General features: G+C 42.3%; 4 protein-coding genes across 6 annotated transcripts in view; 2 read left to right on the top strand and 2 right to left on the bottom strand.

Annotated features, from left to right (window-relative positions):
• Positions 1-12,310: 12,310 nt before the first annotated feature.
• Positions 12,311-15,326, bottom strand: LOC139368465 (peptidase inhibitor R3HDML-like). Its single transcript, XM_071107385.1, has 5 exons — positions 13,885-15,326; positions 13,408-13,526; positions 13,145-13,247; positions 12,805-12,920; positions 12,311-12,566 (listed from the first exon to the last, which is right to left on the bottom strand). Exons 1-5 carry the CDS (start codon positions 14,209-14,211, stop codon positions 12,425-12,427), a joined length of 807 nt encoding a protein of 268 aa, XP_070963486.1. The 5' UTR covers positions 14,212-15,326; the 3' UTR covers positions 12,311-12,424.
• Positions 15,327-41,266: 25,940 nt separating this feature from the next.
• LOC139368463 (acyl-coenzyme A diphosphatase FITM2-like) lies at positions 41,267-43,730 on the top strand. Its single transcript, XM_071107379.1, has 2 exons — positions 41,267-41,581; positions 42,160-43,730. The coding sequence occupies exons 1-2, from the start codon at positions 41,337-41,339 to the stop codon at positions 42,722-42,724; spliced, it is 810 nt and encodes a 269-aa protein (XP_070963480.1). The 5' UTR covers positions 41,267-41,336; the 3' UTR covers positions 42,725-43,730.
• Positions 43,731-46,591: 2,861 nt separating this feature from the next.
• Positions 46,592-67,605, bottom strand: LOC139367609 (ganglioside-induced differentiation-associated protein 1-like 1). The gene is given in 7 exon segments (XM_071105873.1): positions 46,592-47,287; positions 48,870-48,984; positions 50,146-50,240; positions 55,812-55,985; positions 61,628-61,820; positions 67,170-67,571; positions 67,573-67,605. Coding segments are annotated over 7 exon segments (1,356 nt in total). The 3' UTR covers positions 46,592-46,943.
• A 976-nt stretch (positions 67,606-68,581) lies between these two features.
• LOC139368462 (junctophilin-2-like) overlaps positions 68,582-72,089 on the top strand; it is a 23,465-nt gene continuing 19,957 nt past the window's right edge. For 2 of the 3 annotated variants that reach the window (XR_011626966.1, XR_011626965.1), the window contains exon 1: positions 68,583-69,543. Coding sequence is in view for 1 of the 3 variants with exons in the window: in XM_071107378.1 (XP_070963479.1) it covers positions 69,165-69,543 (379 nt within the window). In the remaining 2 variants the exon portion in view is untranslated. Of the gene's footprint in view, positions 69,544-72,089 lie in introns of all 3 variants that reach the window. The other variant, XM_071107378.1, reaches the window with a different exon arrangement.

The following is a 72,089-nucleotide window of genomic DNA, read 5'->3' as shown; positions in this document are numbered from 1 at the left end:
CTCCTGACTCCGTCCTCACGCCTGCACAACTGACACTTGACACCAGTGTCTGTGTTCTTTTGTCCATCTTAATCTTTTATTTTTATTGGCCAGTCTGAGATATGACTTTTTCTTTGTAACTCTGTCTAGAAGGCCAGCATCCTGGAGTCGCTTCTTCACTGTTGACGTTGAGACTGGTGTTTTGCGGGTACTATTTAATGAATCTGCCAGTTGAGAACTTGTGAGGTATCTGTTTCTCAAACTAGACACTCTAATGTATTTGTCCTCTTGCTCAGTTGTGCATTGGGGTCTCCCACTCCTCTTTCTATTCTGGTTAGGGCCAGTTTGCTCTGTTCTGTGAAGGGAGTAGTACACAGCATTGTATGAGATCTTCAGTTTCTTGGCAACTTCTCTCATAATAGCCTTCATTTCTCAGAACAAGAATAGACTGATGAGTTTCAGAAGAAAGTTATTTGCTTCTGGCCATTTTGAGCCTGTAATCGAACCCACAAATGCTGATGCTCCAGATACTCAAATAGTCTAAAGAAGGCCCGTTTTATTGCTTCTTTAACAACACAACAGTTTACAGCTGTGATAATATAATTGCAAAATAGTTTTCTAATGATCAATTAGCCTTTTAAAATTATAAAATTGGATTAGCTAACACAACGTGCCATTAGAACACAGGAGTGATGGTTGCTGATAATGGGCCTCTATAGGCCAATGTAGATATTCCATAAAAAATCTGCCGTTTCCAGCTATAATAGTAATTTACAACATTAACAATATCTACACTGTATTTCTTATCAATTTGATGTTATCTTAATGGACAAGAAATGTGCTTTTCTTTCAAAAACAAGGACATTTCAAAGTGACCCCGAATTTTTGAACGGTAGTGTACATGGCGAGGAAAAGTTCAAGCTTGTAGCCTGTCCAAGCATAGAGAGCTGTCATGAAATAGCTGAAGAATGACGAATGAGATGGTTTTGAGATGATGAATAGAGAGAAACAGGATTTGTCTGTCTGTGACCTAAAGCATACGTCTACTGCTCCAGATTAGAAAACTCTCTCCACTTTAGAACTGTGTTGTGCCCAGTGTCTCTTTCCAAAAACCCTTCATTCACATCCTGTCATTCTCGTTAGAGGGATTTGCTTTCATTTTGATTTATGACAGTATGTACTACTGTAAACTGAAGTGATTGACACTATCAGCATTCACAAGAACTGCCTCCTAGCAGACAACAAGGTGTATATGGGTCGTACTGTATATATGGCCCGTACGCCAAACCTGATTAAATAAAGGTTAAATACATATATTTTTTAAAATTACATTCTGACTGACAGTAAACATACAGAAATGTTAGATTGCACTCAGTTCTAGGCAATAGAAAGGTGAATTAAATTGCATTCCACTAACTTTAATTATATGTTAACAAATGAGAGGGCTGGCCTGTTTGAGGTTACTTGAGTTGCTTTAGTTCATTCTTGTCCTGTCACTGATAGGGCAGGAAGTTGACTGGTTCAGCCAATCAGAGCCCACCACAAAGTCATTCAGCGTTTTGGGTAAACAGATCCGTTCGCTGAAGGGCTGTTCTATGGCTTTTGTTGTGTTTACATTTGCCAACTGATTCTGCAAGCATCAGAGCGACAGTAGTAGTTTGTCCAAGTTGTGACGGTTGAGCAATTCATCTCAATATATGACCTGAAGCTAAGTGAAATATACATTTGAATTTCACACTGAACGTATGTATGGTGGCTTGTTGCCTCAGGCAGCAGTACAATCGGTTTGAGAGGAGGGTTCATAAATGACAAGAAAACCCTCCATCTTAGCTGTTTATTATTGTTATGTGGCTGTTGATAATTGTTTATAGTGTTGATATTACTGTTGAGGAGGGACTGGCTCTGTCCAACCCCATAGAGATGCAGACATATCACAGATATTACAGACGTATCTCCTTAACTCAGTTCAAAACAGGAACATCTATGTAGATTCACTTCTCGGTTTGATCATTGCACTGCTTTTAGCATTGTTGTATTTACTCTATGTGTGTAATAAACTGTTAATAAATAATGGCATAGCCTTCCATCTCAAATGGCAGATCTCTCCTGTCCAAGTCCAGAAAAACGGATGTTATTGTCAAAGGTCACATCCCAGGATGGCTGATAGTGCTTCTGATTTGGCACCCTATTCCCTATATAGTGCACTAACTCTGGTCAAAAGTAATGAACTGTATACTGTAAGGTAGGGGTATTCAACCAGGGGTCGAGGTACTGCTGGGGGTCCGTGAATCTATACAGTAAATATTATTATTGACTTTTTCCACATTTTGTTACAGCCTGAATTTAAAATGGATTAAATGTAGATTTTGTATCATTGGCCTACACACAATACCCCATAATGTCAAAGTAGAATTGTTTTGTCGACATTTTTACAAATTAGTTAAAAATGAAAAGCTGAAATGTCTTGAGTCAATAAGAATTCAACCCCTTTGTTATGGCAAGCCTAAATATACTGAATAAAAATATAAACGCAACATGTAAAGTGTTGGTCCCGTGTTTCATGTGCTGAAATAAAAGATCCCAGAATTGTTCCATATACACAAAAAGCTTAATCCTCTCAAATGTGGTGCACAAATTTGTTTATATTCTTGTTAGTGAGCATTTCTTCATTGCCAAGGTAACCCTTCCACCTGACAGGTGTGGCATATTAAGAAGTTGATTAAACAGCATGATCATTACACAGGTGAGCCTTGTGCTGGGGAAAATAAAAGGCCACTATAAATGTGCAGTACAAAACTGCACATTTATAGTGGCCTTTTATTTTCCCCAGCACATTACACAGATGAGCCTTGTGCTGGGGGAAATAAAAGGCACTATAAATGTGCAGTTTTGTCACACAACATAATGCCACAGATGTCTCAAGTTTTGAGGTGTGCAATTGGCATGCTGACTGCAGGAATGTCCACCAGAGCTCTTTCCAGATAATTGAATGTTAATTTCTCTACCATAAGCAGCCTCCAATGTCATTTTAGATAATTTGACAGTACGTCCAATCGGCCTCACAACCGCAGACCACGTGTAACCATGCCAGCCCAGGACCTCCACATCTGGCTTCTTCACCTGTGGGATCGTCTGAGACCAGCCAGCCGGGCAGCTGATGAAACTGTGGGTTTGCACAACCGAAAGATTTCTGCACAAACTGTCTGAAACAGTCTCAGGGAAGCTCATCTGCGTGCTCATCATTCTGACCAGGGTCTTGAGCTGACTGCAGTTTGGCGTCGCAACCGACTTCAGTGGGCAAATGCTCACCTTCGATGGCCACTGTCACGCTAGAGAATTGTGCTCTTCACAGATGAACCGGTTTCATCTGTATCAGGCAGATGGCAGGCGTATGGGTGAGCGTTTTGCTGATGTCAACATTGTGAACAGAGTGCCCCATTGTGGAAGTGGGGTTATGGAATGCACAGACATAACATGACAAGATCCTGAGGCCCACTGTTGTGCCATTCATCCACCTCCATCAACTCATGTTTCAGCGTGATCATGCACAACCCCATGTCGCAAGGATATGTACACAATTCATGGAAGCTAAAAATGTCCTAGTTCTTCCATGGCTTGCATTCTCACCAGACATGTCACCCATTGAGCATGTTTGGGATGCTCTGGGTTGACGTTTAGGACAGTGTGTTCCAGTTCCTGCCAATATCCAGCAACTTCGCACAGCCATTGCAGAGGAGAGGAACAACATTCCACAGGCCACAATCAACAGTTTGATTAACTCTATGCGACGGAGATATATCGCGCTGCATGAAACATTTGCTTAACAAGTCACATAATAAGTTGCATGGACTCACTCTGTGCCATAATAGGATTTAACGCTTGATTTTAATTTTTTTATTGAAACATTTTTTTGACCCAATTTCGCGGTATCCAATTGGTAGTTAAAGTCTTGTCTCATTGCTGCAACTCCCGTACAAACTCAGGAGAGGCGAAGGTCGAGAGCCATAGTTCTCCAAAACACAACCCAGCCAAGCTGCACAGCTTCTTGATATGATGCCCGCTTAACCTGAAAACCAGCTCCACCAATGTGTCGGAGGAAACACTGTACACCTGGCAACCGCACCCCGCCTGCCACAGGAGTCACGAGTGCGCAATGGACAGAACATCCCTACAGGCCAAACCCTCCCCTAACCCGGACGATGGTGGGCCAATTGTGCACCGCCCTGTGGGTCTCCAAGTCACGGTCTGCTGCGACAGAGCCTGGACTTGAACCAGGATCTCTAACTGCAGTGCAGTGCATTAGACCACTGTGCCACTCAGAAGGCCTTAACTTGATTTTTGAATTTTTACTACCTCATTTCTGTACCCCACACATACGCTTATATGTAAGGTACCTCAGTCGAGCAGTGAATTTCAAAGAAGAAGAACGAAACCACTCAGGGATTTCACCATGAGGCCATTGGTGACTTTAAAACAGTTACAGAGTTTAATGGCACTCAATAATACTAACATAAATGACAGAGTGAAAAGAGGGAAGTCTGCACAGAATAAAAATATTCCAAAACAAGCATCCTGTTTACAATAAGGCACTAAAGTAAAAATGCAAAAAATGTGGCAAAGAAATATACTTTATGTCCTGAATACAAAGCATTATGTTTGGGGCAAATCCAACACAACACATCACTGAGTACTACTCTTCATAGTTTCAAGCATGGTGGTGGTTGCATCATGTTATGAGTATACTTGTCATTGGCAAGGACTACAGAGTTTTGTTTTTGATAAAAATAAACGGAATAGAGCTAAGCACAGGCAAAATTATAGAGGGAAACCTGGTTCAGTCTGCTTTCCAACAGACACTGGGAAACAAATTCACCTTTCAGCAGGACAATAACCTTAAAGACAACACCAAATATACACTGGAGTTGCTTACCAAGATGACATTGAATGTTCCTAAATATTTTACAGTCCAGGTATGTAAAGATTTTAGAGATTCATCCAGAAAGACTCAAAGCTATAATCGCTGCCAAAGGTTATTCTCACATGTATTGACTCAGGGGTTTGAATACTTATGTTATTGAGATATTTTGGTATTTCATTTTCAAAAAATGTGCTAACGTTTCTATAAACATGTCAGGGTGGCAGTTAGAGTGTTGGGCCAGTAACCAAAAGGTTGCTGGATTGAATCGTCAAGCTGACAAGGTAAAAATCTGTCCTTCTGCCCCTGAGCAAGGCAGTTAACCCACTGTTCCCGGTAGCCTGTCATTGTAAATAATAATTTGTTCTTAACTGGCTTGCCTAGTTAAATAAATATTTAATTTGTCATTTTATTGTGTGTTGATAGGTCACAAAATAAATATATTGAATCCATTTTGAATTCAGGCTGTAGCACAACAAAATGTGAAATAAGTCAAGGGGTATGAATACTTTCAGACGGCAATGTATATATACAGTACCAGTCAAAGGTTTGGACACACCTACTATTTTCTACATTGTAAAATAATAGTGAAGACATCAAAACTATGAAATAACACACATGGAATCATGTAGTAACCAAAAAAGTGTTAAAACAAAATTATTCAATTTATTATTATTACTCTTTGCCTTGATGACACCTTTGCACACTCTTGGCATTCTCTCAACCAGCTTCATGAGGTAGTCACCTTGAGTCCATTTCAATTAACAGGTGTGCCTTGATAAAAGTGAATTTGTGTAATTTCCTTCTTAATGTGTTTGAGCCAATCAGTTGTGTTGTGACATGGTACGGGTGGTATACAGAAGATAGCTGTATTTGGTAAAAGACCAAGTCCAAATTATGGCAAGAACAGCTCAAATAAGCAAAGAGAAACGACAGTTCATCATCACCTTCAGACATGAAGTTCAGTCAATGTGGAACAGTTCAAGACATTTAAACGTTTCTTCAAGTGCAGTTATAACAACTGGACTCCCGAGTGGCGCAGCAGTCTAAGGCACTGCATCTCAGTGCAAAAGGCATCCAGTCCCTGGTTTGAATCCAGGCTGAATCACATCTGTCCATGATTGGGTATCCCATAGGGCGGCGCACCATTGGCCCAGCGTCATCTGGGTTTGGCCGGGGTAGGCCGTCATTGTAAATAGAAATTTGTTCTTAACTGACTTGCTTAGTTAACTAAAGGAGGATAAGTTCATTAGAAGTTCCAGCCTCAGAAATTGAAGCCCAAATAACTTCTTTGTGGAGTTCAAGTAACAGATGCATCTCAACATCAACTATTCAGAGGAGACTGTGAATCAGTTTGAATTGCTGCAAATAAACCACTATTAAAGGACACCAATAAGAAGAAGAGACTTGCTTGGGCCAGTAAACATGAGCAATGGACATTAGGCCAGTGGAAATCTGTCCTTTGGTCTGATGAGTCCAAATTTGAAATGTTTGATTCCAACCACCTTGTCTTTGTGAGATGCAGAGTAGGTGAACAGATGATCGTCGAATGTGTGTTTCCCACCGTGAAGCATGGAGGAGGAGGTGTGATTGTGTGGGGGTGCTTTGCTGGTGACACGGTCAGTGATTTATTTAGAATATATACTACCGTTCAAAAGTTTGGGGTCACTTATAAATGTCCTTGTTTTCCATAAAAAACATACATGAAATGAGTTGTAAAATGAATAGGAAATATAGTCAAGACGTTGACAAGGTTAGAAATAATGATTTTTAATTGAAATAATAATTGTGTCTCTCAAACTTTGCTTTCGCCAAAGAATCCTCCATTTGCAGCAATTACAGCCTTGCAGACCTTTGGCATTCTAGTTGTCAATTTGTTGACGTACTCTGAAGAGATTTCACCCCATGCTTCCTGAAGCACGTCCCACAACTTGGATTGTCTTGATGGGCACTTCTTACGTACCATACGGTCAAGCTGCTCCCACAACAGTTCAATAGGGTTGAGATCCGGTGACTGTGCTCGCCACTCCATTATAGACAGAATACCAGCTGACTGCTTCTTCCCTAAATAGTTCTTGCATAGTTTGGAGCTGTGCTTTGAGTCATTGTCCTGTTGTAGGAGGAAATTGGCTCCAATTAAATGCCGTTCACAGGGTATGGCATGGCTTTGCAAACTGGAGTGATAGCCTTCCTTCTTCGAGATCCCTTTTACCCTGTACAAATCTCCCACTTTATCACCACGAAAGCACCCCCGGACCATCACATTTCTTCCATCATGCTTGACAGATGGCGTCAAGCACTCCTCCAGCATATTTTCATTTTTTCTGCGTCTCATGAATGTTCTTCTTTGTGATCCGAACACCTCAAACTTACAGTAGGTTTGTTTGTCCATAACACTTTTTCCAATCTTCCTCTGTCCAGTGTCTGTGTTCTTTTGCCCATCTTAATATTTTATTTTCATTGGCCAGTCTGAGATATGACTTTTTCTTTGCAACTCTGACTAGAAGGCCAGCATCCCGGAGTCACCTCTTCACTGTTGACGTTGAGACTGATGTTTTGCGGGTACGATTTAATGAAGCTGTCAGTTGAGGACTGGTGAGGCATCTGTTTCTCAAACTAGACACTCTAATGTATTTGTCCTCTTGCTCAGTTGTGCACCGGGGCCTCCCACTCCTCTTTCTATTCTGGTTAGAGCCATTTTGCCCTGTTCTGTGAAGGGAGTAGTACACAGCGTTGTATGAGATCTTCAGTTTCTTGGCAATTTCTCGCATGGAATAGACTTAATTTCTCAGAACTAGAATAGACTGATGAGTTTCAGAAGAAAGTTATTTGAGTCTGACCATTTTGAGCCTGTCATCAAACCCACAAATGATGATGCTCCAGATACTCAACTAGTCTAAAGAAGGCCAATATTATTGCTTCTTTAATTTAGCACAACATTTTTCAGCTGTGCTAACATAATTGCAAAAGGGTTTTCTAATGATCAATTAGCCTTTTAAAATTATAAACTTGGATTAGCTAACACAACGTGCCATTGGAACACTGGAGTGATGGTTGCTGATAATGGGCCTCTGTACGCCTATGTAGATATTCCATTAAAAATCTGCCGTTTCCAGCTATAATAGTCATTTACAACATTAACAATGTCTACACTGTATTCCTGAACAGTTTGATTTTATTTTAATGGACAAAAAAAATGTGCTTTTCTTTCAAAAACAAGGACATTTCTAAGTGGCCCCGAACTTTTGAATGGTAGTGTATTTTCATTCGTTGAACACTTTTTTGGGTTACTACTTGATTCCATATGTGTTATTTCATAGTTTTGATGTCTTCACTAATATTCTGCAATGTAGAAAATAGTAAAAATAAAGAAAAACCCTTGAATGAGAAAGTGTGTCCAAACGTGTGACTGGTACTGCAGGTCTGAATCCAGACTGTAGGCCGAGGCCCCTTCATGATGCAGTACCTCTTGACTTGGACATACATTTTTGCCAACATATTGCTAACCATTGTTTAACCAGCTAAACAGCTGCTATATGCAAATGTGTTTGTAGTAGGGCTGGCGCAATTATTGTATAATAGTCATCGTAATCGTCTTAATACGTTCATTTTAGGAGAAGGGGGGTTTAAACTTTATATTCAAGTATTTATAGTTTAACCAACAGCAGTTTTTCATTTTTACATGAAGTTGGTAATCATTTTACGAGCAGAAAGGCACGGTTGGGAGGAGAAGCCTCCTTTCCAAAGGTTCTAAGCGGTGAAAACTATTCTTTTTTGAGACGGGTGTAACCAAAGCTGTGTTGTATTAATGAAGTACTTACTGTATGTCGTTGTTGTATTCAGTAGGTATGTCTTTCAAATATGCATTATGATGCATTACAAGCTCAAAATATTTTTAAAAAGAAGACAATTATGCCCAAAAAACTGTTCATTTGCATGACAATTCATCATTACCCCAAAATTCCATTATCGTCACAGCCCTAGTTTCACGTTACCTTTCTAGTCTAGGCGATCTTAGAGTTGACACTTCTTCCAATTAGAATGTGGGGAGGTCAAAAGCATGAAAAACTATCTACCAAATCTATTCATTTTGAAATGTTGATTAACTTGTCCTTGCCATTATAATTCACCGGGATGATAAGACAAGATTTTTTAAAAACAAAACATGTTTTGCAAACATGATGGGAGTTTAAGACACTGCTGTAAGGGAATAAGGTGCAGCCCAGGTAATGTCCACCAGGGACAAGAACTCATAACTGCAGGTCATGGCTGTGATGTACTAATGTCAGTATTATTAAGTCTCCTGATATGCATGAGACATTATGTCAGCACTACCTCAAATTAGGAGGAGTGACCTTGTGACATTGTGATTTGCAGCATTTGTATGTCTGCACAAAGAAACATAGTATAAAGATATACAGTATAATAAAACCAGAAAGAACCCAACAGTTTTGAATAAACAATGACGCTACTCTAGTGTGCCCTTCTTAGGACGACTAATATCCCTAGTTTGGTTGGGGAGTTTTACATCTCCCAGACTCATATGTAAATCATACCATGTGTGGTGAATGACATAATGAAAACCAACCCCAAGCTATTTACACAGTACACTCCTGAAAAGGCATGTTTTGGCAACTTTAGTGTAATTGGATCAGAGGTTGCTGATGTGGTTGGATGCTTTTCCAGTTTTACTCAGGTGGTTCCCATGTGTTTTTCAGGTGAAAGCCCAGCGTTTCAGGCCTCACTTCGTCACACCTTTCTACTATCCTGATTCCATCCTGATTTACTCTGACTCTGTCTTTTCCATTCATCAAATACTACCCACTGCCTATATTGGACCTTAAATCGTATTATTCTATTCTTCAAAGCTTTGACTTCCCAGGTTCATATCAGTCTGAATGGAGTCTCATCTGTCAGTCTCAGCTTATTGTGGGGCCCTTTTTAACAACCTTCCCATCGTCTCCACACCTCCTTGATTGCGGTCGTGTCAAAAACACAGACAAAAATGACGACGATATTTTCTACATTGAATGGACCTGCCTGCCAGAAGAGAAGCCCTCTGCAGTGTGTATTGCCAACCACAGTTTAAACAAAGTCAACAGCTGGTGTGAGCTCCACCATAACGCACCGAAACCGTGAGATGATAAACGAAACTGTGTACTCACCATCAGCGAATGGAATCTCCATGCTTGTACTGACTTGTGAGTTTACATTGACCATCTCTCTCCTCCCCCTGTTTCTTTCAAATGTGTCTTTCTTTTTCTCCTGTATTCCTAAAGTTCTAGGATTTCAAATATGGAAGTTAGCGCCCGCCTGCGTTATAGTGAGAAAGGGAGTGTTGATGCAAGGTAAGGCCCCAGCCGTAGGTAGGTAGGTACTCCTAGCTGTTATCTTATTGATTTTCCTAATCTGGGCAAATGTGGGTGGAGAGGTTAAACAGTAACCAGGCTCGTATAGAGAGACCAGATCTATATGACAGGCAGCTGTCGCTATAGCAACTAGATGATAGAAGCTCAAATACGGTCTGTAGACAAGTTATGTATTTCTTTCTATATTCAATATCCAAACATTTTATTAGTGTGCATTGAGTAAAAAGGAAGGAAGGACGAATGGGAGGCTGCATTTGTTCAACCACGGCGAGAAAGGGGGAAGGCGGAGAGAGGGACATGAAAGAGAAAGCTGGATTGGAGCATGGACAGAGGGTGATACCTCCCCACCTTCAGACGCTGAGTGTGAGTGTGAGTGTGAATGAAGTTAACGTTTTGGTTGAAAAAACATATAGTCCGTCCAGGTTATGCAATGCACAGACAAACACTGGACAAATACAGTTTGATACAAATATCCCTGTGGGTGGCAGCAAGGTGACAACATATACAGGTCTCACACTGATATCATTACAAAATAGCGCATTTGTTTTCCTTGTGGGGACTTTCACTTTTGGTCGCATGTATGGGTCAGTTGCTGTCCCGAAAAGGAGTTTCCCATGTTGCTTTTCCTGAAAAGGAGTTTTCCCACGGAATCAGATGTCCTCTGAAAACATCGAAATATTTATTGATTGATTAGGTGTCATAAAGTTTCACTCCAAAATATTTTACGAGCATGAACATGTAAAGAGGAATGACGCATGCAGTGCAGATTCATCAAACGTACATTTGTGACACATACTACAAGGTAGAATATTTAGTATTAATATGAACCATTGTGGCCATGAAATAAAAGAGACAAATCACTTTATATTTGACTCCCAGTCTCTCATTGTTAATGGATATGAACCAATTGAATTGTATAGTTCCGGAGTGTCCATTGCGCAGATATCCCAATGATTCTGACCATAAAAGCCTCTTTTAGTCCAGTTTTATAGCAGAGACGGACACTCTCTCCGGATGAGTATGGAGAATCAACGAGGTGGAAAAACATGGCAGCAGAGCAGATCCCCTAGCCTCCCTTGGCCTCCTAGTTAAATAAGCACAGATGCAGGACGGGAGCCATTTGAGAGAATATGCACAATGTAGCCTGTCACTGTGTCCATTTGATAATATCTACGTTCTCATGCGTACATGAATAGACTACATGAATTGACATCTTACAACTGTAAATGTAAAATGGGATTGATTGGCTGTTGCTAGTAACAAACGCCCATGCAAAGATAATGAGAAGAAAATCTATTAAAAGTCTCTTGAAGTCCTCTTAAGACAGACAGAGGTGAGAAAAAGCACCCTGGAACTGTAAGGTTCATTAAAACACCCACTACTGAGTTAAACTCCTTTCTTTTTTATTCAAAGAATGCTTGACAGTGTTGTCATTTTCAGGCCAATCATGACCTCTAATAAGGGAATTACAATGTTATAAAAGATAATTGGTCTACAACAGAACAATTCATAAAAATGATCTATGTCTCCAAATTTACAGTAAACATATTATACAATTTTTAAAAAACGAAAACAAATAGAAAACAGTGAACTATAAAAGTGCTTCATTTTCAATACAAATAGCTTCGCAAAATGTCACTCGAGCCGAATAATCAACCAAAAACAGTGCAAACAGTTTGCGGACTTATCAAACACGTTGGCATAGACCTACAAATATAATGAACTCATCTTCTCAACATTTTCAATAAAGGACATAATCAGATGAATACAACATAATTCCCTTGTGGTTGTAGGTAGCTGAGATCTGTATGTCCTGGCCCCAAGAGAATTGACATCATCATGAGGGGGGGGGGGGGGGGGGGCTTGCCTAAACATCCAGTGGGTGGTGCATCAAACACTTGTTAATAATAAACACAAAAATAGTGGTACTGTAATTTAATCACAGAAACTTTTCTTGTCATTTTTAGTTCCTTCCAACTTTGCAAAACCAGTTATTGTTTTTTTTAATTACTATTATTATTTAGAAATTCTTCGCATCTCACACATCTTCTCTTGCAGTTTTTTTTAAAAATGAGAATAATGGAATGGTTCGACAGGAAACAGTTAATCATTTAAAGTCTTCCATTAAAACAGGGAAAATGTGACTGATGTCCAACTTGTTTTAATATCTTTTTCGTTTCTTGGCTTTGACTTTTGAACCAGCGGAGGAACACTGGTTTCTGTTGCACGAACCTCCATATTTTGATGGACAAGCAGAGCATGGTTTGCCACTCTTGTAGGGAGCCTCTCCAACCCAGTTTCCTCTGGAAGAGCAATACAACGTGGTTAACTACTGATCTTGTGTGTTTGTTTGTTTCCTTTTATGATTAGAGAATATTCACTTCAATGTAAGGTTCTGATGAATGTAGCTTGTACATTGAAAAAGAAACGTATTCATCTCTAGTGGGTATATTCTACAGATTTGGCTTTTTTTGTGTTCATCATAACAAGACAGCTTACTTTTTCTATGAACAGAGAAGGATTTGTGTGTACATTACTTACTTGATAGAGTAGTTGCAAACCAGGAACACTGCTGTTCTCCAAGAGCTCCCATACACGTTCATGTTCGAGCACTTGTTGATGGCACATCCCATCCTATTGGTATTGGCCCATACCATCTGAAACAGAAAGATGCAATGTATCAATTTGTTGATGCAATGTGTAGTTCTCATAGTCAACATGATTAATTGCAGACAAGTTCTCACACACAGTCACCCAATTTCTTACCAATACAAATATCAACTATACCAGTACAGTACTTATCTTCTGTAAATAGAAGACTATGGATAGAACACATCCCAGTCAATACATTCCCATTTAGTGCAATATCTAAGCCACACACCTGTGTATAGTGGGAACAAACTGGTCCACTGCATGTGTTGGGGTAGGAGAATGAGTTTTTCTCATCCTGCCAGGACCTCACCAGCTCAATGACTGATCGGTATCTAGGAGAAGAAAGACACATTTTGGATTTTCAAAAAATACCAACCTACTTCATATTTGACCAGATATACAATAAGACAGTGTTCTTTAGGCAGCCATTGTTGAGCCAAACATTCACATAAGCAACATGGAAAGAAGAGGGACAGTTCAGTTCAAAAGTACCTGCCAGAGTTGATGGACAGGTTTTGGCCCATATATCTCATGGTCTGTGAGGGTCCATGATCCCATATGCAGCGGGAAGCCCAGGAATCTGCTGATTTTGCCAGTTTCCCATCCCACACCTAAAGCATGGAGAGAGAGCAGCAGTTCAACACCTCTCAAAGATAAAAACTCATTAACCCTGCCCCTAGCATGAGGAAGGCTTTACAGATGTCCGCTGGTCCTATCTATCTAGCGTCTCCTCACCACATTGTTTTACTTGTGTGTACATACCTACGCGACACTTGACTTACTCAATAAATATACGTGATTAAACATCGACAAAAGATATTTCTAAAATGTCAAATCTAACTCTAGTGTAGAGCAAAAACTCAAAAGTTATGTTTCCAAATTTTTTCCAGATTTTTTTCTGAATTGTCGGTCAGTCATGCCTCAGTTCCTTGTTTTCCTGCCCCGGTACAGTAGATGTCGGGGCCTCACCATGATCTCCATGTTGGCAGCTTGAGGGAAGACCTGGGAGCGGACACGGTTGTGATAATCCAACAAGGCATTCATTTCTCTGGAGGAGATGGCTCTCCTCCTTCGGCTACGAGGCATGTCGATGCTAGTAAGATTCCGATTACTCCAGTCAGACTCTGCCTCGAAGGCAGACCTAGTTAGTTGGAGAAGGTCTGTCTGGTTGGATTTGGACAGAGACAGCACAGCAGCAGCTCCAGTGTAAGGCATTGACCAGAAGATGGCAGCGAAGAGGAGCTGGGCACAAGCAGCACCCATCTCTACCCTCTGGATGGGGTTTTGATAGCACATGGTTCTAGTAGACTTCTGTTGAGTGGGGAGAGGAGGGGAAGCATGTTGAATAAATATATATGTTTTTAGAAACTGTCATAAGCTACAATATTAGGAGTCAAAAGAGCAACAATTATTGGGGAGAAAGCTTCTATTAAGTAATCTTTCTAATTCCTGTGCAAAGTGTTGTCTGAACTCTATGAACATACTTATCAATGTATAATGAATTAATTCATGATTATAAGTCAGAATCAAGTTTACAGAGGAGGTCAAGAGAATACAAATGCTACATTCTTAACTGTAGTTTGTTTGTAGTTAGGCAAAAAATATACAGTAGATACTGATAGCAAGAACCTTATACAGTGACAATATAATATATGCAAATCACTATCAATATTTAATTAATATGTCAATTGTACAGTCAGAATGTTGTCATGAAACTTGTTCATTTTAACACACATAGTCATACCTAAACCGTGAAAAATTATAGGAAGCCTATAGCTGAAACAATATTTTTACACAAGTATCTGTAATCAATATAATTATTTAATTTGACATTCTAATTCACAGTGGAAAGTTATATATGTAATATTCTCTACTAGCATCAATGAAAAAGTATAATTACCATTCTTATTGCTTAATTCATCTCACATTCATCACAGTCTCCATTATATTTAATAAATACAAATGCCATGCACACAAAGCAGCAATGCCCCTGACCCAGACAAGTACATACCTTTATCAGTTATTCAAGCCCAGCAGAGTAGAGCAGAGTAAAGCAGCCAGCTAGGAGATGAGAAGCTCAGCAGATCCACACTTAAACACTAGCCTTTGCAAACAAGACCGTTTGACATATGTGGCAGGGGACTTTAACTGGGCCAACTCTCTCGCAGGGTATCTGACGCACTCACAAGCCCTCCTGTCTTTTCTCCCTTTTCCTTTTTTTTCTCTCACAGAGGGTTTCTACCCAGGGGCCAGAAAACAATTTGATATATGTTAATACGCTCAGTATGAAAACTCACTGCACTGGCTTCCAAGCCCTGTTAAAAAAAACACAAGAAAGATTTTCTAGTAATCATTGAAATACTGTATATGTATTTGCATATTCTGTTTCTATAGAATTCATTGCACATGAATATCTCTTCTTCTCTTGTATTTTCTTGATGGCTAATATTACTTGAATTTTTTTTAAATCCCTGAATAATAAAGATTTTTCTTTAAATCAACTATACAATGAGAGTTTTCCATCAAAATAATTTGTGGGTTGGGACATTTGAGTGATATTTCATTTGAGTGCTTAGGTCTGCCTAAAGAACTGTTTGTAATCGTAGAGCACATGCTTTGGCTGCCCCTCTATCTCCACACTTATCCCCAAGTTGTTTTAATAAAACACAATAAAACATTTCAATAAATAAGAAGCATGCTTCCAGGGAAGGAAAGGAGAGAAGAATGCATATTAAGCATTAAAAGGTCCCATTTTGAAAGTGCCTGACACTGTGGAGTCAGCGTTCATCTCCAGCTGTCCCAGTGGATTCCAGGCATGAAGGTTCCTAGAACCTCTGCCATTTGTAATATACTGTACCTCTCGACTACCATGGCACTGCCAAGGTACACAGCACCAACTGTCAAAACTCTACCAGCAGTGTGGGGTCAAAGAGATCGCCAAGATACTTGCCTCCTCAGTGGAGCAAATATATAAGGTCAAAAGAGAGGTACAGTAACTGTCCAGTGGGAGCACTCTGATTAAATCAGTGGTATTTAGGCATTAAATCAAAAGGTTTTCATACCATATATAGTCACACATACAGTTGGCATGTCAAATGGTTACACTTGCATATTACATTTCTTTCTAGGAGACTGTCTACAGTACAGTACAGTACAGTACAGTACATGAAGTACTGTATTGTGTGTGATGGAATTGCTTGCTTACAAGAATCACTATACTGTACTTTCGTTTCAATAACTTTAGTTTCAATACTTCAGTTTCAAACACCATCACAGTCTAACCATTGACCACCCAAACCTCTGAATGTATGCGATGAATAATGAATGTCACAGTTGGGAAATACCTTGGATGTATGCCATGGAATCGTATGGAAAAGTCTTTACTTTGTGGAAGATTCATCCACCCTCTACCCCCATGCCATGCCCAACGAAAAATATGTTCTGTGTACAGAATGACCAGCACTCTTTAACTAAGGCATTCCAATGAGTCTTTCTCTCACTTTGAGTGGATGGGGAAAGCACAGGATTTCAGTCAAATTGGCCTAAATGCAAACTGAAATAGGTTTAGATTTTTAATCCAAATAAAACCCCATCATTTTGTCAGTCACCCAATTATCTCAATGAAATATAATATACTTCCTGAAAAGCTTATATACTCACTGTAGTATCATAAACATCCCCTTTCGACAAAATCATTGAGGCACAACCATACGGATGCCTGCTATAGGTACTATAACCAGACATATGCCAGTGAACTGTGTGGTGACATTATTGACTCTCCCTAAACTTTGGCCCCATTGGCTCATCTTGACATCATATTTATCAGGATAAGGTAAGACCCAGATGCAGACCGTGTCAAAGTAACAATGTTTATTACAGCAACAGAGGCAAAGGTACAGGACGGCAGGCAGGCAGGCTCAGGGTCAGGTCAGGCAGAGGTCGGAAATCCAGATAGTGGCAATGGTACCGGACAGCAGGCAGGTTCAGGGTCAGGCAGAGTGATCAGGCGGACGGGTTCAAGGTCAGGACCGGCAAGGTTCAAAAACCAGGAGGGCGAGAAAAAGAGAGGCTGAGAAAAGACAGGAGCTGGCCGGACAACCACTGGTAAGCTTGACAAACAAGACGAATTGGCAACAGACAAACAGAAAACAGAGGTACAAGTACACGGGATAATGGGGAAGATGGACGACAGCTGGGGTGGGGTGGAGACAAGCACAAAGACAGCTGAAACAGATCAGGGTGTGACAGTACCCGCATACCTGGTTGACCGGGGTGCCAGTGGTGGAAGTCTGCAATGAGGGCTGGGTCCAGGATGGCTCTAGCGGGGACCCAGCACCTCTCTCTCCTCCGGGCCATAACTCTCTCAGTCAACTAGGTACTGGAAACCCCTGCCCCCTGGTCGAACCCTCAGGAGGCATCTCACCGTGTACGCCGGACGGCCATTGACGACCCGGGGAGGAGGGGTGGGCCTGGAAATGGAAGACAAGGGACTGTGAGACACAGACTTGATACGGGACACATGAAAGGTAGGGTATATACGAAGGGTAAGGGGCAACAGAAGACGAACAGTAGAGGGGCTAATGACCTTGGAGATGGGGAACAGTTTGCCAGGGGGACAGTTTGCGAAACTCCAACCGGACAGGCAGATCCCGGGTGGAGAACCATACCTTCTGTCCGAGATGATAGCGGGGAGCCGAGGTCCGATGGCGATCCGCTTGTCGTTGATACATGGAGGTGGTCTTGAGGAGGGCCGACCGGGTCAGTAGGCGAACAAACATCTGGACAGAAGGTATGCCGACCTCCTCTTCCTGCTCAGGGAAGAGCAGGGGCTGATATCCCAGGGAACACTTGAACGGAGATAGGCCCGTGGCAGAGAAGGGAAGGGTGTTGCAAGCATATTCGACCCACACAAACAGCTGGCTCCAGGTGGTGGGGTTGGCAGAGACCAGGCAGCACAGGGTGGTCTCAAGGTCCTGGTTGGCTCACTCCGACAGGCCGTTGGACTGGGGGTGGAACCCGGAGGACAGGCTGGCCGATGACCCAATGAGGGTGCAGAACGCCTTCCATAACTGGGATGAGAACTGAGGACCCCGGTCGGAGACCATGTCCACGGGCAGTCCATGGATCCGGAAGACGTGCTGCACCATGAGCTGGACCGTCTCTTTGGCAGAGGGTAGTTTGGGGAGAGGAATGAAGTGGGCGGCTTTGGAGAACCAATCCACCAGTCAGGATGGCGGTGGTGCCATCAGATGGGGGAAGACCTGTGACAAAGTCCAGGGAGTTGTGAGATAAGAGACGTTGGGGGACAGGCAGAGGTTAGAGGAGACCAGCCGGAGTTTGCCGAGGAGTCTTATTCTGTGCACAACTGTGCAAGCTGTGACAAATGTGGACATGTCAGGGACCTTGGTAGGCCACCAAAAGCGCTGTTGCACAAAGGCCAAGATCTGACGGGCGCCTGGGTGGCAGGCCAGTCTGAAGGAGTTGGCCCACTCCAGGACTGCGGAATGGACAGTGTCGGGAACGAACATCCGGTTATCAGGGCCGGAGATGAGTGGTAGAGGGTAACGGTTTTTAACCGTAATGTCAATGAGTCCCCGGTAGTCAATGCATGGGCACAGGGTCTTGTCCTTTTTCTCCACGAAGAAGATGCCTGCTCCGGCGGGAAAGGAAGAAGGACGGATAAATCCAGAAGCTAGGGAGTTCCCAATGTAGGTACCATAGCCTTGGTCTCCAGTCCCGACAGAGAGTACAGATGTCCCCGGTGCGGTGTGGTGCTAGGGAGAAAGTCAATCCCGCAGTCATAGGGTCGGTGCGGCGGAAACGATGTGGCCCAGGCCTTGTTGAACACCTCCTGGATGTTATGCTACTCCGCGGGAATGGCGGAGAGGTCCGGGGCACCTTCCAATTCCCCAGGAAGACGTCCCAGGGCAGGTTGTGCTGACTTCAGGCAATGGGCTTGGCAGAACGGGCTTCAGCCCATGATGACACCAATAGACCAGTTAATGAGGGGATTGTGTCGTTGGAGCCAGGAGAATCCCAATACCACAGGAATCAGAGGGGACTTGATGAGCAAGAACTGGATCGTCTCGCTGGGGTTCCCTGACACCCGTAAGTGGATGGGAGTGGTGTTGTGAGTGACTCGGCCTGTAGAGCGCCAGTCCAGCGCTCTAACGTCCATGAGAATGGAGAGGTGCTGAGTGGGGACGTTCAGCTCAGACGCCAGGGTAGCGTCCAAAAACTCTCGTCGGCCCCAGAGTCAGTGAGAAGATACAGTGCATTGTGAAAGTATTCGGCCCCCTTGAACTTTGCGACCTTTTGCCACATTTCAGGCTTCAAACATAAAGATATAAAACTGTATTTTTTTGTGAAGAATCAACAACAAGTGGGACACAATCATGAAGTGGAACGACATTTATTGGATATTTCAAACTTTTTTAACAAATCAAAAATTGGGCGTGCAAAAATTGGGCGTGCAAAATTATTCAGCCATCCCTTCCTCCTTGCAAAACAGCTTAAGGTACTTTGTAGCGCCACCTTTTGCTGCGATTACAGCTGTAAGTCGCTTGGGGTATGTTCAAAAATAAACATATCCAGGTGTTAGAATGGCCAAGTCAAAGTCCAGACCTAACGTTTTTCAATTCAATTTTGGTTTCGAGAATCTGTTTGGTGTGTCTCCCAGGTGGCTTGTGGCAAACTTTAAACAACACTTTTTATGAAAACTGCTGTTTGTGCAATATACGACTGATTGTTGTCCTATGGACAGAGTCTCCCACCTCAGCTGTAGATCTCTGCAGTTCATCCAGCTCTCATGGGCCTCTTGGCTGCATCCAACCTCACTGAGCTCGAGCTGTTTTGCAAGGAGGTCTTGGTAGATTTGCAGGAAAAAAATTCACAGTGCTCCTTGATGTGCAAATCTTTTTGTACTCCGGCTTTATTCTTCAGAGACATGATGCTCTCTGCGCTTTTAAGCGACTTACAGCTGTAATCGCAGCAAAAGGTGGCGCTACAAAGTATTAACCTCACTAAGGGGGCTGAATAATTTTGCACGCCCAATTTTTCAGTTTTTGATTTGTTAAAAAGTTTGAAATATCCAATAAATGTCGTTCCACTTCATGATTGTGTCCCACTTGTTGTTGATTCACAAAAAAATACAGTTTTATATCTTTATGTTTGAAGCCTGAAATGTGGCAAAAGGTCGCAAAGTTCAAGGGGGCCGAATACTTTCGCAATGCACTGTATATACTTTCCCAAATAATGACCTGGCAAAAAGAATAGGCCAGAGAGTGTGAGAGTAGTGTGTGTCCATGGGACGTCAAATTCAATAAAGCAAGCTTGAGAAAGAAGATTCTTGGTATTATAAAAATAGGTACTCCGTCTGCACAGGAGCACGACAGCACAGACTGCGAATATACAGTGCATTCAGAAAGCATTCAGACCCCTTCACTTTTTCCACATTCTGTTACATTACAGCCTTATTCTAAAATGCATTAAATCGTTTTCCCCCCCTCATCCATCTACACACAATAACCCATAATGACAAAGCAAAAACAGGTTTTTAGAAATGTTTGCAGTTTTATTTTTAAAAATGTACACTGAAATATCACAATTATTTTTTATTTCATCAATTTTAGAATAAGGCTGTAACGTAACAAAGTGTGGAAAAAGTGAATGGGTCTGAATACTTTCCAAATTCACTGTATGCATGTAATTCCTTTCTATTAAACAAAGCTTTGGTGTTTAGAAAAGCTGTTGTGGAACATCTGTGACCTCTCTACCTCAGATGTGCAAAATATGTTTGGAACCTGCCAGGTGAAGTTTCAGATACGTGAGGTCACTATCTAAACACTAAATTGTACAGCCGTACAGCCGTACAGCTTATATAATTAAGTGACAGTTTAAATGTCTGTTAACTTTGGCGTTAATAGTAGATGTGGGATGATGAAAACACAGGGTATGAAGCGGAATCAGCATTCCGGATTCAGTGTTCTCATCACACATTGACTTGTTGTGAGTCTGATTGACTTCAGAGGTTTTTACATGTTTTATTCTGTAAATCAAGACTTAACTCCAGGTTGATTTAGACCAGTTGGATCAGCATGGTGACTGATTAGGTTCTGGATAAGGTTGCAGAGATTTCCAGAACTCTGCTCTGTGTGCACCTGAGTGGAAACACAAGCATTTTTGCTCTTTTGAGTTACATCTTACACGCTTTTGTGATCTGCAGGTACTGTAACTGCCAAAATAAAGGAAACACTTGAGCAAATGAGGGATAAAAAGTATACTGAAAGTAGGTGCTTCCGAACAGGTGTGAATCCTGAGTTAATTAAGCAATTACTTAACATACCATCATGCTGAGGGTCATGTATAAAAATGCCCAGTTGCCCATTATTTTGGTTACCATGGCTAGAAGAGATCTCAGTGACTTTGAAAGAGGGGTTTAAAGTGTGTGTGTGTGTGTGTGTGTGTGTGTGTGTGTGTGTGTGTGTGTGTGTGTGTGTGTGTGTGTGTGTGTGTGTGTGTGTGTGTGTGTGTGTGTGTGTCACCAGATCTCAACCTAATTGAACACTCAGGGGAGACTCTGGAGCAGCTCCTGAGACAACATTTTCCACCACCATCAACAAAACAACAAATTATGGAATTTCTACTGGAAGAATGGTGTTGGCCCTATTAAGACCCTTTATGTTGCTGATTCCTTTATTTTTGTATTTACCTTTATGTTTGTATGTAGGTTATGAAAAGCAAGGTGCATTCATTTCCCTGCCTGTTGATTCATTACATTTTCCTCCTCTTTTTTTCCCCAGCCATGGTCAAACACATGCAAAACATTTCATGTGTTTAGAACCGGATTACTCAAATATAACCTACGTCCCAATTTCAAAGCCTTCAGAAATACCTCATCACGGTCTAGTAAAGTGTTGTCAGACTCTTATTCAGTGCGCTCCTTCAAGAGTCAGTGTAAACTCAAGAAGGCATAGGAGTTCACCAAAGAGCTATTAGCCCGCATCTGGGTCAAGGTTCACCTCAAACCCTAGTCCCAAAATAGGTGTTTCTCCTTTTGAAGCACTATATAGATGTCTCTAATTTTGGATAATGCGTATGTTTCATAATAGATAGGTTGTTTAATGAGAATTTCCACTATTCAATTTTCCTACGTTAAAATCTATTTGTCCTGTGTAAGCATTGTAAATCGTTTATTTTCTACTCTCTTTTTTCCTTATAAAACATGTGATTTATGTGTTGCTATTGTGCCGGCCCCTAGTGGCCAATATATGAACTACTTGTGAGTCAAGTAAAAGGTTTTGCATGGTCAGTCTGACGTCTGTAGTGACCTACAGAATACAGCATTTACTGCAATACGGCCTCTGCAGAAGGCAGGGCATTCATACGTCTTGCGCTTTGCATAGCAGCGCATAGCTGTTGAGCAGCACTGTTGTGAAGGAAGTTGTCAAGGAAGTGAGTTTGTATTTTTATACAGGACCCTCTACCGTCAACCCACTCATGTCAATGTGGAGCTATATGGAGTAGGGTGACCAGGCGTCCCCGTTTTTGGTGGCCTGTCCCCGGCTGTGCGTTAAAAACAGACCGCAAAGTGGAATATTTTACTTGGCAAGAAAGACCGGGCAGAAGAGCCTACCGGTTGACGTCTCAATCGCGTTGTGCTTGTTTTGTCCAGCAGAGGGGGCTGCTCGCTATAGCAGCTTCATTCACTCTTCTTCTTCTACTAATTACTTGCTCGCGATAGTTTTAGATAAAACTTTTGTTGAAAACTCGGCCAGAAGCTAGCATTTATCAGGTGAATCCACAACATCACCACAAACGTCTTTTCAAGCCAGGTAAGTTACAATCGTTTGAGATACTAGCTAGTGATGTTATAATGTCACCATTTATTATATAGATAGATGATCTGCTCTATAAGGTTTTAAATAGGTTATGCTAGTGAACGTTAGCTATGTAGACTAAGTTAGCTAGCTACTGTTATAGCTAGGTTAAAAAACGTTCCCATGTAAACATGCAGTGGACTGGCTATTTTGAAAATATGGTTGTATTAAATGAATGCACAATTAATTCTGAGAATATTTTTGTAGATTCAAATTTGAATGGTTTGGCATGATAATAAGTAGTGTGAAAAATAGTTAGAAATGTTCATGGATAACATTAGCAGTGGAGAGGAAGGAGAGGAGGAAGACTGGATAGGAAGAAGAGTAAAGGAGACAGAGAAGGAAAGGTAATATGATTACAGAGCCTGCCAATTCATTTTTACAAACAATGTTTTTGAGATAAAATACAGAAATTAGGCAAGCGATGGGAAGCTGTTAACCAAAGTATTCTATCTAATAGTATGCTATTTATTAATACAGATTGGAGAGGAAGGAGAAGGGGAAATTAAGTGAGTAAAAAGAGTGACGCAAGGAGGGTGTGGAAAGGTGAAGAGAAGGAAAGGAAGACGACACATTTCTCCCTGTAAATTAACACATTTCATAGTGCAAACGTGTTAAATTATATCCATGGTATTTAAGTGATAATGCACGAGAAGCCAGTGTTTGGAGGATATATTGGCACGGTGTTGTTAGGCCCGAGATGAAGTGGAGAACAGGTATTGTGCCAAAAATCTCCCCCCCCCCCCCCTGCCAGAATCATCCCCTCCCCCTCTAATTTCCTTAATTTTGTGGCTAGAGTCAAATACTTTCTGTGACACACATCAGAGTCAAATACTTTCTATAGAACAAACTTCACGTCAGGATAGGCAACCGAAATTAATAATTAATGTATGTGTGTTATATTAAACATAAAGGAGGGAGTAAAATGTTGGCAAGCAATAAACATTTCAGAACAACTATGGCTGAATTATTATCCTTACACTTTCAAAAATACTAGTAGAATAAGACATAGGAGAGATTATTATTTATAGACATACCCATACCTAAATCCGCTATTGATTTTTGTATCTTGCCGCCCCGGGTGCGGGCGCGGGCGCTGAAGGGGGACGCCTTACAAGTTAGAACCGTCACATACACTTGAAACAAATAGCCAAACCGAAAACTGCTGACAAAAATGCTTTCTGCTACTAAGATCAGTGAAATGTAGGCTAAACTGACAATTGAGCGAAGAGCAGCAATCTCAACTAGCAAGCAAGTCGCAGCAATGAAGAAAGCGGGGGATTCTGGCACAACACCGGCATTACCACCTAAATACCATGGCTATAATTTAACACGTTTGCCGCTATGAAATGTTTTAATTTACAGGGAGAAATGTGTTATACATCCTGGGTTACCAATTGGTTACGAACATATTCAAATGATTGACATATTTTTCTTTAAAATTTTTATATTGGTGAATTTATTAATACATATTTCATCCTTCCACAAGATATAGTCCTGACACAAATCTAGAGTTGCTACCCAAGCTGGCTGATCGGTCCGTTTGCTAGAGACCCGACCCCGTCTTTCAGTCTTTTGGTTTTGTATCTATGGACGCGACCCAATAGTTTGTTCTAAATGTCCCATTGCAATACTGGCTGGCAACTGTGCTTATCCCATGCTTGCTAGCTAGACAACTACGGCTAACTTACAGTCACGTCAAAAAGTCCTGTCAGAATAACAGCAAAGTAGCTGTATTTGCATTTGTTTATGTCTCACCCTGATCTGTTTCACCTGTCTTTGCGCTTGTCTCCACCCCCCTCCAGGTGTCGCCCATCTTCCCCATTATTCCCAGTGTATGTATATCTGTGTACTCTGTTTGTCTGTTGCCAGTTTGTTTTGTTCGTCAAGCCTACCAGTGCGCCTGTATTTTTTCTAGTTCCTGTTTTCCCGGTGTTGACCATTCTGCCTGCTCTGAGCCTGCCTGCCGTTCTGTACCTTGTCACATCACCTTGGATTATTGACCTCTGCCTGCTGTTCTGTACCTTATGGACTCTGATCTGGATTACTGACCTCTGCTTGCTTTGACCAGTCATTTTGCCTGCCCCCTGTTCTAGTAATACACTTTTGTTACAACGACACTGTCTGCATCTGGGTCTTCTCCTGAAAACTAGTTTAATCTGTTTTCTAGTGACATTTATTTGGATACATCCATAACAATGAGCTAATGATGCATGATTTATCCTGGCATAGAAATGTGCTCTCTCCTCAGGACAGTTGTTCAGAGGAGCTAGCAAACAACACAGCTAACATAATCACTTCAAACTGAAGCCGGAAAGACTGCAAGCTAGCTGCACTTTGTTTTACCTTTTTTCAATTAAATTTTTTTTGTGGTTTTGTGGTTACAAAACGTCCTTGCTTATTTGAATGGCTTGCAATGAAAAACTAAATTTCATTTAGTTCCAAACAGCAGCATGATTAAATAACAGACCTCAGTGCTGTGTAACAAAGATACAGTTACTGCTGCACACCATTTTTACGCTTGTCTTTTTCCATTTACACAGCCTGATAACAGTTTGGTTATCTTTAGAGTTCCATCAATGGTATTTTTTGGTGTTGGTTATGGTAGAATGATGGATGACCATGAGTACACACGAGTGCCAGGTCTACAATTGACAACATACATTTATATATAGCAACAAGCACACCCATGTTAGTTCTACCACATAAACTCAGCAGAAAAAGAAACCTCTCACTGTCAACTGCATTTATTTTCATGTGTAAGTATGTGTAAATATTTGTATGAACATAACAAGATTCAACAACTAAGACATAAACTGAACAAGTTCCACAGACATGTGACTAACAGAAATTGAATAATGTGTCCCTGAACAAAGGGGGGTCAAAGTAACAGTCAGTATCTGGTGTGGCCACCAGCTGCATTAAGTACTGCAGTGCATCTCCTCCTCATGGACTGCTCCAGATTTGCCAGTTCTTGCTGTGAGATGTTACCCTACTCTTCCACCAAGGCACCTGCAAGTTCCCGGACATTTCTGGGGGGAATGGCCCTAGCCCTCACCCTCCGATCCAACAGGTCCCAGACGTGCTCAATGGGATTGAGATCCGGGCTCTTCGCTGGCCATGGCAGAACACGGACATTCCTGTCTTGCAGGAAATCACGCACAGAACGAGCAGTATGGCTGGTGGCGTTGTCATGCTGGAGGGTCATGTCTGGATGTGCCTGTAGGAAGGGTACCACATGAGGAAGGAGGATGTCTTCCCTGTAAGGCACAGCGTTGAGATTGCCTGAAATGACAACAAGCTCAGTCCGATGATGCTGTGACACAACGCCCCAGACCATGACGAACCCTCCACCTCCAAATTGACCCCGCTCCAGAGTATAGGCCTCAGTGTAACGCTCATTCCTTTGACGATAAATGCAAATCTGACCATCACCCCTGTTGAGACAAAACCGCAACTCGTCAGTGAAGAGCACTTTTTGCCAGTCCTGTGGTCCAGCGACGGTGGGTTTGTGCCCATAGGCGATGTTGTTGCCGGTGATGTCTGGTGAGGACCTGCCTTACAACAGGCCTACAAGCCCTCAATCCTGCCTCTCTCATGCTATTGCGGACAGTCTGAGCACTGATGGAGGGATTGTGCGTTCCTGGTGTAACTCGAGCAGTTATTGTTTCCATCCTGTACCTGTCCCGCAGGTGTGATGTTCGGATGTACCGATCCTGTACAGGTGTTGTTACACGTGGTCTGCCACTGCGAGGATGATCAGCTGCCCGTCCTGTCTCCCTGTAGCTCTGTCTTAGGCGTCTGACAGTACGGACATTGCAATTTATTGCCGTGGCCACATCTGCAGTCCTCATGCCTCCTTGCAGCATGCCTAAGGCACGTTCACGCAGATGAGCAGGGACCCTGTGCATCTTTCCTTTGGTGTTTTTCAGAGTCAGTAGAAAGGCCTCTTTAGTGTCCTAGGTTTTTATAACTGTGACCTTAATTGCCTACTGTCTATAAGCTGTTAGTGTCTTAACGACCGTTCCACAGGTGCATGTTCATTAATTGTTTATGGTTCATTGAACAAGCACGGGAAACAGAGTTTAAATCCTTTACAATGAAGATCTGTGAAGTTATTTGTATTTTTAAGAATTATCTTTGAAGGACAGGGTCCTGAAAAAGGGACACTTATTTATTTTGCTGAGTTTAGTTACCAGTTCTCTCATCACACATCAAAGGAGAGGAAAAATGTTGAGAAGCAATATAAAGTGGATCCTTCAAACCTGCGCAGTAGTAGCCTATGGAAGTAGAAATGTTGGGGGATGGTGTTATTGGTGTGTTTGTGTATAATGTAGGCTACAAGCTTATGGGAAAACTTCCTTATCAGACAATAAACTTATTCCCTCAGTCAGTACATATGAGCAGTCTTTGCGTGAAGCCCGTCATTTAGCATAAATACAAGATAGGCCTGCTCTCGCTACTCCTGCTGCTGCCATGTAATGAGCCGTTTGGTTTTTCATGTCAGCAAACTTTGTCCAAACTTTGTTTTGGCAGCCAGAAAACAAATTTACCCAGTGATGTAGCAGTGAGCTTTTCCCGGACCGACCGGTGATACATAGAGGGACTGAGGGAGACAGTAACAATTGGAACGTCATTCCTGACGGAATTTACAGGAATTGAAGGAATTGAAAACTCTGCTTTCTAACATAAACTTTCAGCCAGGCATTTAGCCACAATGAATGGTTTAACAGGTGTTAAGAAGGTCCAAAAATGACAATGTTATAGCACACAATGAGGCCTACCTCTGGAACGTTTGTCTACGTTTTACCTACGTCAGTAACCTTTAGAAAGACAAGACACTGTTATTCCCTACACCGCAAGTACAGTGTGGTCGTGTGTATGTTAAAACTGTCCTCAAAAATGTAAATGGATATTACAAACATTGTAGAGAGTAAACTATGTTAAAGGCTACATTTGTAATGGACTTGAAATAATCAGCATAATTTTAGGCTATAATGTGTACCAGACCTTGGTCAAATACATTATGTCAAATACTTCAAATAATTGAGCTGTGCTTGATTTAGTTGGCCTCGTACAATGGAACCAACAGAATAGTCCCAAAAGTTAAAATTGTGTGAAATTAATTTATCATCGGTTCTAGGTGGCACATACTGCTAAAGCGGTTTCGAGCCCCCCTCACATAATACTTCTAGAGAGGCAGGAGGCCTAGTGCTTGGAGCTTTGGGCCATTAACCGTGAGTTTACTTACTGGTTCGAGTACCTAAACTGAAAAATCTGTTGAAAAATCTGATAATGTGCCCTTGAGCAAGACACTCAACCCTAATTAGCTTCACAGGTGCAGTACTACTATAGCTGACACTGTGAAACTGCACCTATCAGATGTAAATGACTATATATATATATTTATATATATATTGTGTATATAACTACACAATCCCTAAGGCTAAAATGACCATTATTTTAAAAGATTGTCATTTAGTAGTCAAATAGGCGATCACCTGAAAAAACAATGAATAATGCCAGACACTAAATCTGGTAGACCTGGGCCCAAATTATTATAAATATTTCAAATACTTTTAGAGTTTACTTTTACTGTCTGGAGTGGCAGGTGGGTGAGGTTTGCACTTTTGGGTGTTCTCCATTTGTTCCATTGAAACTGACAAGCTCAATCAAGCACAGCTCAAGTATTTTAAATGATTTTGAATACTATTTGAACCCAGGTCTGGACTGGTGATTTATGGTTTGGAACTCTGCTGAAGCATGGCTAACTGTCCAATAAATCAGACCAGACCTTTCTTCAGGAAAGCTTGAAGTGGGTCGGCCTGAAGCCTGGGAGGATGAACCCTAGACCAAACAATCAGGCCAGAGACAATCCCACCCCCTGGGCTTGCAATATGACATCATCTGTCTGGGTCTAGACAGAGCTGACTGTGGCCTTGCATACAAAAGCACACTGTGACCTCGTAGTGTCTAGGTAGTGCCAAAGGCACGGAACAGAAAATCACTGCACACTGAATGGCCCCCGTATTTACCTTTAGGGAATATAAAATAAACCTTACAAAAACTGTATTTGAGGTCCCTTAGCCACAGCATTCAAATGTTAGCCAGCTCTATCCTCTTCACCCTGGCTACATCAGCAGCTGGTGCCTTCAGGGAAGGCTCCACCTCTGTCACAGCAGACACTCAACGGTCTCTAGAATGTAGCCTACAGCATAATATATATTCCAATCAAGGTGCACAAATAGAGAAACAAACTTGGTAGTAGTACTGGGTACACGTGTTGCTGCTTAACAAAATAGATCAGGGGAGACTGAGGCAAAGAGTGGTATGCTTTTTAAAAAAGTCAATAAACACATGGACAGTAAAATAGATGGTAACCATCATGCCTGTGGGGGAATGCCTTTAGAGTTGGCACCCTGTGAGGTCAAGTCAGGTGAGTTTGTTTAAAAAATTGACTGTCTAAATTTTGCACATACAGACTCTCTTGATCATTGATGTTGCTACCATGCTGGGTTGTCATGTGTTTCTGCCATGCTATGTTGTCTTAGGTCTCTCTTTATGTAGTGTTGTCTCTCTTGTCGGGATGTGTGTTTTGTTCTATATTTTTATTTATTTATTTTTAAATCCCAGCTCCCTTCCCTGCAGGAAGCCTTTTACCTTTTGGTAGGCCGTCATTGTAGATAAGAATTTGTTCTTAACTGACTTGCCTAGTTAAATAAATAAAATAAATCAAAATCATTCGGCCAAGTTGTCTGCAAGATAGCATCAAATGTTTCACTTCCTGCACTGGATTTGGAAACAGGAGACAAAGGGCTGTGAGACATGGGTTTAATCGTAGACACATGAAAAGTGGGATGTATACGGAGGGTACGGGCTAATGATTGTAGCGATGGGGCAAGGGCCAATAAATTAGGGGAAAATTTTACGGGACTCCACCCAGAGGGGCAGATCTCGGATAACCATACCCTCTGCCAGAGACGATACCGGGGAGCTGGGGTCCGGCGGCAGTCCGCCTGTCGTCGATACGAGGTGGTCTTGAGAAGAGCCGACCGGAACCTCTTCCAGGTACGACGACAGCGGCGGACAAACATCTGAGCCGAGGGTATGCCGACCTCTTGCTCAGGGAAGAGAGGGGGCTGATAACCCAGGGAACACAAAGGGCGAGAGACCCCAGAGAGACCAGAGCAAGGAAGGGCGTTGCGGGCATATTCAACCCACACTAGTTACTGGCTCCAGGTAGTGGGTTTTGGCGCAGACCAGGCAGCGACTCGTTATCTCCAGGTCTTGGTTGGCTCCCTCCGACTGGCCGTTGGACTGGCGTTGGAACCCGGGAGACAGGCTGGCCGAGGCCCCAATGAGTGTGCAGAACGCCTTCCAGAACCGGGACGAGAACTGAGGACCCCGGTTGGAGACCATGTCCACTGGGAGTCCATGGATCTGGAAGACATGATGCACCACGAGCTGGGCTGTCTCTTTGGGTAGCTTGGGGAGAGGGATGAAGTGGGCTGCTTTGGAAAATCGGTCCACTGCTGTCAGGATGGCGGTGTTGCCATCAGACGGGGGAAGGCCCCTGAAACCAGGGACGGTGAAGAACAGGCAGAGGTTGAAGGAGACCAGCCGGAGCTTGCCGGGGAGTTGTTCTGCACACAGATCATGCATGTGGCGACGAACGCAGAGACATCAGGAACCATGGTAGGCCACCAAAAGCGTGGTCGCACAAAGGCCAGGGTCTGATGGGAGCCTGGGTGGCAGGCCAGCTTGGAGGAGTGGGCCCACTCCAGGACCGAGGAGCGGACAGTGTCAGGAACAAACATCTGGTTATCTGAGCCTCCCCCTGGGGTTCGGCTGGGAATGCTGCACCTCACGAACATGCTTCTCTATTCTCCTGCTGAGTGCCGTCGCAAGGATGGTCTCGGGTTCCGGGGGAGTAGCGTGGGGCTATAGTGGCATGACAGCACATCCGGTTTGACATTCTTGGATCCCGGTCAGAATGAGAGAAGTTGAACAGGGTGAAAAGCAGGGCCCACCTAGCTTGCCTGGAATTGAGATGCTTGGCGGTGCGGAGATATTCCAGGTTCTTGTGGTCTGTCCACACAATGAACGGATGTTCCGCCCCCTCCAGCCAGTGCCTCCACTCCTCCAATGCCATCTTCACCGTGAGAAGCTCACAATTCCCCACATTGAAGTTCCTCTCCATGGCAGTGAGGCGATGGGAGAAGAAGGCGCAGGTATGTAATTTGAGGTCCAGTGTAAAACTCTGGGACAGGACAGCCCCCATTCCGACATCCGAAGCATCGGCCTCCACCACAAACTGGCGGGACGGGTCAGGATGAACCAAGATGGGAGCTGTGGTGAAACGGTGTTTGAGATCCCGGAACGCCTGGTCAGCAGCTGGGGACCACGTGAGCGGAACCTTGGGAGAGGTGAGTGCAGACAGGGGAAGCCAGGGTGCTGTAACTCCAATCCACCACTGCTCTCACCTTCACGGGATCCACCTGTACACTCCCTGCAGTGATGGTGTAACCCAGGAAGGGGATGGTGGACCGATGGAATTCGCACTTCTCCGCATCACAAAAAGCTGGTTCTCCGGGAGGCATTGGAGAACTTGTCAGACGTGGAGCACGTGTTCTTGGTGGAACGGGAGATAACGAGGATGTTGTCGAGGTACGTCATTCACCAGAGCCTGAAACCCAGCAGCGTTGGTAAGGCCAAATGGCATGACCAGATACTCGTAGTGACCACTGGCCATGTTGAAAGCAGTCTTCCACTCGTCCCCTTCCCGTATCCGCACCAGGTGGTAGGCGTTCCCGTAGGTCCAGCTTGGAGAACACGGTGGCCACCTGGAGAGGCTCGAAGGCCGGTGAGATGAGTGGTAGTGGGTAGTGGTTCTTCACCGTGATGTCGTTGAGGCACCGGGAGTCGATGCACAGTACAGGGTTTTGTTCTTCTTCTGCACAAATAAGAACTCTGCGCTGGCAGGGTAGACAGAAGGATGGACTTCGTCCTCAATGTAGGTCTCCATAGCCTTGGTCTCTGGACCCGACAGAGAGTACAGTCGTCCCCGGGGCGGAGTGGTGCCTGGGAGAAGGTCAATTCCGCAGTCATAGGGTTGATGCGGCGGAAACGAAGTGGCCCGGGCCTTACTGAACACCTCCCGGAAGTCCTGGCACTCCGCGGGAATCGCGGAGAGGTCCGGGTCAACTTCCGAGCCCCCAGGAAGACATCTGGGGGCAGGCTGTGCTGACTTCAGGCAATGAGCGTGGCAGAACGGCTCCAGCCCACGATGGCACCAGCAGACCAGTCAATAAGGGGATTGTGTCGCTGGAGCCAAGAAAATACTGTGGGAACCTGAGGAGACTTAATAAGCAGGAATTGGATCGTCTCGCTGTGGTTCCCTGATACACGTAGTTTGATGGGGGTGGTATTGTGGGTGACCCAGCCTATAGTGTGCCTGTCCAGTGCTCTAACGTCCATGGGAATGGAGAGGGGCTGAGTAGGGATGCCCAGCTCGGACTCCAGGGTAGCATCCATTAAGCTCTCATCGGCCCTAGTGTTGAGTTCCTGTTAGAGATTTTGACTGGTTCACCCAGAGCAAGATGGCATGGAAAGGGGTATAAGTAATGGGAGAAGAAAAGTTCTCTGAATGGCCCACCAGATTACTCGCTCCTATCGGTGAGCCTGGTCATTTAGTGGACAGGTGTACACAAAATGACCAGTAGTCCCGCAATACAGGCAACTCTTCGTGTGAAGCCTGTATAGCCGTTCGCTCTGCCTAGTTGCATCGGCTTAGGAAGAGGTGAATTGGCAGACTTCGGAGACTCTCGGGGGAACTCGGGTAGCCTCGGGTTCTCTCGGCAACGAAGCCGTCGGGGACTTTCGGGATGTCTCGCAGGTGAGGTGGAAGCCCTGGGCGAGGAGTGAAATTGAACCTCCTCTCCTTCCTTCGCGCCCATAGTCGCCCATCGATCCAAATGGTTAAGGCAATGAGCAGGTCAAGATCCGTTGGTAGTTCCCGGGCTGCAAGCTCGTCTTTTACTTCCTCCAATACTCTGTGCAGGAACGTGTCGAACAGCGCTTCCGTGTTCTAGGCACTCAGCTGCCAACGTGCGGAAATCCACCGAATAGTCTGCCACACTGCAGGAGTCTTGCCGATGCTGGAGTCACTTCCGGGCAGCCGGAGACAAGCACAATGACAGGTGAAACAGATCACGGTGTGATACCAACGATACTGTAGAAGCCGCCTGCTCTTGCTTGGCAAACATATGGATCCATCCAACATGTGTTAACTCTGGCTGCTCACCAATCCAGAAAATGTTACATTGACAAATGATCCAAAATTACTTAACTAAACCCAAGCCAGGTATCAGTATCACCTTTATCATTCTGCTAAGGACACAGAGTTTGGCTGAAAAGTTTAGACTACAATGGCCTCTGAACAACTGCAAAGTAGGCGTAGTAAAGGTGGCAGGTAGCTTAGCAGTTAAGAGCATTGAGCCAGTAACCGGAATGTTGCTGGGTCGAATCCATGAACTGACTAGGTGAAAAATCTGTTGATGCAAGACACTTAACCCTAATTTCTCCTGTAAATCGTTCTGGATCAAAGCTTCTGCTAAATGTAAAGTAGGTTAATAAGTAGGTTTCTGTTAAACAGAAATGTCAATCTCAATCTCTGCTGTAGTGCTTGTCAAATAAATAAAAAATTCTCACATGCGCCAAATACAACGGGTGTAGATTTTAAAGTGAAATGCTTACTTACGAACCCTTTCCCAAGAATACAGAGTTAAAAAGTAAAAGTTTTAAAACAATAAAAAAGGAAATAGTACTGTAACACAATAAAATATACAATAATGAGATTTCCGGTACTGACTCAATGTGCAGGGGTACGATGTAATTGAGGTCATTTGTACATGTAGGTTGGAGTAAAAGTGACGAGGTAATCAGGATAGATAATAAACAGAGTAGCAGCAGCGTTTTTAAAGAGTGTGAAAGTGTGTGTGTGTGTGTGTTGGAGTGTCATTGTAGTATGTGTTCGTGTGCTGGTAGAGTCCAGTGAAATTTGACTCAAGATTACAATTGGACGTCCATAGCATATGGACGTCCAATATATATCCTAGCATATTTCCTCCAAACTGTGCTTGCCTCTGCCAGACATGATTGAAATCTGTAACCATTTCATTTAAAACACCAATATTTCATCTCAACCCAGCCCAGCCTGTATAGTCTGGCATGGATTCTTGAGACTTGAAAGTGATTTCAAGAACAACAGCCAAACACAAGACATGATGGGGGAATTTCTAAGAGAAGCTTGCTCGCCAAGTCAAAGTGCATCAAGCTACATTGAAGTATAGCCTAATTCTGAACTCTAAAGTTGAATATCCCTCATGCTTAGATTGTCATCTATGGGCCATGTGATTATGTAGCCTGCCCTGGACCCATACTGCCAATATTACACAATAAAACAACTTATTATGCTGTAACAAATGTAGCAGATTTATTACATTAGCAAACAAAAAAAACAAAATGCATGCCTAAATTTTGTTCAGATAGTTTTACTTAAAAATTGTACTGCATTATACTGGTAACAACTACAAGTGACTAAACTGTTAGCTCTAAAGCCATATATGGGACCATATCTATGTTCCCTCAGCCCTATATTCCCTCAGTTCCCACAGCCCTATGTTTCCTCAGCCCTATGTTCCTTCAAAAACCCACAGCCCCATATTCCCTTAGCCCTATGTTCCCTCACCCCATGTTCCCTCTGCCTAATGTTCCCCGCGCCCTATGTTTCCTCAGTTCTATCTTCTAAACCAGGGGTCGGCAACCACAATGAGAGGAAGAATCTTTTTTTTAATTATCTTAATATCTAGTATTTTTGGAGCTACACGGGGGGGACATTATAGACAAAAACTTGATAGAATTTGGATATTTTTCTCATTTTTGATGTAAACAGGTATTTTGATCCACTGTTGCATGAACAAATAAATAAGGACCATTTGGTACAGGAAAAACATCCTTGCATGTTTTCTGACGCTTCCTCTGATCATATCTGAACTCCTCTTTCCTTATTAATCTTATCCTGATTTAGATTATGTTTGTATTGCAAAGTGGACAGATGTGCTCACTGGTGGCTTCTGCAGTGACTTTAGGGTTTATATAGACATTGGCCAGTCAAATTCAAGGACTTTAAAATCATTTTTCAAGTACTTAATTATTATTTTCAAAGGCCTACATTTTATAGTAAAATGTTGTAATATACAGTGCATTCAGACCCCTTGACTTTTTCCACATTTTGTTACGTTACAACCTTATTCTAAAATGGATTACAGTTTTTTTTTTCCCTCATCAATCTACACACAATACCTCATAATGACAAAACAAAAATTGTTTTTTAGAAATGTTTGCGGAAATATCACATTCACATAAGTATTCAGACACTCAGTACTTTGTTGAAGCACCTTTTGGCAGAAATTACAGCCTTGAGTCTTTGTGGGTATGATGCTGCAAGCTTGGCACAACTGTATTTGGGAAGTTTCTCCCAATCTTCTCTGCAGGTCCTCTCAATCTCTGTCAGGTTGGATGGAGAGTGTTGCTGCACAGCTATTTTCAGGTCTCTCCAGAGATGTTCGATCGGGTTCAAGTCAGGGCTCTGGCTGGGCCCCTCAAGGACATTCAGAGACTTGTCCCGAAGCCACTCCTGCATTATCTTGGTGGTGGGTTTAGGGTTGTTGTCCTGTTGGAAGGTGATCCTTCGCCCTGGTCTGAGGTCCTGAGCGCTCTGGAGCAGGTTTTCATCAAGGATCTCTCTGTACTTTGCTCTGTTCATCTTTCCCACAATCCTGACTAGTCTCCCAATCCCTGCCGCTGACAAACATCCCCACAGCATGATGCATGCTTCACTGTAGGGATGGTGCCAGGTTTCCTCCAGACATGACGCTTGACATTCAGGTCAAAGAGTTCAATCTTGTCCTTCTGGAAGGTTCTCCCATCCCCACAGAGGAACTCTGGAGCTCTGTCAGAGTGACCATCGGGTTCTTGCTCACCTCCCTGATCAAGGCCCTTCCCCCCCGATTTCTCAGTTTAGCCGGGCGGCCACATGTTAGATATTGCTGCACTGTCGAACTAGAAGCACAAGCATTTCACGACACTCTTAATAACATCTGCTAACCATGTGTATGTGACCAATAAAATTGGATTTGATTTGAAGTCAACGGTGATCTGTCAGAACCTGAGAGTACCCTTTTGGACATCAATGTTGAATTCAAGAGTGATCTGTCAGAACCCAACATTCCACAAGAGAAAAGTGATCGAACTGGGTAGGTACCTCTTTGGTTGGCATACACATCTGAGCACTTGCATATCTCTTAGGGGTTGAGATTGAAAATGTAAGTGACATCGCACTAACACGTAAGAATTATACTATTCTGTGAATGGAACTCAATATGGGGTCATTCAGAGTGAAAATTGAACTATTCTTGTCATTAGGTTTGTGGCGGTCTAATTGTGCACTTATTTCAGTGATGGGATTGTGAAGACGAGGATCCCGAGGCACAGCCTGGCTCCTCTACCATGGAAGTGAATGGAACTGGGTAAGGGGTTATTCAGAGGGAAAAATGTATCTATTCTTCTGTTAGGAGTGTGTATCGGAGGCGAAGTCAGGTGCAGGAGAGCAGAGTGTAGTGAACAGGCGCATTTTTTATTAAGGTCAAAATGACAACACAAAATAACAAAGTGTGCCCAAAACACGGAACATAGACAAAAAGTAATGTGGGTAACAATACCCACAATATTAAAATACACGTGATGGAGAACAGAGGAATAAATACATATGAATTGATTGGGGAATGAAAACCAGGTGTGCAGGGAACAAGACAAAACAAATGGATACATGAAAAATGAAGCGGCGATGGCTTGAAAGCCGGTGGCGTCGAACGCCGCCTGAACAAGGAGAGGAGCCGACTTCGGCTGAAGTTGTGACATCTTCTCATTGCAGATAGGCAAACTTTTGATATTTTTCCAGTGATATAAAGACAGAGAATGAAGTCCAGGATACTGAGGCCCAGTCCCGCTCCTCTACAATGTCAGCGAACTGGAAATGCTCCTCGCACGCGCATCACACACAAACCTCACTACCACACAGACCAGGCTTGTTGTCCCGGAACCCAAGGACTCCTCTCAGGCCAGGTCTCTCTCTCCATAGAAAAGCAGAAGACATTCCTGTTCTCCCCATCATACCAGCCAACTAGGCATGACACAAGACCCCTGAGATGGATGTAGTTGTTTGGGACCATGACTATGACGGGAGCGAATCAAACCCGGGATGTCTTGATGACAATTCAGATTATTGTGTGTCCTCTGATGATGAGTCAGATGAACTGGACTCGATCATCTCGTAATACATTTTCTGTTTTTGAGGATATAACATAAGCCTGGTCCTGTTTATGTTTGTGCTGTATAGATAACTCCTATGGTTGTTGCCATGCCACATTTGGTATGACAATGACTATAGGAGTTGGCAAGACAACACAAACGGATCTGGGACCAGGCTAATAGCTTTGTGTTCTTTTGTGCTGGGGATTGCCTGCATGCAGCTCATGATAGTGTTAGGAGTGATGGGGGGTTGTATGTGGAGAACTAGAATGAATCTGAATATCTTCTTTATATGTCAAATAAAAGGCATCTCTCTTCGGTGGGTTGATACTAAAAAACAAATTATAATTATAATAATTCTTTACCACACAGGCTAGACTCGCGTGCGAAAAGGAAAAGAGTTCCAGCCGAGTCTCCCCATAGCTCCAGCAGAGGCAAGGCTACACCGAACAGTGCAGTTGCAGCATGTATGGAAGACAGAAAAGGACATTGATGTGGTTCCCAAACAATTGAGGTTCTTTCAGCCAGGCAGCCTGGGGTGCAGCTGGACCCTAGCATCACTTACACCCCACTGGACTTATTCAAGCTGTTCTTCAGTGAACAGACCATGAGGGTCCTGTGTGAAAACGCCAACAAACAAGCAGCGATAAACATAGCGAGAGGGAGAAAATATGCCTGGACGGACTGTCACCTTAGTTCCTTTATTATGTCTTTGTGTTAGTTTGGTCAGGGCGTGAGTTGGGGTGGGTAGTCTCTTCTTTTTTCTATGTAGTATTTATGTGTTTGGCCTGGTATGGTTCTCAATCGGAGGCAGGTGTCGTTCGTTGATTCTCAGAGACATACTTAGGTAGCCTGTTTTCCCCATTTGAGTTGTGGGTGATTTGTTTTCTGTCTCTGTGTCTTCACCAGACAGAACTGTTTTGTTTTCGTTTGTTCTCCTTGTTATTTTGTGTTCAGTGTTAATAAACATCAACATGGACACTTACCACGCTGCATATTGGTCCGATCCTTCATACTCCTCGTCAGAGGAAGACGACTCTCGTTACACGGGCATTACTTTTCCAGAGATGTATAAACTCATAGGGCTTCTGTTCTACATGTCCATGGTCAAGTTGAAACGGATGAGAGACTACTGGAAAGTGAACAGCATTTTCTCCCTCTTCCTTTTGATTGATTGATAAATATTTAATTGATATCAGCAGATTCATTAAATGAAAGATGTACAGCATTGATTGTTCCTTCATATGGGTGTGTGAACTGCTCCTATTGTTAAACCAATATCAATGAATTGGAAATGGAAATGGTGACCACTCAGAGAAATACATTGATATTATTACTAACGGTTCCAAACTGAATATCCCTCATGCTTAGACTGACACCTAGAGGCCATGGGATGCTCTGTAAATGATGGTTGATAAAACCACAGAAGCCATAATGAGCTCAGGGGTGATTAGCTTTTGCCCTGATAGATTTGAGAGGATGGATGCATCGGCGGAAATGGAGTCCCTAGAGAAAGCAAGAACAAGGTTCAGGAGTACTGCAGTATTATCATAAGTAGACGTATACTTGGAAAACAGGAGGAATGGAGGGAGAAAGAGGGAGAGGAGGTCTAAGAGAAAGAGGAAGAAGAGGGTGAGTTTGAGTCGGATAGAAATGGTGGGAAAAAGGGAGATGGGTTGTTAAAGACGAATGGTAGAAAGTGTAAGCAGAGGGAGCTGAAGACAGGAGGAGAAATGGAAGTGAATGAGGGTGAAGTATCAGAGGTGGTAGGTGTGGTGAAGTTATTGGAGTCTATGACAGTAGGAGTGAAGTTTATGGAAAAAGTGGACTCTTGTCCTTTGGCTGATCCATTTGTGGTTTCACGGTGGGTGAAAAAAGAGTTGGGTAATGTGGAATTGGTGAGGGTAACCAGAAGTGGTCTATTGATAATTGTTTGTGTTTCTGTTGGTCAGAGGGAGAACGCGCTCGGAATAAAACAAATGGGAGCAAGAAAAGTTAATTGTTTCGCTCCCAAGAAAAGGGCACCAATGAAAAAAGTCATAACTGGGGTAGCAGTAAATATAAAAGTTGACCAGCTAAGGGGAAGGATCCAAGTGTATTTGATGTTCGATGCGACGCAGACAGGGTGGCGAGAGTGGGGAAATAATTATTGTCTGTTCTATAGAGTTTTGAAGATGAGTCTTTGCCCGACAAAGTGAAGTTAGGATATATAAATTATCCTGTACGAGATTATGTGCTGAATGCCTTGAGAGACTAGTCAAGGAGCATATCACCTCCACCCTACCTGACACACTAGACCCACTCCAATTTGCTTACTGCCCCAATAGGTTCACTGACGATGCAATCGCCATCACACTGCACACTGCCCTATCCCATCTGGACAAGAGGAATACCTATGTAAGAATGCTGTGCATTGACTACAGCTCTGCATTTACAGCTCTGCATCTGTACCCTCTAAACTTGTCATTAAGCTCGAGACCCTGGGTCTCGACCCCACCCTGTGCAACTGGGTCCTGGACTTTCTGATGAGCCGCCCCCAGGTGGTGAAGGTAGGAAACATCTCCACCTCGCTGATCCTCAACACTGGGGCTCCCTGTTCTCCTACTCCCTGTTCAACCATGACTGCGTGGCCATGCACGCTTCCAACTCAATCATCAAGTTTGCAGACAACACTACAGTGGTACGCTTGATTACCAACAACAACGAGACGGCCTACAGAAAGGAGGTGAAGGCCCTCGGAGTGTGGCGTCTCACTCAACGTCAAAAAAACAAAGGAGATGATCGTGGACTTCAGGAAACAGCAGAGGGAGCACCCTCCCATCCACATCGACTGAACAGTAGTGGAGAAGGTGAAAAGTTTTAAGTTCCTCGGCGTACACATCACGGACAAACTGAAATGGTCCACCCCCACAGACAGCGTGGTGAAGGAGGCACTTCAGGAGGCTGAAGAAATTTGGCTTGTCACCGAAAACACTCACAAACTTTTACAGATGCACAATCGAGAGCATCCTGTCAGGCTGTATCACCGCCTGGTACAGCAACTGTTCCGCCCACAACCGCAAGGCTCTCCAGAGGGTAGTGCGGTCTGCAGAACGCATCACCGAGGGCAAGCTACCTGCCCTCCAGGACACCTACATTACCTGATGTCACAGGAAGGCCAAAAATATCATCAAGGACAACAACCACCCAAGCCACTGCCTGTTCACCCCGCTATCATCCAGAAAGCAGGGTCAGTACAGGTGCATATAAGCTGGGACCAAGAGACTGAAAAACAGCTTCTATCTCAAGGCCATCAGACTGTTAAACAGCCATCACTAACATAGAGAGGCTGCTGTCAACATACAGACTCAAATCTCTTGCCACTATAATAAATGGACTTAATAAAGGTATCACTAGTCACCTTCAATAACGCCACTTTAAAAATATTTACATATCCTACATTACTCATCTCATATGTACAGTATATACTGTTCTATGCCATCTACAGCATCTTGCCTATGCTGCACAGCCATCGCTTATCCATATATTTATATGTACATATTCTTATTCATCCCTTACATTTGTGTGTATAAGTTAGATGTTGTGAATTTGTTACATTACTTGTTAGATATTACTGCATTGTCGGAACTAGAAGCACAAGCATTTTTCTACCCTCCATGAACATCTGCTAACCATGTGTATGTAACCAATAAAATTTGATTTGATTTTAGGGTGGTGTTATTTGTATTTTATATCATTTTGAGATTAGTGAGTGTAGCGTTAGAAGGGTATTTATTTAGTACATTTGTATTTTTCAAGCAAAGTATAAGGGAGTTGTACTGCAGTCCAGTAGGTGGCGGTAATGCAACAAATTGGATGCCAACTGCCGTTGAACCTCATAGAAGAAGAAGAAGCTTTTGCCCTTGTCTTGTAACTTTGAAACCGTACTCTGAACATGCGATGTATGGAAAAATTACAAAATAGTAACTTGTTCCCCCTCCCACCATTCTCCATTAGTCATTAAACGTCACGTGTACCATAATGAAAACAATTACACGTATTTATTGTCGTTGCTTGCCAATTGCCAAGATATTAATCAAATGATCTACTCATTCAAATCAATGTATACTTTTGGAGAAATGTCTGAAATGCAGAAACGCAACGCTCATAGAGTTCATTGTCTAGAGAGGGCTGATGTCACGGTGTACCATACCAATCCCCTCATTCATTAGACCGCCATCAGCCATTCTCGTTCCAAGTGGCAACATGGTAGACGTGGATATCATCGTGAACAAGTTTGTGGCACTTTGGAGGATACCGTTTGTCCGTCTTAAATTGCCGTGGACTTTCTTGGTTCTTTCCATGGTGGGATCCCTTGTCAAGTCGACACAGCTCGTCCCGGAGACATATTTTAGCAACAGCAGAAATGTTCTCAATATGTAAGTAGAGTCAGCTAACGCTACCGGTTAGCAAACTATAGAAAGAAAGCTCGCTAGCTAGGTAACGTTAGCTTGCGAAGTGTCAAACCCTTGCGAGCACAGCCACGACTAGGGCCAAACGCCAGTGTTATTCAGTTAAACAGGCGAGTTAGCTAACTATATCCCCAGTTCGTATTTTCGTATTTATTTAACGTTACAATACAAGGAGGAGCAACATAGAGGTTAGCTAACTACAACCACTTACCAAATTCCTCTTACCCCATTCATAAACACTAACGTTAAATACTTTTAGCGATAGCTATAGTATAGTATCTACTGACATGGGGAATTTTGTTAATAGTCCCGATGCCTACACTTAACATTAACAGTAACTGGCTTTTTTATTTGAAGGGGCATATCAACACAGGTTTAGAAAGCAATGATTATTGGAGTTTACACGGAGCCAAATGTGTGCGAATGTAATGGGTGAAAACCCTACATACGGCTAGACACTTGTCAGCAAGCAAGTTTGCCTGTGTAGTCTGATTATCAACGGTCTGTGCTACTTCTTACATGACCACTTCCTATATCTCTTTCAGGTATTTTGTCAAAGTGTCCTGGGGCTGGACTTTATTGCTGTTGACCCCATTCATCTTCCTCATATACTACAAAGACAGCTTGACCTTTGCCCTCCGGCGAATGAGCTCATTGGTGGTGGCCACAGCCATTTGGTACACCTTCACCGAGACCTTCTTCTACATTGAAGATGCCACAGGTACATGCCACAGGGATCAAGTCCCTCATAAAGAATTCACCACAAAGTGGAGATGCAGGAATGCTGGGGGTCAATGGGACGGCTATGACATCTCAGGACACTCGTTCATTCTCTCGTACTCTGCACTTATCATTGCTGAAGAAATGGCACCTATGGCTACCATGGAGAGGAATCGGAACATTGTTCTTGATCTGTTATATGTGTCCCTTAATGGAATAGTATTCATCTGGATATGGATGTTTATGTGTACCTCTGTGTATTTTCATAATTTCTGGCAGAACGGTCTCGGGACTGTTTTTGGAATTCTGGCATGGTTTGTCACGTATCGGGTATGGTATCCAAAGCCCTTATCGCCTGGTCTTCCACTTAAGCCCACAAAACAAAGTTGACTCGCTTAAAATCAGCACTACTTAGTACTGGGCTAAACATCCTACTCTCGCACTCCTGTGTGGCTCTGCAACGTTTGGCACCTTCAAAACATTACATTTAAAAACATTGACATTCTTCTGAGGGTCAGTTTTGACCGTTGTTGCTATTTAAAGTTGTCTTTCCTTCAGAAGGGTAATTTTGGACAGGGGTCCGGGGTTGGTTTGCATGCAGTCCCTACTCCCTATGTGGCCGTAGGCAGCTGGTGTTCTTAAAATAACTCTGAAGTAATCTGAGATCATTGCAGTGCATGGCGTTGACGTCTCGGTCCAGGCCTATCAGCTAGCTAGTCTTCTCCAGAGTTGGGGTCCATACCATTACTTCCTGAATTGAAAAAGGAATTCACCCAAACCTGAAGAAAATAATAATTATTCACCCCACTCTGGTGGTCACGGGTGTAATTTTTTGTTTTACGATTTTGGCTTCAAATGTTTTATTTGTGTGGAAATATTTATTGTAGAGAAATGTATAAAGTATCTTAATTTGTTTATCAATGGCAAATGTAGTGAACACTACATTTACAACGAGATGCTATAAGGCTGATCTGTAAGGTATTTTGAAGGTAAGGTATTGTGGTTTGCCTACAAAATTATTGTAACACACAACCCTCCAAATAAAAATGAGATCAGTTCTGGAGCTAGTTGTACAGATTGGCAGATGTCTCAAATGTCCAGCAGCTCTCAATCAGCATTGCTTTATTCATAAGGCCGAAATACAGTCAGCCAAAATTGTAGCCTAGCTATTTAATTTTGTTATACAAATCATTAAGGACAACACACAATTCTTTCCAGAACCAAAGGATTCTAATCATATCAATGCTACTACTAGCTATAGGTGCATTTGTTTATTCTCAGCACTACCTAGGGACATTGAATATTGAGTATGATGTACAAGTACATTTATTGCGAATTTAATTGTATTTTAAGTAGATTGCATGACTGTGCACTCAAATAAACTTCTTAACAATGAGGATATTGTCTGTTTTGTTTGTGAAAAAAAAGATGATAAAATAATAGAGAAAATACATTACATTCAATTTAAGTGTTGAAATAAGTTTATATTCTCCAATTTCTATTTTTCAATTTCATAATACATTTTTTTGTTGATGGCAACTGAAGAAATTAAGGCTTATGAACAAACACAGTGCACTCTAAATAAATGCATGTTTATAAAAATAAGAAATACTATTGTGTAATATGCCCACAAATAATGACTAAGAGTACTCAACTTGATGAATTCATTGTCTCGAGAGTTCTGTGAGCCATATGAATTACAGACCTTATTTGCAGGGATTCATTTTTCAGTTGTAAGAAGTAGATCATTATCGGTGACAATGGTGCTTGTTCTAATGAAACATATACACGCCTTGACAATGATAGGCTGGTTATGGAAAAGTGATTTCTCAATTGGTCTCTGACATTTCACCCAGACAGTGTTACAGTTTATGTATCAGTGAAAGTCCCAGGAGAAGCCACAATAGTGCAAGAAGAAAAAACAAAATGAAGTGGATTGTAGACACTTGTGTTAAACTACTGTATGGCTAATAATGAAAGACTATGTATAAGTTGAGTACTAGGCAAACTGTCAAATGTGTTACCTTGCTTACTTCCAACTTTAAAAACAGCTTCAACTTAAAATATTCAGACCTGTGCCATTTTGTTATTGTTCTTATACAGGGGACTGCTGGAGTCAAATGTTCTTTCCATTATATAGATCTCCAAAGCTCAACATATTGTGAATCATTTTGTTTTTACAGTTCTTCTGCACAGATTTTTTTTTTGGTCACCAACAAACACAAACGTGATGATGAACTGTAACTTCTCAACTTCCAGTTTTCAGACAAACTTGTAGGTCTAGTTTCCCAGACAAAGAATAAACCTAAACCTTGTCCTAAACTAAACAGTTATTTCAATGAAGATTCTCCATTGAGTATGCTATTTAGTACGGGACTAGGCTTTATCTGTGTCTATGAAACCGGCCCCAAGTGTGTCTTGACAAGGAGAAGCAATAAAAGTGAAACCATTAGGTAGGGCCAAGTCCAAAAATTGCACCCTATTCCTTACCTAGTGCACTAGTTTTGACCAGAGCCATATGGGCCCTTGTCGCATGAGTGCACTACATAGGGAACAGGGTGCAATTTAGGACATATCCCACACAGCTGACACATTGCTAATGAAACATTGGTCATTGTCTTTGGTTCAGAATCCTCTTCCAACGCCACATCTCAGTAGTAATCAGCCATGCAGTCTGTTAACAACCATCTGCACAGTTACTCTGTTCACTCAAAGTGAATGAATCTCAAGTCTTTTCTCTTCCTCAAAACGCCTTGAAAAGAAAAAGTATATTTCTCAGTTGTTTCCCATGCCTTGACAAGGAGTGGATGGATGTTTAAGCAATTGAAATAGAGTTGAAGATCCAAGATTCCTCAGCTCTTCTTGTTTAATGCTCTCCTGTCTCCTCGATTCCCTCTGACATTTTGAAAAGGAGGGAGGGAGAGGACGTGAGGAAAGACTTTTGAGAAAGAGATTCTGGTTCTGTTGAAAAACAGAACTGGAGCTTCCTGCATTGCATCTTGTCCTGTGTTTCTTTTTTACCCCGACCTCATTTAAATATAAATAAATCCTTGTAATCATACAATGCAAACCCTGCTAACGTTCCACATTCGTCTGTGTACATGCTAGCACTCCTGAATAGAGGGGAACATTGTATAGTTCAGTCAGACTCCAGAGGGGTTTTTTATAAGAGGTTTAGGTTTTAGAAGTTTAGGTTAAATGCCTAGTTATAACAGTCATATAACAAAATAAACAAAAAGGTTCGTTAGCTGAACTAAAACTCCAGGAATCAAAAAAATGTCAGCTATCCATGTGAGTATTTAACAGAACAATGTAGAATTTCATAAGCACTCTATAGGGGCACTGTTAAAGGCCACTGACTGATTCCCCGCTCAATATTGCGGAGGGCTCAATTTACCCTTTTAGTATTTCTCCATCATACCTCTGACTTTCAAGGATCAGTTTATGATCAGTTCAAAGCTGTGGTGTGAGAAATGAGAATCACCTTTTATTAATGAATGAATGGATGGAGCGCAAATGTTTTCGTGGTGCTCTAAAGGTAGTGTCTGTATTTGGTTGGTTCAGCCGATCCCAAATCATTCCCGAACCATTCCCTCTGGCCCCATGTTTGCATATCTGAAGGGTCTGGGTAGGTATAAGCAGTGTCGTCGTGGAGCTTACAGATCTGCAAACAACAGTTATGGCCAAGGGATAGGGAGCTAATTGGGACTGACTGGATGTCTTGCTATCCTAACGTCTCATCTGGCAGTTTTTGGCAGCACAGGAAGTATCTGAAGTTCAGTATCAGTGTTCATCATGTCAATTGACTGGGTTTTAATAACGGAAACCCCAGGCCAACAGAGGAGTGAAGGGCAATAGGTGAACGCCAAAACAATGATGGAAAATTGTATTAAATGGGATATAAGGCCCTTTATCATCTTCCCCAGAGTCAGATGAACTCGTGGATACCGTTTTTATGTCGCTGCGTGCAGTTTGAATGAAGTTGCTAACTAGCGTGAGTGCAATTGCTTGCTAGCGTTAGCGCAATGACTGGAAGTTTAATGGTGTCTGTTAGCTTCCAGTTATTGTGCTAACGCTAGTTAGCATTGGCTTGCGAAACTACCTCAAGCTTCCTTTATACTGGACACGGTGACATAAAAATGTTATCCACAAGTTCATCTGACTCTTGGGAAGTATATAAAGGACCTCATTGTCAAAATCCAGAAATATCCCTTTAATAAAACTCTAGTACATGCAGGTTGTGGATGTGCCCCACTTTGGGTATGGTGATGCAATGTCAAAACATTATGTCTGGCTCTCTCATGTGTTGGGAATATGACCATAATTCAATATAACTGAACTTAAAGCATGTCTCCAAAATGAGCTAATGAAAAAGTAACATGTTGATCGATAGACCAGAAATTAAATAGATGAAGGCATTGAATACCAGAAAAAATTGCTGTTAAGAATTCCTTTGTGTATGGAATGTTTGTATATTCTTTGTTCACCCAGGTAAGTAATAGTGTTCTCTATATAGATTCATATTTTCCTGCTGTCGTAAAACATTACGGAAAAGTTGAAACATCACACAAATACACAGACATTTAACATAAGGAGGTGGGGGCGTTCACTACACATATTTCTTTTTTAAAAACCAATAGGCAAAGTATCCCATCCCTCCCAGAGAGCCCATGAGGAAAGAGGCCCCGAAAAAAGATGGCGGCTTCTTTTTTACCATTCGGAATGCGTTAGGTAGAACTGCTGACAGGAGGGTTGTGTGGATGTCGCCCAAAACCTTGCGGAAAGCGTAGCGTTTTTGCACCCGCTCGAAAAAGGACTGGAGGTTGGGTCGGCTGCCGTCCTCCCAGTATTTCTTTGAGAGTCCCAAGAACTTAAGCCTGTGCAACAAGGCTCCCAGGCAGACATCAGCTAGTGTAAATTCAGGTCCACATAGCCACAACTCACACTTTTGACCTGCCAAAGGGAAAAGAAAACAGCATACTGTAGCAGAGTGGTATGAAGTAGCCTTGTCCCAGATATGTGTGCTGTCTTGTCAACTCTTATATGACCATAGTACAGTGGCAAGAAAGAGTATGTGAACCCTTTGGAATTACCTGGATTTCTGCATTTATTGGTCTTCAAATTTGATCCGATCTTCATCTAAGTCACAACAATAGACAAACATAGTTTGAGGTTGTGTCAGCTAAAGACCTATGAAATCTCTGGAACATGCTAACATCTCTGTTGACGAGACTACGATACGTAAAACACTGAGCAAGAATTGTGTTCATGGGAGGACACGGAAGAAGCCACTGCTGTCCAAAAAAAAACATTGCTCAGGTCTGAAGTTTGCCAAGGTCCACCTGGATGTTCCAAAGCACTACTGACAAAATATTATGTGGACAGTTGAAACTAAAGTTGAGTTGTTTGGAAGGAACACACAACACTGTGTGTAGAAAAAAAGGCACAGCACACCAACATCAAAACCTCATCCCAACTGTAAAGTATGGTGGAGGGAGCATCATGGTTTGGGTCTGCTTTGCTGCCTCAGGGCCTGGACAGCTTGCTATCATTGACGGAAAAATGAATTCCCAAGTTCAAGACATTTTGCAGGAGAATGTTAGGCTATCTGTCTGCCAATTGAAGCTCAACAGAAGTTGGGTGATGCAACAGGACAATGACCCAAACACAGAAGTAAATCAACAACAGACTGGCTTCAACAGAAGAAAATACACCTTCTGGAATGGCCCAGTCAGAGTCCTGACCTCAACCTGATTAAGATGAGGTGGCATGACCTCAAGAGAGCAGTTCACACCAGACATTCCAAGAATATTGGTGAAATTAAATAGTTTTGTAAAGAGGAATGGTCCAAAATTCCTCCTGACCGTTGTGCAGGTCTGATCTGCAACTACAGAAAACGTTTGGTTGAGGTTATTGCTGCCAAAGGAGGGTCAACCAGTTATTAAATCCAAGGGTTCACATACTTTTTCCACCCTGCACTGTGAATGTTTACATGGTGTGTTCAATAAAGACATGAAAATGTATAATTGTTTGTGTGTTATTAGTTTAAGTAGACTGTGTTTGTCTATTGTTGTGACCTAGATGAAGATCAGATCAAATTTTATGACCAATTTATGCAGAAATCCAGGTATTTTCAAAGGGTTCACATACTTTTTCTTGCCACTGTATTTGTAGTTGGCAAGATAGAACAGATCTGGAACCAGGCTAGCAAAATAAAACAGAATATGTTTGGTAATGTCTGAACTGAAGGACATAAACATAAATAACATGGCAACAGTAAACATGTCGTCCCCCACAAATGGGCCCCACCCCGTGTGACTAACAAATTTCAGTTAATTACTATATCTTCCGCCTTGGGCCAATCAGTGTAATTCTGTAAATACCGGATCGCCATGGCAAGACACATCATTCACCCAAGTTTCGTCAAAATCAGGCCAGCGCTGTCTGAGATATTGCGTCTGAAAATCATATGGACAGAGGCAGGTCCACAGTCCCCTCCCCGATTTCATCGATGGGGACAATAATCTCCCCTTACCTTTATACTCGATTTTCCTCTTTTCTAGCTCGGCCTCCACCTGATCTAGTACCATCGCCAACTCGGCAAGGATCTTCTTCAGGTAGCTGACATTGTCATGGTCCAATATTTTTGCCTGTGAGCACAAGAGTAATCCTATATCACAATACAGTACACGCACTTCAGCTCTCTGAGGTTCCATTCTGTGAGCTTGTGTGGCCTACCACTTTGCGGCTGAGCCGTTGTTGCTCCTAGACGTTTCCACTTCACAATAACAGCACTTACCGTTGACCGGGGCAGTTCGAGCAGGGCAGAAATTTGACAAACTGACTTGTTGAAAAGATGGCATCCTATGACGGAGCCACGTTAAAAGTCACTGAGCTCTTCAGTAAGGCCATTCTATTGTCAATGTCTGTCTATGGAGAATACATGGTTTATGCTCAATTTTATACACATGTCAGCAACGGGTGTGGCAGAAATAGCCAAATCCACTCATTTGAAAGGGTGTCCACATACTTTTGTATATATAGTGTATGTGAAACCCATCTCCATCTCTATGCCTATATTCAGTCTCACACCATGGATAGCCTCTCACGGGCCAATACCTCTTGGAAGATCACATGAAACATACATGGACAACATCTGCCGAGACACTGGTCTCAACAGAAGACCTACCAGTTATCATGTGCTATGTCATTGTCTGGCACAAGCAAGTAACTAATCATGTCTGTGTCCCCTTGGAATACAATAACAGAGGAAAATAAACCTATTTGTAACAGTGGTAAATAAACATATTTTCATATAAGTACTGACTAAAGATAGGAAGAGCCAAGCCATTAAAGGGAAACCATTTGTTTTAGCCAGCAGGTTGGCCCTGGCAGTAGCAGCTATTCATGTTGATATATTATGGGTCAACAAAGAACTAACATAGAACCTGACACAATCACTTGGGGTAATTGCGCAATATCTATCCTACATCACACCGAAACATTGTCAAAAACAACCATGTTGGAGATGCTCTGTGTAATAGAAATGTACACAACAGCTCATATTGCTTACAGTTGTCAATGTGACCAGTTCATTTGAGTAAGAACAGTATCACCTCATCTTAACAATCTTGTAAGGCCATGCTCATTTAAATAAATTGTTATATGCCTTTAAAACACAGATACACACACACACATGGTATTTAGAGCGAACGGAAAGGTCAATTGTTTGTATTGTGACAATCATCTGTAATGTTTCTCTCTTTTAAGGCTTCTCCTGTGGTCTGGTGGTGCCATGCTGCCAGTCTTACCATGAGTTTTTTCTGCTTGGAGAGGTATGGCTCTGTCAGAGTGGGCTCCTCATGGTCCAGCTTCATCAGCTCAGACGCAGCGTTGGTCAGGTGTCCTGAGGACAGAGAGACAGAGACATCAGTGACTCCTGGATGAAATAGTGAGATAAGACACAATAGTCAGTGCCTACTGGAGTCAATACCTCTGATAAACCCTTCTGTCACCACAACTGTCGGTCTAAAACAGTACCAAAGGCAGAGAGTTGATGTTCAATAACAGCAAATGATCAAGTGTATATGTTCCTAGTTGACAAGAGTATAATTCATTAGAAATACACAATTTACAAATAGAGATCCCATTAAATCTGCATTTCCCAAGGACAACCTATTTCCGTTATAAAGTGTGAGATATAAGTTGTTGCATGTTGTTCATAAAACACATGAATGACTCGGATTAAATATAAACATTGGTGTGCCGCCTCAAACAACAAATAAAGCAAGTTTATTTAAGAGACATCAACACAGGGCATGGGGTTTCCTGGTTAATATATTCCACTGCAGGCTTTTGGCTGGACTAGTCTTTTTCTTGATTTACGCAACACGTCCATGAAGTAAGGATTCATGTACTGAGTGCGGACTCAATGACCTAATATCGCATACAGAGAATGAGTGACATTGCTTCAATTCAATTTGAAGGATTTTAACGATAAACAAGGTGAAATTGGACAGCGTAATTTGGTTCATGACAACCTGTTAACATGAAAATGTTGTGAGAACGCTGAATGGTAATGGATAATTATATCAGTTTTCATTTTGTTTTGGGATATTGCGGATCATGAACTCTGTTTATATTCAATATGATATTATTACAATGTGCACGGGCCTTGCATGTATGCATTTTTATGGTCTACTCATTAACATCTCAAAATAATTTAGTTCATACTACAGTTGAAGTCGGAAGTTTACATACACTTAGGTTGGAGTCATTAAAACCCGTTTTTCAACCACTCCACAAATTTCTTGTTAAACTTCTTATGGCTGAAGGAGCAGTATTGAGTAGCTTGGATGAAAGGTGACCAGAGGTACCCAGAGTAAACGGCCTGCTCCTCAGTCTCAGTTGCTAATATATGCATAGTATTATTAGTATTGGATAGAAAACACTCTGACGTTTCTAAAACTGTTTGAATGTTGACTGTGAGTATAACAGAACTCATATGGCAGGCAAAAACCTGAGAAGAAACCCAAACAGGAAGTGAGAAATCTGAGGTTGGTCGATTTTCAACCCAGGCCCTATTGAATTCACAGTGGGATATGGATGAAGTTGCACTTCCTGGGGCTTCCAACTGTCTTTAGAAACTTGAATGAGGCTTCTACTGTGTTGTGGGCCTGAATAAGAGCTGAATGAGTCAGGTTACTGGCAGAGAGCCATTTCCTGGTCATGCGCATTCCACATGATATCGACCTGCGTTCCATTGCTTCTCTAGACACAAAGGAATTCTCCGGTTGGAACTTTATTGAAGATTTATGATAACAACACCCTAACGATTGATTCTATACTTAGTTTGAAATGTTTCTTCAACCCGTAATATAACTTTTTTAAGTTTTTGTCCGAAGTTATGTGGGACCTGCACGAGCGTTTGGATATGTGTACCTAACGCGCTGACAAAAGTAGCTACTTGGACATAAATAATGGACATTATCGAACAAATCAAGCATTTATTGTGGAACTAGGATTCCTGGGAGTGCATTCTGATGAAGATCATCAAAGGTAAGGGAATATTTATAATGTGATTTCTGGTTTCTGTTGACTCCAACATGGCGGAAAATTGTATTTATTTTCTGGGCTGCGTCTCAGATGATTGCATGATTTGCTTTTTCCGTAAAGTTTTTTTTAAATCTGACACAGCGGTTGCATCTAGGAGAGGTATATCTATAATTCCATGTGTATAACTTGTATTATCATCTACCTTTTATGATGAGTATTTCTGTTGAATGGATGTGGCTATGCAAAATCACTGGATGTTTTTGGAACTAGTGAACGTAACGCGCCAATGTAAACTCCGATTTTTTTATATAAATATGAACTTTATCAAACAAAACAAACATGTATTGTGTAACGTGAAGTTCTATGAGTGTCATCTGATGACGATCATCAAAGGTTAGTGAATAATTTTAGCTCTATTTGTGCTTTTTGTGTCTCCTCTCTTTGGCTGGAAATTGGCAGAATTTTTCTTTGGCTTGGTGGTGACCTAACATAATCGTTTGTGGTGTTTGTAAAGCCTATTTGACATTGGACACTGTGGTGGGATTAACAACAATATTACCTTTAAAATGATATAAGATACATGTACAGTGGGGCAAAAAAGTATTTAGTCAGCCGCCAATTGTGCAAGTTCTCCTACTTAAAAAGATGAGAGAGGCCTGTAATTTTCATCATAGGTACACTTCAACTATGACAGACAAAATGAGAAGAAAAAATCCAGAAAATCACATTGTAGGATTTTTAATGAATTTATTTGCAAATTATGGTGGAAAATAAGTATTTGGTCACCTACAAACAAGCAAGATATCTGGCTCTCACAGACCTGTAACTTCTTCTTTAAGAGGCTCCTCTGTCCTCCACTCGTTACCTGTATTAATGGCACCTGTTTGAACTTGTTATCAGTATAAAAGACACCTGTCCACAATCTTAAACAGTCACACTCCAAACTCCACTATGGCCAAGACCAAAGAGCTGTCAAAGGACCCCAGAAACAAAATTGTAGACCTGCACCAGGCTGGGAAGACTGACTCTGCAATAGGTAAGCAGCTTGGTTTGAAGAAATCAACTGTGGGAGAAATTATTAGGAAATGGAAGACATACAAACCAATGATAATCTCCCTCGATCTGGGGCTCCACGCAAGATCTCACCCCGTGGGGTCAAAATGATCACAAGAACGTTGAGCAAAAATCCCAGAACCACACGGGGGGACCTAGTGAATGACCTGCAGAGAGCTGGGACCAAAGTAACAAAGCCTACCATCAGTAACACACTACGCCGCCAGGGACTCAAATCATGCAGTGCCAGACGTGTCCCCCTGCTTAAGCCAGTACATGTCCAGGCCCATCTGAAGTTTGCTAGAGAGCATTTGGATGATCCAGAAGAAGATTGGGAGAATGTCATATGGTCAGATGAAACCAAAATATAACTTTTTGGTAAAACCTCAACTCGTCGTGTTTGGAGGACAAAGAATGCTGAGTTGCATCCAAAGAACACCATACCTACTGTGAAGCAAGGGGGTGGAAACATCATGCTTTGGGGCTGTTTTTCTGCAAAGGGACCAGGACGACTGATCCATGTAAAGGAAAGAATAAATGGGGCCATGTATCGTGAGATTTTGAGTGAAAACCTCCTTCCATCAGCAAGGGCATTGAAGATGAAACGTGGCTGGGTCTTTCAGCATGACAATGATCCCAAACACACCGCCCGGGCAACGAAGGAGTGGCTTCGTAAGAAGCATTTCAAGGTCCTGGAGTGGCCTAGCCAGTCTCCAGATCTCAACCCCATAGAAAATCTTTGGAGGGAGTTGAAAGTCCATGTTGCCCAACAACAGCCCCAAAACATCACTGCTCTAGAGGAGATCTGCATGGAGGAATGGGCCAAAATACCAGCAACAGTGTGTGAAAACCTTGTGAAGACTTACAGAAAACGTTTGACCTCTGTCATTGCCAACAAAGGGTATATAACAAAGTATTGAGCTAAACTTTTGTTATTGACCAAATACTTATTTTCCACCATCATTTGCAAATAAAAAATCCTACAATGTGATTTTCTGGCTTTTTTTTCTCATTTTGTCTGTCATAGTTGAAGTGTACCTATGATGAAAATTACAGGCCTCTCTCATATTTTTAAGATGGAGAACTTGCATAATTGGTGGCTGACTAAATACTTTTTTGCCCCACTGTATGTTTGAGGAATTTTAATTATGAGATTTCTGTTGTTTTGAATTTGGCGCCCTGCACTTTCACTGGTTGTCATATCGATCCCTTTAACAGGATTGCAGCCCTAAGAAGTTTTAACAAACTATAGTTTTGGCAAGTCGGTTAGGACATATACTTTGTGCATGACAAAGGTAATTTTTCCAACAATTGTTAATTAACAGACAGATTATTTCACTTATAATTCACTGTATCACAATTCCAGTGGGTCAGAAGTTTACATACACAAAGATGACTGTGCCTTTAAACAGCTTGGAAAATTCCAGAAAATTATGTCATGGCTTTAGCAGTTCCTGATAGGCTAATTGACATAATTTGAGTCAATTGGAGGTGTACCTGTGGATGTATTTCAAGGCCTACCTTCAAACTCAGTGCCTCTTTGCTGGACATCATGGGAAAATCAAAAGAAATCAGCCAGGATCTCTGAAAAAATAAATAATTGTAGACCTCTACAAGTCTGGTTCATCCTTGGGAGCAATTTCCAAATGCCTGAAGGTACCACGCTCATCTGTACAAACAATAGTATGCAAGTATAAACACCATGCGACCACGCACCCGTCATACCGCTCAGGAAGGAGACACATTCTGTCTCCTAGAGATGAACGTACTTTGGTGCGAAAAGTGCAAATCAATCCCAGAACAACAGTAAAGGACCTTGTGAAGATGCTGGAGGAAACACGTACAAAAGTATCTATTTCCACAGTAAAACGAGTCCTATATCGACATAACCTGAAAAGCCGCTCAGCAAGGAAGAAGCCACTGCTCCAAAACCGCCAGAAAAAAAGCCAGACTACGGTTTACAACTGCACATGGGGACAAAGATCCTACTTTTTGTAGAAATGTCCTCTGGCCTGATGAAACAAAAATACAGCTATTTGGCCATTGTTATGTTTGGAGGAAAAAGGGGGAGGCTTGCAAGCAGAAGAACACCATCCCAACCTTGAAGCACGAGGGTGGCAGCATCATGTTGTGGGGGTGCTTTGCTGCAGGAGGGACTGGTGCACTTCACAAAATAGATGGCATCATGAGGAAGGAAAATGATGTGGATATATTGAAGCAACATCTCAAGACATCAGTCAGGAAGTTAAAGCTTGGTCGCAAATGGGTCATCCAAATGGACAATGACCCCAAGCGTACTTCCAAAGTTTTGGCAAAATGGCTTAAGGACAACAAAGTCAAGGTATTGGAGTGGCCATCACAAAGCCCTGACCTCAATCCTATAGATAATTTGTGGGCAGAACTGAAAAAGCGTGTGCCAGCAAGGAGGCCTGGGATTTATTTGCCAAAACTGACTCAGTTACAACAGCTGTGTCAGGAGGAATGGGCCAAAATTCACCCAATTTATTTTTGGAAGCTTGTGGAAGGCTACCTGAAACATTTGATCTAAGTTAAACAATTTAAAGGCAATGCTACCAAATACTAATTGAGTGTATGTAAACTTCTGACCCACTGGGAATGTGATGAAAGAAATAAAATCTCAAATAAATAATTCTCTCTATTATTATTCTGACATTTCACATTCTTAAAATAAAGTGGTGATCCTAACTGACCTAATACAGGGAATTTTTCCTAGGATTAAATGTCAGGAATTGTGAAAAACAGAGTTCAAATGTATTTGGCTAGGGTGTGTGTAAACTTCTGACTTCAACTGTATGTGAATATTTTACAATTCATTGTAAATGGTGACACTGAACTTGACTTGACTTACTACGTATTTCAGCGGTGGCATACTTTGGGATCATGGAGTCGGTGGTGAGCTCTGGGTGCAGGATACAGCCGTGTGTGTAAGCATCCATGGGCAGGCCGTCCAGCAGCTCACGGTACTGCTGCACACGCTCGTGGATTGGAGAGTCAGCATCGGGAATTAGCTGGGCCACCGTTTCTAAAAAGAAACCAGGTACACACAGACAGAGGTATTTACAGCCAAACATACAATGCATTCGGGAAAGTATTGAGACCACTTAACTTTTTCCACATTTTGTTACATTACAACCTTATTCTAAAACTGATTAAAATATATTTTCCCCTCATTAATCTACACACAATACCCCATAATGACATTTTTGCAAATGTACTTTTTTTACACAAGTATTCAGACCCTTTGCTATGAGACTTGAAATTGAGCTCAAGTGCATCCTGTTTCCATTGATCATCCTTTCTTCAACTTGATTGGAGTCCACCTGTGGTAAATTCAATTGATTGGACATGATTTGGAAAGGCACACACCTGTCTATATAGGGTCCCACAGTTGGCAGTGCATGTCAGAGCAGCAAAAACCAAGCCATGAGGTCAAATAAATTGTCCATAGAGCTCTGAGACAGGATTATGTTGATGCACAGATCTGGGGAAGGGTACCAAAACATTTATGCAGTATTGAAGGTCCCCAAGAACACAGTGGCCTCCATCATTCTTAAATTAAGAAGTTTGGAACCACCAAGACTCTTCTTAGAGCTGGCCACCCAGCCAAACTGAGCAATCAGGGGAGAAGGTTCTTGGTCAGGGAGGTGAACAAGAACCCAATGCTCACTCTGACAGAGCTACAGAGTGCCTCTGTAGAGATGGGAGAATCTTCCAGAAGGACAACCATCTCTGCAGTACTCCACCAATCAGGCCTTTATGGTAGAGTTGCCAGACGGAAGCCACTCCTCAGTAAAAGGCACATGACAGCCCGCTTGGAGTCGCAGACCATGAGAAACAAGATTCTCTGGTCTGATGAAACCAAGATGGAGGAAACCTGGCACCATCCCTACGGTGAAGCATGGTGGTTGCAGCATTATGGTGTTTCGGATGTTTTTCAGTGGCAGGGACCGAGAGACTAGTCAGGATCGAGGGAAAGATGAACGGAGCAAAGTACAGAGAGATCCTTGATGAAAACCTGCTACAGAGCGCTCAGGACCTCAGACTGGTGTGAAGGTTCACCTTCCAACAGGACAACGAGTCTAAGCACACAGCCAAGACAATGCAGGTTTGGCTTTCGGGACAAGTCTCTGAATGTCCTTGAGTGGCCCAGCCAGGGCCCGAACCATATCGATCATCTCTGGAGAGACCTGAAAATAGCTGTGCAGTGACGCTCCCCATCCAACCTGATAGAGCTTGAGAAGAGCTGAGGAGAAGAATGGGAGAAACTCCCCAAATACAGGTGCGCCAAGCTTGTAGCATCATACCCAAGGAGACTCTATATTAGAATAAGGCTGTAACGTAGCAAAATGTGGGAAAAGTCGAGGGGTCTGAATACTCTCCGAATGCATTGTAACACATAGGACCATATACAGTGCCTTGCGAAAGTATTCGGCCCCCTTGAACTTTGCGACCTTTTGCCACATTTCAGGCTTCAAACATAAAGATATAAAACTGTATTTTTTTGTGAAGAATCAACAACAAGTGGGACACAATCATGAAGTGGAACGACATTTATTGGATATTTCAAACTTTTTTAACAAATCAAAAACTGAAAAATTGGGCGTGCAAAATTATTCAGCCCCCTTAAGTTAATACTTTGTAGCGCCACCTTTTTCTGCGATTACAGCTGTAAGTCGCTTGGGGTATGTCTCTATCAGTTTTGCACATCGAGAGACTGAATTTTTTTCCCATTCCTCCTTGCAAAACAGCTCGAGCTCAGTGAGGTTGGATGGAGAGCATTTGTGAACAGCAGTTTTCAGTTCTTTCCACAGATTCTCGATTGGATTCAGGTCTGGACTTTGACTTGGCCATTCTAACACCTGGATATGTTTATTTTTGAACCATTCCATAGTAGATTTTGCTTTATGTTTTGGATCATTGTCTTGTTGGAAGACAAATCTCCGTCCCAGTCTCAGGTCTTTTGCAGACTCCATCAGGTTTTCTTCCAGAATGGTCCTGTATTTGGCTCCATCCATCTTCCCATCAATTTTAACCATCTTCCCTGTCCCTGCTGAAGAAAAGCAGGCCCAAACCATGATGCTGCCACCACCATGTTTGACAGTGGGGATGGTGTGTTCAGGGTGATGAGCTGTGTTGCTTTTACGCCAAACATAACGTTTTTCATTGTTGCCAAAAAGTTCAATTTTGGTTTCATCTGACCAGAGCACCTTCTTCCACATGTTTGGTGTGTCTCCCAGGTGGCTTGTGGCAAACTTTAAACGACACTTTTTATGGATATCTTTAAGAAATGGCTTTCTTCTTGCCACTCTTCCATAAAGGCCAGATTTGTGCAATATACGACTGATTGTTGTCCTATGGACAGAGTCTCCCACCTCAGCTGTAGATCTCTGCAGTTCATCCAGAGTGATCATGGGCCTCTTGGCTGCATCTCTGATCAGTCTTCTCCTTGTATGAGCTGAAAGTTTAGAGGGACGGCCAGGTCTTGGTAGATTTGCAGTGGTCTGATACTCCTTCCATTTCAATATTATCGCTTGCACAGTGCTCCTTGGGATGTTTAAAGCTTGGGAAATCTTTTTGTATCCAAATCCGGCTTTAAACTTCTTCACAACAGTATCTCGGACCTGCCTGGTGTGTTCCTTGTTCTTCATGATGCTCTCTGCGCTTTTAACGGACCTCTGAGACCATCACAGTGCAGGTGCATTTATACGGAGACTTGATTACACACAGGTGGATTGTATTTATCATCATTAGTCATTTAGGTCAACATTGGATCATTCAGAGATCCTCACTGAACTTCTGGAGAGAGTTTGCTGCACTGAAAGTAAAGGGGCTGAATAATTTTGCACGCCCAATTTTTCAGTTTTTGATTTGTTAAAAAAGTTTTAAATATCCAATAAATGTTGTTCCACTTCATGATTGTGTCCCACTTGTTGTTGATTCTTCACAAAAAAATACAGTTTTATATCTTTATGTTTGAAGCCTGAAATGTGGCAAAAGGTCGCAAAGTTCAAGGGGGCCGAATACTTTCGCAAGGCACTGTAGCATTCTAACATATAGGCCTGTAACATAAATAGACAACACTGTATACCAACTTCAGCCTTTACTTTATGTGCAACAGTCCACTTACAAAGCCTAACAATGGTGTGTAAGGGGGATTTTACTGTGAATGGAGTAAGCTCAACTACAACCCTGTTTCTGACAATGGGATACATAGGCCAATATGCAGAACCAGATGCAAACGTTCCGCAAGATCAACAAATAGCTATGTGTTTTTACTTTAGATTAAGATACGAGCTAGTTTAGGTAGGCTATGAGCTGCTGAGGGCTGGCCAGAAAGCTGTGACTGATGACGGGGAGTGGGGACACAGGAAGTGCCCGGGGATATTCCAGTCTGTGCTGTTAATCTGGTTGTGTGTCTTTAAGGTGGAGCTGGAGGCCTGGAGCTGCACCCGGCAGACTGCTGACTAATCAGTCCAGGCCCAGTAGGTCGACTTGGGCATGGCTGTGGCCGTACGTGGCTTGGCTCTGGAGGTCTTCTGCTGGTGCGCTCTGCTGCAGCGCTAAGCACCCATCCTCAGACAGAACACAAACAGGGGCATGGCCTTGGCTTGGACACAGCCACAGCACTGCTGCACCTCGTGCCAACATGATGATGGTGCACAATAAAATGTCGCACTGGAGAGAACCCACTGAACTCACTATGTTTTACTGCCCAGTCACATCTCACTCTGATACATGGCAAGCAAATGGGACACTGCTGACAAAATACCAAAACAAGATTCTCCCTGAGAAAGCATAAGGAGAGCATAAAGAGAGATTAAGGTTCAGCTTGCCTGGCTACCCAGACTCCTTGCTACCCAGACTCCTTGCTCGGCTAAAATGCTATGCCACGCCCACAAACTTTATTTTCCTCCTCAGGGAGTCTGGATATGACCATATGGTGCTTTCAAGACAATTGGGAACTCTGGAAAAAAATGAGGTCAGATCATGACGTCAGTGATCTTCAAGTCGGAAAGTCGGAACTATAGAAAGATGCCAGAGTTTCCGACTTGGTATTCTGAGTTGGATGACCGTTTAAAAAAAACAATTTTGAAGTTGGAGAGTTCCCAGTTGTTTTGAACGCGGCATTTCTCCCCAACCCTTCCCTGAATGCGAACACATTCATGGCGTCTGATTGGTCCCAGAAAACAAATGGGTTGGGCCAGAGCCAGAACACGTGGTTGAAGCGGTGTTTTTGAAGTACATAATTGGCTTTAATACTGTGATTGGTTAGAGGCGATCCAATTGCTGATGACTTTGTTTTCACCATAAACGACGTCACTCAAACGACATTCAATGATGGCAGATTCACACGAAAGTCTGTAGCGAATGACAGAACAGCGTAAGAACTTAGTGTGAGGCGTCAGGCTAGTGCTTAGCTACCATAAAATAGTAAGTGATATGGAAGTGGATTTCACCTTGCTAGAGGTAGGATTTCAACAATAGGCTAACTTGAGTTGACTTGGCACTAGATTTCCTGTCCTTTACTATGACAGGATTTTCTCTTCTGCTTCATCTACACTTCCTAGGCCAACTCCACTCCCCTTTGGCAGGGTGCATTATAAAGTACACAGAATTGGAGACAATATCTGTAAATCAAGCAGCTGGATGACACATCCTCTTTAAAATGAGCATGAGGTCTGGGTCGTGTTCAGTAGGGCTAAAAAGTTTTTCAACCAAGTGAAACAGGGAGATAAACTACTCTGACATATACTATGCTAAACGCTTTGCTACACGGGTCCCTGCTGAACACAAATCTGCTACTCAACAGCCATATTGAACATGAATATAAACTGAAAATAATCTAAATGTCATTAAAGAAAAATAGCTACATCTGTTTAAAATAAAATAAGAGCTTGAAAGTTACAAATGGACGTTAATGACATGAGAGAAATCATTGGAGCACATCTGTTGCAACTGAAATCTGAAATCAGTATAGTCGGCTTCTATAGCATCAAGCCTCTCTGTCATGGATGGGTGAGTGTGAAGTGTCTCGATCTGAAGTAAGAGGAAGTCCTTCATCCATTGGCCATGGTAAATACTGCATCCCTGCAGGCCTTGCTGGAGCCATTCTCTCGGGACATTACATAACGACCCACAATCACCACCGCAAATGACCCAAAGGACCATGATAGGACATGTGATATACTGAGAAAAACATGGCACGCAGAATACAGTCAGTATCTGGGTTGAATTACACTTCCCTGGTGAAAAAATAGCTTAACACGGTTTACGAACATTAAAATAGCAACATTAATGCCTCAAAACGTCTCTACTCTTTGCTATGCAGCCGCCAGCCAGTCACTGACTTAATGTCATGGACGATCATTGATCCCTGAGCTGCAGTGAACCATAAGATTGGCCAATTAGATGTATCTCTGTTCACAACTGTTCACAATTCCGTCTGTAAGTATTCAATAACCTGGTGAATACTGTTTATGGTTACTAATAAAGACATGAGTAGCCCGGAAAAGCAGTACATCCCCAAGTTAGTCTCTAGGTAGGCCATCGCTATGACCTGGTTGTATACTGTTTGCTATGCAGTCACTACTGTAACATCATGGGTGAAAAGAGACCCTAAAGTAACCTTAAAGGAAAAAGATCAAGTAGTCTGAAAGGCAATACCTCCCCCAAAATGAGCCTCTAGGTACTCTATAATCTGGTTGTAGTCTGAGACGATGGTGTCTCCGTGGATGAAGACGGCCACCTCCTCCCCCAGGTTGAGCCTCATGAACCAGGGCTCCTTGTGCTCGGCTATAGGGAGACTTACGTCTCTCTCTTCACACAGCAGACCCTTCTCATTGATCACCAGACGCACCTGGACGAAACACAGAGAAACACTCGAGTTACAATTTCGTCTCATAGCAAAAGGCACAAGTTACATCTACATTTCATCTTCAGAGACACAAGTTACATGTTCGTCTCATAGCAAAAGGCACAAGTTACATCTGCATTTCATCTTCAGAGACACAAGTTACACCTTCATCTCTTAGCTCAATTCAGTTTTTTTTGTGGCTTTGCGCAATCAGTACTCTTGATGGTCCTTGTTATTATAATCTTATTACAAATATGTGCTAGTGAAGTGAATCTAAGAGGGAAATCCCTTCAGGTCTACAAGGGTTAACATAAAAAATAAAATGTTAAGTTGCGTTCGCAATTTAGCTTATTGTTGCTACTTGTACAATGTTTTGTTGGAGAACAATTTTAAAAGGAAACAATTATCTGTTTCTTTCCAACCAACTGCACGCCCTGGAGCAGAGAAGCCTACTCTACACAAGTACAGACAGGCATGAAACAGGATGTTAAAAGTCCTTAGGAAAAAGTACCGTTCATGCATCACTGCCAGATGTAGGCCCCTTTATCTTTTGTGTTCATAATCCCAAGCAAAATAATGATGTTTTGTTGTGCTCAATAAGAACTAAAAGGGCTTCTGTGAGGCAGACAGTATCCATTTACAGTGTCTTATTAAAAGCCATGCCAAGCTCCGTAGAAGACTATTGTAGAAAGAATATGAATTACACTGTGGAGGTTGAGGGGGCCATGGGTTTGTTGTACATGGCCAGACAAATTATAACAAAACATCGCAAAGTGTGAGTGTGAGTGCATCAAATTATTAAAAAGTTCAAGCCTAGGAATTATTACAACCCCTGTCTAGTACAGGGTAACCTTGTCCCCACGCTATTGTGCACAGAGGGAGGAAGACTGGTGTGTGAGACAGAACAGGAAGACCTTGTAGCTTGCTCAACTTACTGCAACAAGTCCCATCACTGATTACCTATGTAACAGCATGAAACTTAAACAGTAGCTGAAGTAGATGACTGTAAAGAACTATTAGGGTATATACTCAACCAGAACAACGATTCAAAGATTACAAATATTCCTCAATCATATGGTTGCAGCAAATGTACTAATCTAACTCTTCTAACCAGACTATTAATTGCACCTTAACACTAACTCCTCATCATAAACTCACTGACCAGGGCCATACTAGCACAGATAACCTTCTGCAATTCTACACATTTGCCATGGGGCAGAAAGGTTTTTTTTTTTTTGCAATTTTAAAGCTAAATTCCTCAATTCCCCCACCTCATTTAAAGCAAATTTCCTGCAATTCTACACATTTTGCCATGGGGCAGAACATTTTTTTTGTTGCCATTTTAAAGCTAAATTCCTAAATTCCCCAACCTCCAGAGGGCCCCTCAACTGATGTGTTCAAATCACATTTTATTTGTCACATGCTTCGTAATCAACGGGTGTAAACAAACAGTGAAACGCTCACTTCCGGGCCCTTACCAACAATGCAGAGAGAGAAAACATTGACATCATAGAAAAATAATAACACAAGGAATAAATATACAATGAGTAACAATAACTTGGCCAAATACACAGGGTACCAGTGCGGAGTTGATGTGCAGGGGTATGAGGTAATTGAGGTAGATATGTATATATACACAGGGTACCAGTGCGGAGTTGATGTGCATGGGTATGAGGTAATTGAGGTAGATATGTATATATACACAGGGTACCAGTGCGGAGTTGATGTGCAGGGGTATGAGGTAATTGAGGTAGATATGTATATATACACAGGGTACCAGTGCGGAGTTGATGTGCAGGGGTATGAGGTAATTGAGGTAGATATGTATACATACATAGGGTACCAGTGCGGAGTTGATGTGCAGGGGTATGAGGTAATTGAGGTAGATATGTATATATACAGTGCATCGGAGAGTATTTAGACCCTTTGACTTTTTCCACATTTGGTTGGTTACGTTACAGCCTTATTCTAAAATGGCTTTTAAAAATTCTACACACAATACCCCATAATGACCAAGCAAAAACAGTTTTTTTAAACATTTTTGCAAATGTATTGAAAATAAAAAAACTTCAATATCACATTTACATACAGTAAGTATTCAGACCCTTTACTCAGTACTCTGAGGTAGCCTAGTGGTTAGAGCGTTGGACTTGTAACCAAAAGGTTACAAGATCGAATCCCCGAGCTGTCGTTCTGCCCCTGAACAAGGCCGTCACTGAAAATAAGAATTGTTATTAACTGTTTTTGCCTGACTTGCCTAGTTAAATAAATAAAATAAACACTCTGTTGAAGCGTATTTGGCAGTGATTACAGCCTTGAGTCAGTTGGGTATGACGCTACAAGCTTGGCACACCTGTATTTGGGGAGTTTCTCCCATTCTTCTCTGCAGATCCTCTTAAGCTCTGTCAGGTTGGATGGGGAGAGTCACTGCTTAGCTATTTTCAGCTTGTGTCTCTCGAGAGATGTTCGATCAGGTTTAATTCCGGGCTCTGGCTCAAGGACATTCAGAGAATCGTTCCGAATCCACTTCTGCACTGTCTTGGCTGTGTGCTTAGGGTCGTTGTCCTGTTGGAAGGTGAACCTTCACCTCAATCTGAGGTCCTGAGCACTCTAGAGATGGTTTTCATCATCATACTTTGCTCTATTAATGTCTATCTATATAGTCTCCCACTAGTCTCCCATTCCCTGCCACCACCTTAGGGATGGTGCAGGTTTCCTCCAGACGTGACTCTTGGCATTCAGGCCAAAGAGTTCAATATTGGTTTCATCAGACTACAGAATCTTGTTTCTCGTGATCTGAGAGTCCTTTTGGGTGCCTTTTGGAAAACTCCAAGCAGGCTGTCATGTTCCTTTTACTGAGGAGTGGCTTCTGTCTAGCCACTCTACCATAAAGGCCTGAATGGTGGAGTGCTGCAGAGTCATGGGGTCTGAATACTTTCCAAATGCACTGTAGTTGGGGCAATAGGATAGATAATAATCAGCAGCGTCATATGCAGGGGGTCCCCAACCAACGTGCTCATAATATGCTATCTGTCGGTGCCCCGACCTCCAAGAGGCCCTCAACTGATGTGTTCATATGCTATGTAAACGGCCCTGTCACTGATAACCACTGCCATCTGAGTTGGAACCACCAGAACCATAGATAGCGATAGAGATCTCTATATCTGACCCAGGGATCCACTGACACCTGAGTTGGACTCACTGACATTGAGTGTTGACTACTGTATAAGATCTAGCAGTAGAGACTTACAGGCTTTGGGGTATACTGTAGTGACAAAGGTGTAAATCTCCAACCTTCTGCAGCAGTTAAGACTGACAGACAGTGAAGTATTTCTCTTCAATTGCTTCAGATGATGCCGTAACCTTAAGGTATCAAACTCATGCTATATCATTCCTCTTGTGCACAATCGATCATTTACTGTATGCCAGGTGGATCAATGATTAAATTAAACTACATTATGAGAGATTGAGATATAGTTTACATACATTGATGATTTTCTAAAGATATCAAGAAAGACAGGTTTGTACAGGTTAATGCAATGACAGAGCAATTTTTTTGGTCTGTCTCAGCTATATTTGCAGTGACTTGGACATCTGTCTTAGTCCTCCTTAGTTTGACCAAAATCCCTATATGGATCATGTGAATTGTGCAAGGACATAAATTGATGTACTTTTTTATGGCATACTCAAATATAAAACACATTTGCCTGTTTGTTGGCCACATACTGTATATTGGTGCTGAGAGGACAGAGGAACCATGGTATCCTAACATTCCCTGTTCATTATCTCAAATCCAATGCCGCCTAAACCATCATTAACAGCAACCTCAAGTTGTACATAGTACACTTTGCCCAATGACAGTTTTAGGCTACTCTATTAAGATGTAGGACTGTCGAAACGTTAAGGAATGCAACCTCTCTAAGTGGAACCCTCGACAATGACGTTTAAATGATGTTTACTGTTACTGTTGAGTGACAACAGGACCAGATCAGCAGTAGCTCCCAGAGTGGTTTGGAGCCAATAGCCTAATGGTTTGGAGTGGAACAAAGCTAGCTGAGCACAATACAAACAGACGTGTAGAGCGGATGTCTAACCAGGTGCCTAGCAACACTTGCCCACATGTTGTCTTCATTGCATGATGTTTCTATATGTCATATTGATGCTAAATGTTGATCCTGCGTTCACTATATGTGCATTTGGGAAGAAAAAAAAAACAATTATGTCTCTATATTCAAAATGCGTAATATACACTGAGTTTGTAAAAAACTAAGGACTCTTTCCATGACATAGACAGACCAGGTGAATCCAGGTGAACGCTATGACCCCTTATTGACGTCACTTGTTAAATCCACTTGAGACAATTGAGACAGGGATTGCGTGTGTGTGTGCCATTCAGAGGGTGAATGGCAACAAACGATTGAAGTGCCTTTGAACGCGGTATGGTTGTAGTTGCCAGGTGCACTGGTTTGAGTGTGTCAAGAACTGCAACGCTGCTGGGTTTTTCACGCTCAACAGTTTCCTGTGTGTATCAAGAATGGTCCACCACCCAAAAGACATCCAGCTAACTTGACACAACTGTGGGAAGCATTGGAGTCAACATGGGCCAGCATCCCTGTGGAACGCTTTCGACACCTTGTAGAGTCCATGCCAGATAAATGAAGTGTTCCTACTGTACACTCTGTGTATGTAAAAAGTTATATCAATAATATTTAGGCTAGTTAGCTGGCTAACTCTTGATCCTGTAGTATACCCCTCATTAGAGAAAGGTATCAAAAAAGGCTCACGATGGGCCCTATATACTATTGGAATAAAAATGGCCAAGTCTATGAATAGATTTTTGAACAACATATGCACTACATTGAGAGAAAGGCACAGGGAAGGTTGAAATGTTGCATTTTGTTTGTTTTTCACAGAGATACCTCACTTTCAATCAATTATTTACATTGTCATATTTTGGACCACAGGAGGTGTAGCCTGATTTCTCATGAATGAGGCGAAAATTGTCCAAACATAGCATATGCCTTGTTAGAATTAGACACCGTCTTCTAATCACCGAATCCATTGGAATATAACAGATATTGATCACCAATACAGTTATAGCCTATCCATCTCGTATAATTCAATGTCGGAAAATGTCCACACCTGATGATGCAGAGGTTTCATAACGTCTCGTATGAGAAATATTGCCAAAATGTAAAATAAAAAAAATAACACAAACGTGTAGGCCTACAACACTATATATATAAAACATCTAATATATTGAATTAAAAAATATATAGCTAAAGCAGATATGATATGTAAGAGACAGAGCGGGAACACCTCCATTTCATTTTCATGCTGTCGGTGTGTTACCTTTTGAGAGGTGAAAGACTGCGTCCAGTGATACAAAACAAGCTTGTCTTTAGAGAAACTAGGTTTCGACTCTATAGCTGGCTCTTCGCTTTTCTCCATATCTGTTATTTCACCGTCTTCATCCATGGCTGAGATTGGCCACCAGCTACAGTTGGTGGGGGTAACATTGTTGGAAGACGCCATGACAGAGGGTTTTGTGAATGTGAGAGAGGACCAAGGGAGGGAGAGAGGAGAGATGGAAGGAGGGAGGGACAGAGAGAAAAGGAGAGAGAACAAGAGCGCAAAGGATTTCAGCACCACGAACAGAGCATCATAGATTCGACGCGACGCGGCAGCATCAATTTTGGACAGCGCCCAGTACTGAATTCTAGATATCTTTCTTTAACGCTTGCGTTGGCAGAAAATGTTATAGCGTAATCCACACAACGTTAACCATTTACTCGAGCATGGGAATACGTTTACAATTAAATTATTGTGTAAACTATTACATCACACGCGCACAAACATGCGCCAGTGACGAGAGGGTGCATTTTACGAGAAGGTCAAAGTGCTCTCTATGAGGAAGGAGTGTAGGATAGCCGTTATTGATAGGTCTTTGTTTTTAAAAGGACGGTGGCCAATATTGGTAGTTGGATTAAAAAGCATTAAAAGCATTTTATTGTATTTTTAGGTCTTAACAGGTTACAGTATAGGGTCCCCAATCCAACTAATGATTGTGCAATTTAGCTGCATTGAATCAATTGCATTAACCCTTCTCATTTTACTCATAATAAACTCAATTACTCCACGTTTATAGAGCAATTTAGGTGTTTTTGTTGTGTTTTTTTTTATCCACAAATATTGCAATGATTAATCTGTGCCAGTAGATGGTGCGAATTTTACATGCTAGGGCTGAGCAATCAGGAACTTAGGCATCCCAAGCAAGCCTCAAAGTGGCGTTCAGCTAAGTGAACAAATAAAGATGAGGGGTCGTGCTGAACATGAAATGTTCTAAGATCAATTCGGCGGCTGTAAATGGCAGCAGTTCAAGTTTTGAGTTGCATCATATGAATTGAAGCAATACGAGTTTAGAGTCAATTTTTGTATTAAGACTATATAGGCATATATGATAGTTTACTTTCGCATCCATAGCCTATTGGATCCCATGAAGGAAATACTGACAGTATTCAAGCAGTGGTACTATTTTTCCATGACTAAGATTTCAAGCCGTCCTTTTTATTTGGCTTTGAAATGTTTGTTTTAACCACATGTTGTTGATGGTGCATAGTTGATCGCCACCTTATTAAAACAGACCAGGTCTGTTTAAACGCTCTGTCTTCAGTGTGTGACTGTGGATATACCCTACGCATGCCCAACTCTGAAGTGGCGAGTGATCTGGGATGACTCCTTGCAGCAGGGTAAGGATTGGGTTGTATTTTTGGAACAGTGTGTGTGGATCTGGTCGCCTTGTTAGGTCTGCTTAAACATTTTACAACCGCACCAAGTGTTTTGAGATAGCAGCGGCAGAGTGAGGGGAAGCAGGGATAGGGGAAAGGGGCTTTTCTATGGCCACCTTGGAAAGCCATGCAAGATCCCTGGCTCAACCAGCAAGATAATACATCAAAAGACAGTTCAACTAAATAAGGGCATATAAGTTTTATCTCTCGGGGGGGAAACAACCGTAACAAATCTTACTCAGTCAGCACAGAGGCTGCATTAAGTTCATGACTCTAAAAATCGACCGGGGATCAACAGAAGTCATCCATGAGGGAATAAGAAAATGCGCGCCTAAATCAAATTTGCAGGGTCTAGTGCGAAGGCTACGTGAAAAATACCGAAAAGTACAAATAAATTCTAAGCACAGTACCAAGGATATCCTAAATTGTTTTTAATGACAGGAGAAGGTGGATGCAGTCTGAAGGAAGAGATTTTTATCTTGACCAATATTTATTTGTTGTCATTGATTTGACTTTACCTTTGAATCACATTTTTGTATAGAGTCACAGAAGGGAAGGTATGAGTGGAGGTCGTTTTGAATTTGATGATGGCGGAGCTTATTGTGGTGGTTGGGAAGGTGGCAAAGCCCATGGGCATGGGATCTGCACCGGACCTAAAGGACAGGGCGAGTTCTCCGGCTCCTGGAATTACGGGTTTGAAGTAGTTGGAGTGTACACCTGGCCAAGCGGAAATACCTATGAAGGCTTCTGGTCGCAAGGGAAGCGCCACGGTCTAGGAGTTGAGACTAAAGGACAGTGGGTTTACAAGGGAGAATGGACTCATGGCTTCAAGGGGAGATATGGCTTGCGTCTGAGTGTGGGTAGTGGAGCAAAATATGAAGGAACATGGAATAACGGATTACAAGATGGATATGGCACAGAGACATATGCTGATGGAGGTATGTGATTGTTTTTGTTGTTGTATTATCTTGTCCAGTGCCTGGAGGTGGGCTTGACATTTAATCATGTACCAGCCATATCATGGCATTTAATTAAATCAAGTATACACTACCGGTCAAACGTTTTAGAACACCTACTCATTCCAGGGTTTTTCTTTATTTTTACTATTTTCACTATTTTATACATTGTAGAATAATAGTGAAGACATCAAAAAACTATGAAATAACACATGGAATCATGTAGTAACAAAAAAAGTGTTAAACAAATCAAAATATATTTTATATTTCAGATTCTTCAAATAGCCACCCTTTGCCTTGATGACCGCTTTGCACACTCTTGGTATTCTCTCAACCAGCTTCATGAGGTAGTCACCTGGAATGCATTTCAATTAACAGGTGTGCCTTCTTAAAAGTTAATTTGTGGAATTTCTTTCCTTCTTAATGCGTTTGAGCCAATCAGTTGTGTCGTGACAAGGTAGGGGGAGTATACAGAAGATATCCCTATTTGGTAAAAGAGCAAAAGTCCATATTATGGCAAGAACAGCTCAAATAAACAAGGAGAATGGACAGTCCATTGAGACTTTAAGACATGAAGGTCAGTCAATACGGAACATTTCAAGAACTGTGCAGTTGCAAAAACCATCAAGCGCTATGATGAAACTGGCTCTCATGAGGACCGCCATAGGAATGGAAGACCCAGAGTCACCTCTGCTGCAGAGGATAAGTTCATTATAGTTACCAGCCTTAGAAATTGCAGCAAAAATAAATTCTTCAAAGAGTTCAAGTAACAGACACATCGCAACATCAACTGTTCCGAGGAGACTGTGTGAATCAGGCCTTCATGGTCAAATTGCTGCAAAGAAACCACTACTAAAGGACACCAATAAGAAGAAGAGACTTGCTTGGGCCAAGAAACACAAGCAATGGACATTAGACCGGTGGAAATTTGTCCTTTGTTCTGGAGTCCAAATTTGAGCTGTTTAGTTCCAACCGTTGTGTCTTTGTGAGACACGGTGTGGGTGAACAGATGATCTCCGCATGTGTATTTCCCATCGTGAAGCATGGAGGAGGGGGTGTTATGGTGTGGGAGTGCTTTGCTGGTGACACTGTCTATGATTTGTTTAGAATTCCAGGCACACTTAACCAGCATGGCTGCCACAGCATTCTGCAGCGATACGCCATCCCATCTGGTTTGGGCTTAGTGGGACTATCATTTGTTTTTCAACAGGACAAAGACCCAACACGCCTCCAGGCGGTGTAAGGGCTATTTTACCAATAATTAGAGTGATGGAGTATTGCATCAGATGTCTTGGCCTCTACAATCCACTGACCTCAACCAAATTGAGATGGTTTGGGATGAGTCGGACCACAGAGTGAAGGAAATGCAGCCAACAAGTGTTCAGCATATGTGGGAATTCCTTCTAGACTGTTGGAAAAGCATTCCAGGTGAAGCTGGTTGAGAGAATGCCAAGGCTGTTATCAAGGCAAAGGGTGGCTATTTGAAGAACATTTATTTTTATTTTTTAAATAGCTTACTATGTGATTCCATATGTGTTATTTCAAAGTGTTGATGTCTTCACTCTCATTCTACAATGTAGAAAACAGTCAAAATTAAGAAAAACCCTTGAATGAGTAGGTGTTCTAAAACTTTTGACCGGTAGTGTATCATATGTATGATCATATGATCATATGTAATAGCAATACAGTAATGTGTAATAATATTGAATAGAACAAGAAGGCCCGCACACTGTTAAAGCTCCCAATTCATTGACAACGTTTCCATCCAAAACGGATCTTCGTCAGGTTAAACACACTGAGTGTTCACATCCCCAAAATATACACATTTCACCTCACATGACCATTGCGGACATGACGCATGGTGGGTGAAAAACACATTTGTATATCTCTAATAATGAAATAACAATGAGATGGGTGCATGTCATGGTTCCAGAACATAATATATGTTTACAAAATGACCAAGTGGGTAACCTGGAAGGCAAGACAAATCAAAGTAAAGTAACATATTCAGGTAAGAAATGGTCTGATATCAAACCTTTGATTCGGACCTCTAGGAGACATGGTACGCAAATCAGTGAATCCAATACAATTATCTTCTCAATAATAGATTGTCAGTATCTCCTCCCCTAATAACATTGTACCATTGCTGCACATCCATTTAACTTACTTGACATTTAACATGTGAAGACGGGTAGAGGCAGTTGCACAGGATTGGTATTTATTCTCTGTGGTGCCGATATATTCAAGTGCAGCTGAAGATGTAGCATCAGGGATATGAGTGATTATCTACAGTACAGTAGGCTTTCCAGCACAATCCTAATGTCCCGTTTCAGTTTTTTATGAGAGAATGAGCGACTAAAGCTTCCGCCAGTGGACCAAGAAGAGGAACCCAAGTGTTGCTGCAGATGGTCCATTGGGATCTTGCCCATTGCTAAGGACCTCTTGCCAAAGTATAGTGGCAGTGGAAGGCACATTAGTGGTGTGTGTCAATACAAAGTGTGTCCTGTGATGTGGCATGCTAAACTAAG

This window comes from Oncorhynchus clarkii, chromosome 16 (assembly GCF_045791955.1).
Source record: "Oncorhynchus clarkii lewisi isolate Uvic-CL-2024 chromosome 16, UVic_Ocla_1.0, whole genome shotgun sequence".
Classification (NCBI taxonomy): Eukaryota; Metazoa; Chordata; class Actinopteri; order Salmoniformes; family Salmonidae; genus Oncorhynchus; species Oncorhynchus clarkii.
Note: the sequence above shows the minus strand (reverse complement) of the source record. Positions and strands in the feature narration are given on the sequence as shown.

Excerpts from the sequence above, each read along its gene's own strand:
- LOC139368465 (XM_071107385.1), bottom strand. The coding sequence starts at position 14,211 with ATGTGCTATCAAAACCCCATCCAGAGGGTAGAGATGGGTGCTGCTTGT. Across the intron at positions 13,248-13,407 it reads CTGTCCATCAACTCTGGCAG|ATACCGATCAGTCATTGAGC; the intron begins GTACTTTTGAAC and ends TTCTTCTCCTAG. Across the intron at positions 12,567-12,804 it reads GTTTGCAACTACTCTATCAA|AGGAAACTGGGTTGGAGAGG; the intron begins GTAAGTAATGTA and ends TTGCTCTTCCAG.
- LOC139368463 (XM_071107379.1), top strand. The coding sequence starts at position 41,337 with ATGTCACGGTGTACCATACCAATCCCCTCATTCATTAGACCGCCATCA. Across the intron at positions 41,582-42,159 it reads AGCAGAAATGTTCTCAATAT|GTATTTTGTCAAAGTGTCCT; the intron begins GTAAGTAGAGTC and ends TATCTCTTTCAG.